General features: G+C 39.3%; 2 protein-coding genes and 3 long non-coding RNA genes across 6 annotated transcripts; all 5 read right to left on the bottom strand.

The window, feature by feature from the left end:
- Positions 1-28,208: 28,208 nt before the first annotated feature.
- On the bottom strand, positions 28,209-30,511 carry LOC146313932 (tripartite motif-containing protein 16-like). The gene has a single exon (XM_084737255.1). It carries the CDS (start codon positions 30,458-30,460, stop codon positions 28,790-28,792), a length of 1,671 nt encoding a protein of 556 aa, XP_084593381.1. The 5' UTR covers positions 30,461-30,511; the 3' UTR covers positions 28,209-28,789.
- Positions 30,512-35,771: 5,260 nt separating this feature from the next.
- LOC146313931 (uncharacterized) lies at positions 35,772-36,215 on the bottom strand. 2 transcript variants are annotated; one of them, XR_014771898.1, is made up of 3 exons: positions 36,157-36,215; positions 35,967-36,040; positions 35,772-35,833 (listed from the first exon to the last, which is right to left on the bottom strand). It is a non-coding gene; the product is annotated as an uncharacterized LOC146313931 (long non-coding RNA). The 2 variants fall into 2 exon arrangements; XR_014771897.1 differs by having other exon boundaries at positions 35,772-35,845; positions 36,157-36,186.
- A 10,726-nt stretch (positions 36,216-46,941) lies between these two features.
- Positions 46,942-49,251, bottom strand: LOC146313930 (tripartite motif-containing protein 16-like). The gene has a single exon (XM_084736871.1). It carries the CDS (start codon positions 49,204-49,206, stop codon positions 47,536-47,538), a length of 1,671 nt encoding a protein of 556 aa, XP_084592997.1. The 5' UTR covers positions 49,207-49,251; the 3' UTR covers positions 46,942-47,535.
- Positions 49,252-56,873: 7,622 nt separating this feature from the next.
- LOC146313929 (uncharacterized) lies at positions 56,874-57,392 on the bottom strand. The gene is made up of 3 exons (XR_014771899.1): positions 57,259-57,392; positions 57,069-57,142; positions 56,874-56,947 (listed from the first exon to the last, which is right to left on the bottom strand). It is a non-coding gene; the product is annotated as an uncharacterized LOC146313929 (long non-coding RNA).
- Positions 57,393-59,935: 2,543 nt separating this feature from the next.
- LOC146313928 (uncharacterized) lies at positions 59,936-60,710 on the bottom strand. Its single transcript, XR_014771915.1, has 3 exons — positions 60,580-60,710; positions 60,254-60,338; positions 59,936-60,012 (listed from the first exon to the last, which is right to left on the bottom strand). It is a non-coding gene; the product is annotated as an uncharacterized LOC146313928 (long non-coding RNA).
- Positions 60,711-72,089: the final 11,379 nt, after the last annotated feature.

The raw sequence follows: 72,089 nt of genomic DNA, 5'->3' as shown, positions 1-72,089 counted from the left end.
CAGCCTTCGCATGAGCTTTTGCCAGTGACCAAAAGAATGAAGTCATGGATCCAAGTAGCAGAAATGTGTTTCCTCTGTAGGGTGGCTTGGCTCAGCTTTGAAGAGCTCAAGCATCTGGAGAGAGCTCAGAAAACTCGAAAGAAGCCAGCTGAGGTGGATCGGGCACCTGATTAGGATGCCTCCTTGGACACTTTGCTTTGGAGGTTTTTCAGGCAGGTCCAGCTGGAAGGAGAGGGTAAGCAGGGTAGAACTTGGCCTGGGAACCCAATTGGATCCCCTAGGAGGAGCTGGAAAGCATTGCTGAGGAGAGGGATGTCTGGGATGTCCTGCTTAGCCTGTTGCCACCGTGTACTAACCTCAGATAACTGGGAAAAAAAATGGATAGATGAAGTCTTTACCAGATTTAACATTTCTTAAGTTTGAATGGCACAACTTGATCAAGTAGATCACTACTTTGAAACTAGCCAGAAGTTAAGAAGAAACTGGGAAGGACTTAATGCACAGACTTAGTAATATATTTACAAGTAGCTGAAGTAATCCAATCCAGATTGTTAAAAAAGCAATATGTTAAAAAAAAAGCCACTATTGTAGCCAATAGTCTGTCAATGTAAATTTAACCATTAATCCTAAAAATGAAAAAAGCCCACTGCTCTGAAATAACACACTCAGGACGATTAAAGTGGTTGCCTGCCAAACTCCATTAATATTTTGATAAATTTAACCATTACAAACATCTACTCCTTCTACGAAATCATAAGTTATTTCCCATAAACAGATACTTACTCATTCTGCAACAAATCTGCATCAATTTGAACTCTGAAACTCCCATTCCGGACAGTAATACCTATTTTTACGTCCATCTTACATTAATCAAACGAGGACATCCTGGCTGCAGCATTCATGTCAACTGAACTGAGTATTTCAACTTCCTGGATCTCTGCTGACACATCATGGTCGTTGTTTGATTTATTGCACTTAATATATTCCGGATTTCTCTTTGAAAGTCCAGACACACTACTGAGAACATGACCTCGGTGTCCTCAGTGCTAGACACGGCCCTCTACCCAAGAAGTGTCAGTTCCTAGTACTGGTATGGGAATACTTACCCTGGTATTTCAATTCCAAGTGTCTAAATTTGGAAAATGTGCTGCAGAGATTAGCTGAACTAGCCTTGCATTGTATGGCTCTAATTTGTCAGAGTTTCAGCTAACTCACATTTGCAGCACTTAGTATTCATGGCCAGTTTTGTCCTTCAAACCACAATACAACTACAGGGACAGAAAATGTTACAAATAATCAGCCTCGGAGCATGTGGTGTCCTTTCAGCAGAGGAACTGGATGCAAAAATTTGCCGATTAAGTAAGACATTGATTATCTTCCAGCTCCAGCTAATCTTTGACCTTTGTTAAAAGGAAGGAGAATTTCCACACAGATAAGCGAAGAATCAGATTATAAAGTCCCTGATCGCCTTCATATGATGAGGTTAGAAAGATGCCATGTGGCTGCTTCTTGCTTACCCAGCTGTTAGTTCAGATCCCTGCATCAAAAACATGAAAATCAGGTCACACTGAAGACGCTTCTGCATCTTATGTAACAAAATGTGTCCATCAAACACCTCATTATAGTATGAATCATTCCTGTGAAATTATTCAGCGCAATCCACTGTGCTGACACCTCAGATAACTGCCTTCAAAAGGCACAAGTGACGAGCAGGCTGATTGTGCCATCTGCTGTGTGTACAAGTGTACTGTACGAGAGCGAGGTGAGCCTGTGTGCATGCAGGTGTGTGTGTATGAAGTTGTACACAGTGCACTATACCTCTGTGTGTGGTTAAATCCAGGGGAGGCCTTTTTGCATCCTGTCTAAGCTGTTTGCCTGCAGCGCCTGTCACCGTGTCGTCTCGGGCAGCCGTATACACACTTCCATGAGCTGAACGCTGAGGCGGCCTCCTTCTGCCTGACTCATCTCACTGTCAAACAAATGTTTGAGAGCATCTTTTTTTTTTTCATTTTGTGCTCATATTATGCTGACGAGTTTTGTGCCGTTTTGCCTTTCTGACCTGCAGACAGCAGGGCGGCATTGTTGACTGGTCTGGAGCAAGGAGGAATTGCTGCAACATCCGGAAGGCTCATCCCATCAGGCACTCGAAAAACAACTGATCTTGTTTTTAAGAAAGTAGACTGGCGAGCAGAGTTTCAGTTTGAACTCATGTTAACAAAAATGTTTGTTAAATATGTGTTCATGTTCTGCCTTTAAATAAAGGGGAATAATAAAGGAGAATGATAAAGAAAGAGAACCACATCCATCATTCGTCTCTGCTGAGTCACATAACAATGCAAACAAAATATACAGTATATTTTCCAAGGTATGACACACTCAATTTTAAGACCACAGTTACCATGATGCATCTCTTTTTTAATACTTTGGAAATGATTTATCTTATTGTTTTAACAATCTTTTTTACCGAGCTATTTACACTCACCAGTCACTTCATTAAGTAAACCTGTTCAACTGCTTGTTAATGCATATATCTAATCAACCAATCACGTGGCAGCAACTCAGTGAATTTAGGCATGTAGACATGGTCAAGAAGATCTGCTGAAGTTCAAACTGAGCATCAGAATGGGGACAAAAGATGATTTAAGTGACTCTGAATGTGGCATGGTTGTTGGTGTCAGACAGGCTGGTCTGAGTATTTCAGAAACTGCTGATCTACTGGCATTTTCACATGCAAGCATCTCTAGAGTTTACAGAGAATGGTCTGGAAAAGAGAACATATCCAGTGAGCTGCAGTTCTCTGGGGGGAAAATGCCTTGTTGATGCCAGAGGAGAATGGCCTGACTGGTTCAGGATGATAGAAAGGCAACAGTAACTCATTACAACCACGGTATGCAGAAGACCATCTCTGAACGCACAACACGTCAAACCTTGAAGCAGACTACAGCAGCAGAAGACCACAGCGGGTGCCACTCCTGTCAGCTAAGAACAGGAAAGTGAGGCTACAGTTCACACAGGCTCACCAAAATTGGACAATAGAAGACTGGAAAAATGTTGCAGCAGAAATCGAGACTCATCAGACCAGGCGACATTCAGATGGTAGGGTCAGAATTTGATACGAGGCAGGATGGATCCATGCTTTCAACGGTTCAGGCTGGTGGTGGTGACGTAATAGTAGATTTTTTCTTGGCACACTTTGTTTAAACACCACAGCCTACCTAAAGGGACCAATGTTCAATTGGTCCTGAATATTGTTGCTGACCATGTGATGGACATGACCACAGTGTACCCATCTTCTGATGGCTGTTTCCAGCAGGATAACGTGACATGTCACAAAGCTCAAATCATCTCAAACTGTATTTTTGGTATTTTTTCTCCATATAAAACCACAGTAATGCAGTGAAAACTCTTACAGACATATTAAGTTCAAAGTGCTTGGTGTATGGTAATTACTTTAAAAAATGGGGAATAGAAAGGGATAAAGATGAAGGAAGACAACCACGTGCAGCTCTCGCCTTCAGTCCTCTGTAGTGTGTGTGTGTGTGTGTAGTGTGTTCAGGTGACCAGTGATACCAAAGAGGAATGCAGATAACAGTGTTTTAACAGTGACCAATATCAATACCCACATTATTAATTACACATAGAACAAAATATGAAATTACAAGTTCTGAACATAGAATACTGTAATAATTGAAGTAAAAAAATAGTGAAGAGACTGACTGATCACCACACAGTGTAGCAGTAACAGCTAGTAGTCATAGCTAATCAACCATAGGTAGCTGCTGTAATTTGCTTTCATGGCTAGAAGCACATTTAGTAGCTAGCCGAGCTAACGGTAGCGGCTTAGAGAGGCTGCTCACTCGGATGTCTGTCTGCGGGGGAGTGTCAGTATGTATATGTCAGTGACATACTGTATACTAGAAGCGGACAGGATCACAGCTCCCCAGAAATGAAGCCAAAGCATCTTGGTTGCCCCCTGGTGGCTAGCTATAGCACATCAGAAAAATTAAAACATCAAAATACACCTCAATTACATTTTTTCCCCAAAGTAGTTTCTACTCATGGTTGAGCCAGGTGGCTATGTGGGTAGGAACCCATTCCCACAGCAAAAAAACACTGACCACTACTGCGCAAACCAGACCACCAGCGCAAGATCGCAGCACTCCTATCTAGGATATTTTGGCTCCAGTTTTGTACAGTGGAAGGACGTACAGATGTGTCGTCCATGTTTATTTACTGTCATTGGTAGAGCCGTAGCAAAGCTGTTGCAGTCTAGTGGAGCTTCTACAGCCGTCAAAGGAGATAAAATGAAAAGAATGCTTTGTAGAGGCTTAGCAAAAATAGTCTCAAGTCTTGATCAGCATATATTTGAAAATGAGCTGTTTCACAGGCCACTCAACTCTGATTAAAGGACTTTAAAGTTCTTTTGTTCAATATAAATATCCTGACAGAAAACCATGAAATGCTGATTTTTTTAAATGTATTTAGAAGACAGATATTAACAGGAGCTTTTATGAGTTTTTTTTTTTATTATTTATTTAGTTTTCATCTCAAAAAAGCATGTTAATACTAGAACCGCTAGCACTCTACTACCTGCTAAAAACACTGCGGGGCCATTTTTATCCAGTGTTGCAGCGCCAGCAGTAATGCCATTTTCATTCTGTTTTTAAAAAAGTAAGTGAGACTTGTCATTATGATTTGAAAAGAAAACTTTTTTTTTTCTTACAAAATAGTGCACTTTATTTAGGCCGGGAAGAAAGAAATTACCACTACCTGGCTCAACTACAAAAACAAAAAGGGTCCAAGCTGAAGTGGCAGAGGCCGAGGTGTCATGGTTGTAGGTGTTTTGGTCTGGCCTGCGTTGTGTTTCCCTTTTTTTTTCTTTGTCTCCCCTTCCCTCCCCCGTTTTCCTTCCAGGGCAGTGTGTGTGGCAGCGGCGGCAGTCATTGGCTGGCTCAGCCTAATGAGACGCACCTGGCTCTCATCATCACATTCCCCCTGCTATTTGAGCTCGGCCAAGTCACCACTCCTGTGCCGGACTATTCAGTCTCAGTCGCAGTCGGTAACGTAGCGCAGCAAATTTCCTAGTGGATTTATGGTGTTTTTTCGTGGCTCTAATCTTCAGTGTTTTTGTGCAGCCTTCAGTGCTCCTCCCGACCGTGTGTGCAGCTCACTAGTTCCTGAACCGACGCCAGCACGGATCTCCTCCTGCCTGCTCAGCTGCGCCAGCCAGCCGACCGCGTCCAGCACCTGCCCTCGCCTTTAGTTGTTTTTTTGCCCTGTGTGAAACAATAAATCTTTTTGAAAACCTTCCCTTATCTTGTTCTCTGCATCCGGGGTCCTGGCCAAAACTCAGAACTTAACACGAGGTATGTTAAGTTCCAAAACACTTCCCAAAATGTAATTAGTTGAATGTTTTAAACTGACCCTTGCTAAATGGTAAATGCCCAGAAGAAGATTTGTTTGGTTTTGCTTGCAGCCATCATAATTATTCTTTTGATTTTATGCGACCAATCACACACCTCATTAAATCAAAATTACAACCAATATACTGTAGCGCGCAGTGCGGTGATGCCAAGTGCAGTGTTTCTGAGTGTTGGCAGTTCAGTGTGCTGAAATGCCATCAAAACATTCAAAAAGATATCTACACTACACACCAACATCATTTGGTAAAAATCGATACATAAAATGTGATTATTTCAGGAATGCATCCATTATTCCATGATGGGTATTGAATGAAAGGAGAAAAAGGTATCATTTAAAGGTACTGGTAATGTTTTTTGCCCAAGCCCAGAGATAATGTATTAGTAGATGTAAAACTTTATTCACGTTTGGCCACATTTGCCAGCCAGTTTCCTCAAACGTTATAAGAACAGGTGAACAAATCAAACACACTGTGAATAAAATTATGGCTTTGTCTGGGTTTAAACCAAGACCCAAGGAAAATTTGGTCTTGACATAGTGGACAAACCATTGTGAAAGAAGTGGCTGTAAAATGGCAAGTTTTTTTTAAGCCTCACAACTGTACTTTCACCATAAGAATTCCATTCCAACAATTGGAAAATCTGAAATGAAATTGTCACTCCATTCAAGTTAGCAGAGGCTAAACTGGAAGTTAGCTGCTCGGCATAAGGAAATCTCCACTGCACTTGCACTATGGGCCACACAGTGCGGAAGCTCTGACACTGAAGCTTCATGCGCCACTTAGAAGCTCTCCATTTCTCAAGAATACATCCATGGTTTCAACAAAATATATAAACACAGGTCTGGTCATTTCCTGAAATGCAGAAGGCTTTCTCTTTTGTTCCTCTGCATATCTAGATAAAACAAGATGCTTCTGAGAGAGAAGAGCAAACTGCAGGAAAGAAGATGGGGTGAAGTGGGTTGAATCTGGGGTGGAGTGTGAATGCGTGTATGAGTACAAAAAAAAAAAATAAATCACTGAGCTATTTTACGCTCCACACACTCCTGACTTCAAAGGGACTTTAAAATCAATTAGCCTTGTCAAAACCTCCCTCTCTCTCCCTCTCTGAATATATTCACAGACCTTAACCTGAATATTCCGATAAAGCACAAACACAGTCAGATGCAGACACAGTAGCAGCAGCAGTAGCGCAGCTTTTCTTTGATGTTTGATTAAAGTGACTATTGTGCTGCATAATGAGACCTGCACTGACCTTTGTGGAATAATTTTGCTTTATTAATTCAAAAGCAAAATTATCTCAGGCTTCGTGCAGCAAAAACTAGCTTATCTGTCTTTCCCCTCCGTGTGTGTGTGTATACTGTGTGCAGGCTGAAGGGGTCTTAAACGGTAGATGTGCGTTGCCGTAGCAACTAATTGACAGTTTACCCGGGGCATGTCCCCTGTCCTCAGAGGGTAATGTGATATGATTCCATTCTATTTACAAAACTGCCTGAAGCTGCCCCATTTACTTGGCATATTCAGACCATGGGTGCTTTTCATTCTGTAAATTGGTCTCCTCGTCCCCTCCACTCGCTTCCTTTCCTCATGTATTAGCTCCACCCAGCGAGGAAACGAAAGAGGGATGCGAAGAAAAGACGAAACTCTGAAATGAAAAGTCCTCCACAGCGTCAGTCCAAAGCGACGTCTATTACTGATGACGGGTTGCACAGCTGTATTAGCTGTTAAAGGGACTGCAGCTGAATGCCCATAGAAGCCTTTACTTATGAACAATTTCTAAAAACTCAAAGTAGTCTTTAATTTATGTGTTAATAAGACTATGAGTATTAATAATAACATAATACACGTTTATTGTTATAATCTAACAATGGGGTTCAGGCTCAGAACACTGGCTTCCTCCCACAGTCCAAAAACATGCAGGATGATAGTAACAGAGAACCTTGAGAGAACCCATGCGGACTCTAGGGGAACATGCAAACTGCACAGAAAGGTTCTGCCCACAAACTCCCCACTTGGCTGGGACATAATAGTGCCGAATAAAGGATTAATTAACTTTGATCAGCACTGTTACCAAGTTTCTTATAAGCACTTGTGAATGTCTTAAAATCTAATAATACACCTGTTTGTTTTGCTTAATATATATTAATGTTAATAGGCATTGTATAGGGCCTTATTATCTATTAACTAACATTCATTGCAAGCACCTTAAAGGGATAGTTCATCCAATGATGAAAATTCAGTCATTATCTGCTCATCCTCATTCCAACTGAAGGTCAGGTTTAGTCTTTTAATCCACAAAACACTGCTGGAGGTTCACACAAAAACAGTGTTGCAGAATCACACAAAACAATGTACCGTAAGTGAATGGTGACCAGCTTTCAAATGTAAAAAAAAAAATCAGAAAAAAAACATAAAATGCCTCCATATCACGACATGCCATTCACTAGGGTACGCACACTGTCACACCACGAACACCCAGTTCAGATGGGGTGCACGCAAGAAATCTTCTCACTTACTAATTGACAAATGTAACCTTAGGCACCTCCCAAGAACATACATTCTCTCTGGCAGACGGTCCACTGCAGTGCCCACAAATTAGGACAGACAGGCCATTGTTGTTTGTAGGGATACTTTCAGTCTCTCCCAGAGATGCTCATAAGTCAGTTATTGAGTCTTTTGCTTAGACTGAAGTCACACCCTTTCTGGCCCCACAGGCCCTTACCTTGGAAAAAATATATACATCAGCAGGCCATTCTGCTTTGCAATAGAGTCTGTGTGCTTAAGCACCATTTCTTCATGCAGACATAAAAGCCGTCCATCAATCACTTCAACCTCAGTCCAGTTCTGGATTACCTCCAGGCCACACATCCACTAGTGTTTATGCCACATTTTTTGGTCTCTGTACTCAGTATAAACAATGAGGCAACATCTTCCTTTTCAGCACAGATTTAGACAGAACAGGAATCAGAGATTGGCTCTTGGACTGTTTTAGAGGCCAGTCACAGCAAAGGAGCACTAGATGGCATTGGGAGAGCCATAAAAAGGCCCATGACACCCCAGATGCACTCATCAGCTGCAAAAGTCCTTGACCGGGACAAACACAATGGTTCTTTTTGAAGAATGAAGATGTTGAGAATGCGATGAAGAAAATGCCAGTGCTGTCACTCAAATCTATGACACAAAATCTGCAACTGTGTGTGGTTTAAAAGTTAAGCACCAGATATGTTGAATCAACCCACCATTTGGACACTGAGGCCATGTTGTCAGAAGATGGAGCTGTTGTCCACCAAATAGTTTAGGAGAGAACTGTACTACCTTTGTTTGGACTCTGCTTCAACATGGAGTTCAAGTTTTTTTCCACTTCAATTCTTGAGTCTCTCACCTTTTTGCTGAAAGTTGCAGGGAGGCAAAATGTGAAGATAAAGGCCACCCCACTCTATATCTATCAACTCAAGTCTTTTTTTTCCCCTTTTAATTTAATGACCTGAGGGACTACATGTTCTCAGGGTAGGGTGATAATATTGCCAGCTTTGGAGGCAGGGCCAAGGACACCTGGAAGCAGATCTGGGAGACCAGGGCATGTGGTTATGCTGCCTTCATCTTGGGAGGTAAATGTATTAAAAACAGCCAATGAAGTGGATTGGGAAGAATGGAGGAGCAACTTATGTTGTGTCAAGGGTTCACCTAGATGGGGGCAGAACACAGGTCTCTTATTTCAGCTTGGAGGCGCGAGGATCATGGAGTGATGAGCACGAGAGCAGCCTTCATGGAAATCTTTTAACCAACTGACACACCACCTTACTTACTGTTTGGAAGCTCCATCTTTTTCAATCAGTGGTTTATGGTGGTTTATCTTCAGTGTAATATATCCACTGGTTGCAAAACTTGAGCATTAAAAACTTATTTGATATTTTAAAGGAAAGAATATTTTTGCTAGTTAGTTTTTTTGTTACAAACTCTGTGCCATTACAGACTTTGATTAAATTCTTCACTTATGAGGTTTTTTTTTTTAAATGTGTGTACTACAAAATCCACTGGCCCAGATGGTATCTCTGTGCTGCTCTTAAAGGCATGTGCAGAAGAACTTACCGCAGCATGGTGTCCCATTTTCCAGCAGTCTGTGAATTTACACACTGTACCTGCTATCTGGAAAAAATCAGTCATAATTCCAATTGCTAAGAAACCCTGTCCATCTGAGAACAATGACTTTAGACCTGTGGCCCTGACTTCAATTGTAATGAAATGCTTTGAAAAATACATGGTGTCTCTGCTAAAGGCAGAGGTCAACTCATCACTTGACCCACTCCAATTTGCTTACAGGCAGGGCAGGGGTTAGGGTTAGGGTATGGATGATGCCATTAACAGCATCACCCACCTCATCGTTAAGCACTTGGAAGACCCCATAGCCTATGCACGGATTTTATTTGTTGATTTTAGTTCAGCTTTTAATACACTGCAGCCTCATCTTCTCATTCAGAAACTGAAGCAGATGAGTGTCAGCCCTTTTTTAATTAAATGGTATTTCTCTTTTTTAAACAATCGAAGTCAGCAGGTCAGAGTCAACAACATCCTTTCCGAGCCCAGATCCATCAGTACAGGAGCCCCGCAGGGTTGTGTCAGCTCTCCAGTCCTTTTTACACTGTACACAAATGATTGCACAAACAGCCACCCTGGGAACTTTGTTTTTAAATTTTCAGACGACACAGCTATCCTCAGTCTACTGTACAAAGATGCAAGCCAATCAGCATATTTCTGCGAAATAGAAAAATTTGTGCAATGGTGTGATGACAACCACCTTGTTTAAAATGTCACTAAAACTAAGGAGATAGTTCTGGACCCAAGGTCAGTGGGGGATCACAGTCCGGTGATTGTACATGGTACACATATTGAACAGGTCTGCTCATATAAGTACCTTGGCGTGCACTTAGACAACACCTTTAGTTTTAAAGCCCATGTGGGAAATGTGTGTTGTCGTCTACAGCAGCGACTGTACTTTTTACATAGGCTCAGAGTGTATGGTGTGGACCAGAGAATTATGTTTTTATTCTACCAGGCTGTATTGGAAAGTGTGGTCAGATATGGCATGTCAGCATGGTTTGGAAACCTTACCGTACAACTAAAATCTAAGCTGGCCCGTCTGGTACACACAGCCATGAAGGTGATGGGTAGAAAAGAGTACCAGCCCCTCCAGTCAATCTATGAGCAGTCTGTTCTTCGGCAAGCTCACAGGAAATTGACCGACCCATCACATATCCTGCATGTAGAATATGAGCTTTTGCCCTCCGGCAGACGATACATAGTTCCCCGCTGTAAACTTAATCGATTTAAAAATTCATTTGTTCCTACCTCCATTAAGCTTTTGAATAGTGCTGTTTGAGGCTGCAGGGATTGTGCAATATGTGTTATGTATTTGTATGTGCAATATCTGTAATGTGCAATGTGATTATGTGCAATTTATTTATTATGTTGTTTGTTTTATCACACTGTGGAGGCATGTTGTGTGCAGCATTCGAGTCCAAAACAAATTTCCCTATGGGGACAATAAAGTATATCGTATCGTATCGTATCGTATTTTTGTATCTATGCTGCCAAATGCACAATGACTTTTGAAGAGGTGTCCTAAGAATTTAATATTTTGTGGAAATAAATGTGATACTCAGTGCTGTCATTATGGTCAGGAGTATTTTTATATTATAAATCTACTTTATGATTCATTTTGACAGTTTGAAGATATGTTATGCAGAAACTGTATAGATGCATGAAATACCTTGAAAGATATCAGAAGCAGCATTTTACTCAATCTAATTGAAATCAGCTGTAACATTGCTGACAATGAAAGTCACATAGTTGACACAAGTATCATAGTTGACTGGACATAATTATTAACCAACAGCAAAGTGTTGATTTCAAGACAGAAGTGCCATTCAGTTGAAACTGGGGCAGCTGGGACCAGTTGTTTTGTCACAGGGGCACATTTGGCCTGAGACAAAAGAGACAAAGATGGTGACGTGATTCAAGCTTTCAAAGTGTTTAACTCAAGAAAGTCATAGTGCACAAAGAATGCCATGATTGGTATTTGTGTCAGTATTGCAGACTCTTGGAGTGGGGGGGCAGTTCCTACATGAAGGTGCTCAGATGTATTTTTGGTGCAGGCCAAGTGCCATCTTATCCCTTTACATTGGAGAGAAGGCAGATATCTCTATGACTCCAAAACTCTGCAACTCACACCAAAACTATCTAGATGGATAAACATGTTACCAACTGGCTCAAGGCTGGCAACAAAAAGGGAGGCCACACAGATATATCAAAGTTGATTTATTTAACTCAAATCAAATAAGCAAAGTAAATAACCGATGGAATGTGTTTGTTGCACCTTACAACACACTTTACACCATGTTTTCACCCATCCATACACTCCTAACATGACTCATGACTTTCCTGCAAACTGATATCCAGGAGAAAAGCCATCTAGCCATCTACCATCCGAGACAGCACCTTTCAGTGGATTAGAGGATGGTTGTGACCAAAGCCAGGCTCAGCATCAAACAGTACATGAAGGCCAAGCCAACAAAGTGGGGGCTGATTTTTTTTGTGCTAGCTGACACAAACAGCTACACCATCAACTTGCAGCTCTACACAGTCAAGTCCAGCATGGCTTCAGGAAAGGGTCTGTCTTTTAAGGTTGTGACTGGATTGGTCAAAAAAGACTACCTGTTGTCTGGGTATGTCATATACACTGACAACTTTTACACCAGTCCCCTCCTCTTCCGACACCAGAGTCAGCAGGGATGCGGAGCTTGTGGGACATACAGGCAGGGGAGAGTTGGTGTCCCCACCACCCGTGAAAATGCCCTCACCAAAAGATCCCCACGAGGCAGCATCTGGTGGATCAGGAATGAGGATCTTCTGTTTGTGAAGTGGATGGATACCAGAGAAGTCTCCCTGTGCTCCACCATCCACCCAGGATAGAGTGGGGACACAGCGCAGTGCTGGCACAAGAAAGAGGATGGGGCACAACAGAAGATCTCCGTCCCCAGGCCCACCACAGTGACCCAGTCCAATAAGTACATGGGAGGAGTGGACACCTATGACCAGATGATCGGAACAAGTTCAGTCCACCAAAAACCAGGAGATGGCCCACCACTGTTTTCCAGCATCTGGTCGATATCGCTGTGACAAACTCATTTGTCATCCACAAAGATCAGTGTCACAGCATGCGGCAGAAACCTATGACACGTCAGCATTTCCAGGAGGAACTTGCTGCACACCTCCTGGGTGGGAGGTAAACACCTCCCTGTCCCCACAAGCAGCGGACAAATCAAAGCCCAGAGAGCCAGCATGGGGTGACAGCACAAGAGGAGCACTGCCTGGAAGTGTGAGACCTGTGATGTGGGCTTGTGTCTGCAACCAGACAGGAACTGTCCCTGGTAGTCCCATCAAGACAGTAAGATCTGAAGCCAGAGAGGAGAGAGTTGGGGGAAAAAAACACTATATAGTTTTCATTTTGTTCCGTTTTTGCACATTGAGAGACAAAGACTTAAAAAAAACTTTATTGTAAATATGTTTTATACTGTTCTAATATCACATTTATTATGCAAAATCTGTTGTTCATATACAATTGCAGTGTTTTTTCCTCAGTAAATCTGATGTTTTTCTTAATTTGAAACTGTTAATACACTCTTTTAACATGCAGTAAATTGTCAATTGTCAGATATTGAAAGTTCCAAGTGTTCTGGAAAAATGGGCAAAATCACTTACTCACAGGACATTTTCAGGCCCTTTTATAGTTAAAATAAGCAAAAAAAAAAAGTCTAGGCTGACATTTTGAGGCTTAGGTGTTAAATTAAACAACTTCTTGCATTGATATTATTTTGTAGAGATTTTATAAGGGACTTTAAAATACAGATTATTGGTGCAGAGTGGACTATTTTTTGTTGGGAATAATCCCCTGCAGAGCAGACTGAAGAAACAGAAAAAAGTGAATTTAGTATTGAGAAATTGTGTGTTACCAGTTGAAGAATGTGGAGAAACTACCTTCAGAACCTAACCCTAACCCTAATATAACTAATATAGTAAAAAAAAAAAGCTTTGGATAATATTGTAAAAGCTATTATAGCATACTACAGTATTATAATGATTTATTCTGATATGTATAAAACATTTATATATATATATATATATATATGTATATATATATATATATATATATATATATATATATATATATATATATATATATATATATATATATATATAGTGATCAAACAATAGCAATACAGTATTTTGTGTGTGTGTGTGTGTGTGTGTGTGTGTGTGTGTGTGTGTGTGTGTGTGTGTGTGTGTGTGTGTCTCTGTGTGTCAGTGTGACATCACAGAATTCTTTTGTGTCTTTGAGGACACATCAACATTCTAGAACCTGGCTAGGACACATATAACAGGCAGCCTTTAGAAGACTCAGGACACACACAGCTTTACAAGTTGAAAAGATGCATGTGGACTGGACAGGACTTGGTTTACAGTAAGAGCTCTTTGACATTTCAGACACATTACTTTCAAATTGTTACCCTTGGTGGAAACGTGACTTTTGTTTTAGGACACACTTGAAAAGCATGTGAACCTGTCATATAACTTACAAAGGTGACATCCTTTGTCATCTGAAAACCTGTCCACCAACATCTGAGCAAGTGTGAGACTCAGTTTCAAATTGGAGCAGTTCTGCCATCAGAGGATGGAGGAGGTGACTGGTGAACTGGTGCCTTTCACCTTTTGATATCAGCCTCCACATGCATTTTAACGTTTTTTCACTGTGGAATTATGTTTGGATTTAAAAAAAAATGAATCAATGTTGAAATTGCGACCTTTCTTCAACATCTCAAATTTATTTACATAGCACATTTCATACACAGGGGCAATTCAGTGTGCTTCAAACAGAACATCCATATAATAAATACAATTAACAAGAAGGAGGAAATACATAAAATAGTAAGTAAAAGGGGATCATTAAAGTTAAATATAGAATACCTATAATGATATAATAGTAATAACATGAAAACTGATGAAGCAATTGAGAGTCTATGTATTACCTACAGTAGATGGATGTCGACACGCCCCCAGAAGAAGCATAGACGAGTACCAGCACAGAAGCACTGCATGTACTACTGAGTACAAGGTCAGCAACAACATATAACAAATTGTAGCCACTTACAAAAATCTGTATCAGTTTAAATGTACGTTTAGAGATACATTTGGCCCGTGTAACGGCTTTGTCCTGTCAGAAAAGGCTGACTGACAGAAAGGTAAAGCAGTGAAAAAATTGAATAAAGTTGAATAGTTTTTTGTTGGGAGGAAAACTTTTAAGTGGTTTAAATACGTTTTGCTGCTTACCCCGTATACAGCAGTACACTGTTTAGCTCTACTACACCAGTACTCCTGCTGCTTCTCCAAACTCGAAGCGTGTCAACTGCCATCTACTGTGAGCAATACACTGACTATAGATAAGTATCTCATACAACCACACTTTAAATAACATGAACCATCCCTTTAACGGTTATGAAGGTAGTGTGTGGCATACTTTTGGCCATCAGCCATAACCAGAAAGGTGGGTCCCTGCAAATATGAAACCAAATGAAATTTTTGAAATTGTGTTCCTTGAGGACAATTTGTTAATTCAGTCATGAATTATTTATTCAGTCAGTCATGTATCAGTGAATATTCTTCTGTTCTGATTCAAAATTCTTTCCCAAAACTACCTACCTACCTAGTGCACCTTTATAAACAAAATCTTTAAAAATGTCACACAACAGCTCATAAACACCACATATCTTTTTTTAATGGTTAATGCAAAATTATTATATGAGTAAGTTCAAAAGCAGTGTGTACTGAAAACCTGTAGACTACAGTAGCAATTTCAACACAATGAGCAAAAACAGTAGTCAACATGGATAATGACATATTTATGTTGTGGATCATGCTGTAACTGAGTGAGCCACTGAAGTCCACTATTCCTTTGCAGAATCCACAAAATCTGTTTAGATCTTGATTTCTAAAGGTGTCATCAAGTCATTCTTGAGTCTGCAGCTTTGATGACAGTTTATGGTTCAGATGGTCTGATCTTTTGGGATAGCTGAGATGTTGTGCATCGATCAGGCTGCACATTACTAAGAAGGCATCAAAAATGTGGGGAGGTTGATCACCGAGTATGACAGATTTTCACAGGGTGGTAATGAACCAGAGTGAGAATCATAGCATCGTTGCCAACAGTTGTACGAGTCACACTGATGCATCCCAAAGATCTGGTTCACCCAATTCATCCTAAAGGAATGAAAGAAGCATCATTCACACCTGAAAACCATGGAAACTAAGGCTGTGGTGAGCATAGAATTTTGATTACGGTTGATTGTCATAAAAATGTTGTAAGTTGAAAATGAGCCTGCTTACTGGTTGGCTAACATTGGCACATGTACAAATGTTGATTAGGTTATCCTTGGAAATAAATGAAAATATGAATGTATTAATAAAGAATGGGCCTGATTTTTCTTACCACACACTATAAAAACTTCCTCACACAGAAACACAAAACTTGTGTTGATATCATGAAGTTCCTAAGAAGATCAAAAATAGTGTGAATTCTGTGACAAGTTTACATCTGAAATAAATCCACAAGTGATGTGCTGACTTATCTGGTGCAATCAGAGACAGAACATGGACATGCAAAAACACAGATTATGGAATGGAGCAATTGTGGAATTAAAGCTCATTTGAACCATTAAAATAAAACATTACACAAAGATTGAACTTGTGAAATGCATAATCACCTGTTCATCGTGCATCGTGTTTTGGAAGCCTTCTGTCTGAATAAGGTCATCAGTTGAGGAGTGTGGCAATCAAGCTCAGTGTACAGTGTGTTAAGCTGGTTCTGGTAGACGTTGGAATTCTGCATACAGCTACATTTAAGAAAAGAAAAAGTATAGTAAGTTCTAGGTTTGTGTATCGTTAAATTATTGTTTTATTTAAAAAAAATAAAGTCAGAACAGGATTAGAACAGAATATTCTAATTATGACTAAATGTTGTTTGTAGCTGTACTAGTAATGTTTATAACATAAAAGTCACTACATAAACTCAATATCTTATTGTGAACAAATCTATGAAGTAAAATTAAACCATTCACAGTAAAACCAATTCATTATTTCAAGAATAATCAAATTAAGCAAAACTACACTGAGCTGAACCACATTACCTCAGACTGCATATGAAGAACAGGCCAGAGGTCCATGAGCTCTTTCACAGAAAGTTGATTCTGCATGTTTGAGATGTTGGAGTGTGAAGGTTTAGTGCCTCGGTTTCTTTGGCTTCTTATTTCAGCTCAAGCAAACAACCCAAAGTCTCCGTATGTGATGATCTGAGAATGAGACTCAACAATCAAATATCTTTCTTCAGAATTGCTCACTGCTCCTTGAAAATCTGGACTGGTCTGACTCTAGGGAGACACACACACACACACACGCACACACGCACACACGCACACACACACACACACACACACACACACACAAAGTTATCCCTGCTGTAACATTGAATCATATGATGTAATTATATATGTATTTAATAAATGTAAATACACCTTGATCTCTTGTAGTGAGTTTCATGAACTTCATTTTCAACATAACTACATGAAATGACCTCAAGTCTTCATCTACACAATATCTTCTGTCTGTGTGTCAGGACTCAGTTTTTGCACAAATCAACAAGTGATAGAAAACTAAACTCAAAGCTGAAAGGACAGAAACTGACTGACAAATGCAGCTCTGCTTTACACTGAACTTTGTTGTGTTTCAGGAGGAAAACTGCCACAGAAGCCTCCTCTCTCCTCGCCTCCTTCAGGTGCATTTAAGCAATTGGAAAATCCTCATCATGGCGGAGGGGAAACGACTTCCAGGTCAACGGAGAAGAGAGGAGACAAGGAGACATAATTCAACATCGTGAAAATCATTCTCTGTCTCCTCTCCTGCCTTTCCACCTCAACAATGTGGCAGCGTGTTGTTGTGGTTTGTTTTTGTCATGTGTAATCTGAGTAGAAGAGTTATCACAAGGTAGTTTGTTGTGCTCGGAAAATTTTGGAAGAATGTTTGGATGGACTAAGTTTAAACTTGTACTTTGTAAATACTCTGCAGTTTGTAGGAGAGAGAAGCCTCTTTATTTTATATATCCTGTATTTTTCTATTTTGGGAGTTATGTTATTTGATTTGTCATTTATTTATAGCTTGTTTGTTTTAGGGAAGTTGGGGTTGATTTAGAAAATTTTTTGTTTGTTGTTTTGGCCTCATTTACTCCCTCTGATGAAAATAAAAACTGCCCTGTTTGAACTTGGCTTACTTGTGCTGCTGGTCTTTCTTGGAGTGGGAAGAATCGGGGAGCAACTTATCATGTTGTGTCAAGGGTTCCTCTAGACCAGGACATAACACAGGTCTCTTATTTCAGCTCAGAGCCACGAGGATCATGGAGTGATGAGCACGAGAGCAGCCTTCATGGAAGTCTTTTAACCAGCTGACACACCACCTTAATTACTGTTTGGAAGCTCCATCTTTTTCAATCAGTGGTTTATGTTAAGGTATTTATCTTTAGTGTAATATATCCACTGGTTACAAAGCTTGAGCATTAAAAACTTATTGTATATTTTACAGGAAAGAATATTTTTGGTAGTTTGTTGACTAAGTTATGGACAAACTGTGTGCCTCTGCAGACTTTGATTAAATTCTTGACTTTTGAGTTTTTTATTCTGCCAAATGCACAATGACTTTTGAAGAGGGTGTTCTTAGAGGCAGTTCCTACATGAAGCTGCTCAGATGTATATTTTGGTGTACGTCAAGTGTCATCTAGTCCCTTTACACTGGAGAGAAGGCCGATATCTCTATGACTGATATCTCCAAAACTCTGCAACTCTGCAACTAAGTGCCATATCCAGTAGCCTTGGCTATAATTGTTGAGTCACATCAGACCCTGTGTAACTGGATGTTAACTCAGTAATAAGCAGACGAAACATGAAACTGTTTGTTCAGTTTTGTTTCACATACTTGTTCCTCACTGTCTCTTGACAAGTTGTTAAGGCTGAGCAGGTGAACCCAAGTGTGAGACACAGAGAGACAGGACAGTAGGAGTTAAGGGTTAAAGGAATATTTATTTGAAAGCTGGATAGTGGAGGATCTGGGCTGTGGCTGGCTGAGTTGAGCAGGAGGGTTAGCTGGGGCTTGGATGGGTATCTGGGCTGAAGCTGGCTGAAGCTGTGGAGGAGGGTTTGCTGGGGCTGAAGGCTGGACTGAGTGAGGGTGACAAGCAGACCCAGAGAGTGGGTGAAGAGGTGTAGGAGCCAAGACAGGAAGGCTGGAGACCAGGACCAAAGAGGAGCAGACAGAACAAAAACAGGGTCAATGAACAAAGATGATAAAGAGCAACATTTATAAAGAAGACTGGAAACACAGACTGACTGAGTCACACACTGTGATCTGGAAAGGTGCATGTGGCTGGACTTGTTCTTTGTAGAGGTCTTGATTAAGGATGGACTGCAGCTGGTGAAGCTCTGCTCCACCTCCAACACACCTGTCTCCAATCACACAATCTCTCTCTCACACACAGACACACACACACACACACACACACACACACACAATCACACACAAAATGGACAAACACAAATAAAATTCATGATGTATTTTTGTAAGTTTGGGTCCTGGGGAGACGACACAGTTTTATTCAGGATCCTGCATCAACCTGTTGGAGTTTATCTGAAACAATGAGCTGCTCACTGTACATTATCAATATGTGATGTTGTGTGACTCACAAACACCTTGGCTTATACAGAACCTTCCTCAGTGTGCAGCTTCACTGATTGTCACTGTATCCTCTTCTGTCAGGTGCACAGATTTAGAAGAAATCATCTTCTGTCATACAGATCAATAGATAGAAATGAAATATAGAATATGCAGAAAGAAGATGAAATATCATGTGCAGTAAGTCTGACTCTGTTTGACTAGTTGCTGTGATTAAATTGTAGGCCTCTCATTCTAGCACTAGATGGCACCAGAGCTGAGACTACAGTAAAACAGCTTGGTGTAGCAGCCCACTTCATTTTGTGGATTTCAGTGTATTTTTCACTTGCTGACAATCATTGGTCAATACTGAAGCCACTTTTTCAGACCTCTTCATACAGTCTGCATTACTAAAACAGTTCATCTCACCTCCAAAACTCACTCAGACCACCAAGACGCTTCATACATGTGTCAGAATAAGACTGTTGGAACAAAACACTGACAACAGCTCTCACTTAGAAAACACACACTGTCACTCATAACACACTGAGCTAAAACCCCCAAACAACAGGGAGCATTAAATGATGAAACTGTGAAAACTGTTTTTAAAGGGATAGTTCACCAAAAAAAATTTAATTCAGTCATTCTTTAATCAACCTCATGCTGACTGAAGGTGGAGGTTGAAGAAAAAAACATAAAATGCCTCCATACAGCTCATCTGGTGTAATCCAAGTCTCCTAAAGCTGCCAAGTTGACTTGAAAGATGTAGTTTACACCATGTTTTTAACCTGAATCTTCACTGTAGATTCTTAGTTTGGAACCACGTTCACTTGTGCACAAGTCTTTAGGAGACTTGAATTACACCAGAGGAGCAGTATGGAGGCTTTTTATGTTTTTTTGTTTGTTTTTTTTTTCACTTGAAATCTGGTCACCATTCACTTCCATTGTTTGTGAGATTCTGCAGCACTGTCTCCAATGTTTTGTAGAATAAAAAACTAAATCTGACCTTCAATCAGCATGAGGGTGAGGAGATAATGACTGAATTTTCATTTTGGGGTGAAATATTCCTTTAAGCTAATTGAATGCATGAAATAATCTGCTCATAATTCATTCAAGTTGCTCGTTTCATACAAACTCTCTGCAGTTATTGTGTTCACTGCTTGTTTTCATTGTACAGTTCATCAGTTGTTCTGTACTGTTATTGTCATGAGTAAATATGAAATATCTATAAAATATGTTACTTAGTCAGGGTTCATCAGTTTACTTAATAATAAAAAAAAAGGCTTCCTTTAGGAAAAGGTTTGGGAACCACTGATCTAATAAAGACAATAATACCTAAAAAGACTAAAAAAAAGGACTTAAAAATACTCAAACCTGTCACTATATTTGTCCACTCTGACATTTTCTTGTTATGGGGTGGAGTGTGTGTTTGATCCACTGGCTTAACTTCTAAGATATAATGACATTTTGAATATTTAAATAACAATAAAATAACATTTCTCTCAAATAACAATTTTAGTACTGGGATCATGAATCCACAATCAGCTGGGCTTCATTCAAAGGCATAGTAATAATATATCCCAACCAGCTCTTCACTCCACTAATAAACTGATGGTTACCTTTGAATTTTGAAGCAAAAGCTCAAGTCAAGCAGACTACACCCAAACAAGCTGCAAGAAAACACTGAGGAGAGCTGAGCACATACTTTTCCTCACCTGACACAAGTCTTTCATCAAACAATGATAATAGACACTCAGTGTCCCAGTTAGGCCTTTATGCATTTTCATTTAGTTTCGTTAGTTATGTGAGGTTTTGAAGAAGATTTTACTGTTACAGTTTTATATTAGCAAAATTGTGAAAAATCAGAGCAATGAAAAGTGATCCACATTTTAGTCCAAATTGACTTCTGTTTTCCTGACGATATGAAGAAATGGAAAATAGTGAACTTAGTATTGAGTAATTGTGTGTTACCAGTTCAAGAATGTGGAGAAACTAATATAACTAATATAGTATAATATAACTAATATAGTATAAAAGCTTTGGATAATATTGTAAAAGATATTATAACATACATACAGTATTATAATGATTTATTCTGATATATATAAATCATTATATATATAGTAATCAGACAATGACAACACAGTATTTTGTGTGTGTGTGTGTGTGTGTGTGTGTGTGTGTGTGTGTGTGTCAGTGTGACATCATGCATCAACATTCTAGAACCTGGCTAGGACACATATAACAGGCAGCCTTTAGAAGACTCAGGACACACAGCTTCACAAGTTGAAAAGATGCATGTGGACTGGACAGGACTTGGTTTACAGTAAGAGCTCTTTGACATTTCAGACACATTACTTTCAAATTGTTACTCTTGGTGGAAATGTGACTTTTGTTTTAGGACACACTTGAAAAGCATGTGAACCTGTCATATAACTTCCAACTGTAACCAAGTTGTTTGTGGTCGCTAGAGTTTAGACGGATGTTCTTTTACATTTCTGCATTTGTTTGACGTTGGCGTTTAATGCATTCTGTTTATTCCCATGATGCTTCTTATTAATGTTAACTTATGAATTGGTCTCAATTTGGAATGACACTTCAGGAGTAGATTTTTAAGTGGCCTTTGTAACTATTTGCCTGTCATTGGACGTGGTGGATTCTGTTGTCCAGATGTTCATTCATGGATAACCACAGTGTGCATTATTCATTCACTCATGAGTCAAATGGATGTGACCACCTTTGTCTTCCGAAATCCTTTGTAACTAGGCATGCCGCGATTTTTGAAAAAATCGATTTAAATCGATTTTTTTAAATACGATTCGAATCGATTTAATTAAACCATGAATCGCGATGTGGCCTCCAGGCCAGCAGAGGGCGCACTCGAGTTAAACTACGTTCTTGTTCAACGTCTCTATATGCGGCCCTACGTGTGACATGCTAGCACCGCTCCAGCTACAACAGGAAGTCGGGGTGCGCAGCGTGCCTATGCAGGTCACAAACAAACAGTGCAGCAGCCAGCGAACAGAGAGCAAGCGAGAGAAAAGAAAAGCGTGACCCCGCATTTACACCTGCTCCGCAGAGAATACGCAGCGAGTCTATTTTCGACGGATGGCGCGTCAATGGGCACAGAGCTGGTCGAACGGGCAGGAAGTCAGGCACGGAAAACAGGAGAGAATCCGGTTGATTTTCAAAATAAAACACCCCGTGCCGACTCGCGATCATAAAGACAGACAGAAAAGAAACAATTTAACTACGTAGTCTGCTTATCCATGGTAGAAGCACAAAGAGCAAGGAAAGAGGACTTAATCAACAAAATCAGAGCAAGTAAACATAATCAGACGGGCAAAACGCTCCGCTGCTGAAACGCTTCTGAAACGCTGCTGGTGTAAATTGAAGTCGTGTGCATGACGGAGCAAAACCGCGGCGCAGCGGGGGTCGAACTCGAAAGCGAGGTTGAAATTGCGGAGGCACCGAGCAATTTCAAGTCCGAGGTGTGGAAACATTTTGGCTTCCCAAAGACAGTAAATGAAAAAGGAGAAAAGATAATAGACAAGACAAACACAATATGCAAACTATGTATTGAAAAGAGCATAAGAGAAAACACTACAGTATTTTTAAAAAGGAAAAGGCTGGAGAAATAAGAGAGAAATGTAAGAGAAATAATAAAGATAAGAAAATCAGTCATTTGCCTGTAAATTAATTTTGTGTTGTACATGATTCGAATCGTGATTCGAATTGTATCGTGAACCCTGAATCGTGATTCGAATTGTATCGTGAGTTGAGTGAATCGTGGCATGCCTATTTGTAACTATTTGCCTGTCATTGGACGTGGGTGGGTATAATTCAACTCACTGCAGAGAGAGAGAGATCAATAAAGGTTATTTGAGGTCAACTAAACTCCGTCCTGTTGGTTGCAGCAGGGGAGGCTACTTGATCTGTTGGTCTTCCTCAGACTGGATGAAACTGTTTCACTTCTCTCTCTCAGCTCAGTAACCGTGGCAACAGACAGGCATCACTGCTGAACCACGACAACAAACATGTTCCAGTAAAATTGGTAAAAAAAAGTTAAACACACTGACGTTTACTCCTGAGTAACATTTTTAATTTAGGAACTAAAAAATTCAGAGGTTCATAGTTGAATACAAGTTAAGGATTGGGAGACTTTTGTTGTTTTAACTATTTTTTTTCTTGTTTCTATATTTCTATTTTATACATATTAATTTACATAGAAGATTTTTTTCAATTCTTCAAGAATAAATTTCAGTATGAAAAAAAGACACTTTGAAATTAAAATGTCTGACAAAATAAAGCCAGAATCATTTGAAATAGGTAATGCTAAATTTCTGATTCTGATTACCCTGATAGACTAATTGATTTATTGATGAAGATGATCATGAGAATAATCCAAGTCTCTGTTGGTTGAGTCAGAGCATTTCCATAGAGAGACACTTTGCATCAGCAGCAGCATGCTCCAGTGCTCTGGGAGAGTTTATAGTCCTGAGAGATGAACAAAGGATGACTGACAGCTGTCCTTCATGACAACAGAAGACACAGAAATCCTCCTCATCAAAAACATGACTTTGATCTGCGTCCTCATCTGGACTCTCCTCTGCTGCTGCTTCACAGGTAAAGTCCAGAGAATCAAACTCCTCTCCTCTGTCAACATCCGTCCCTCTGAAATGAAGCCCACAAAACCATGATGCTGTGTTCTGTTTTTGTCTCTGTGTCCTCAGAGTCCAGAGGACAGGTCACAGTGACTCAGCCTGGAGCACTGAGCTCTGCTGTGGGAGCCTCCGTCTCCATCACATGTAGGACCAGTCAGGATATTCATTCTAATGATTTAGCCTGGTACCAACAGAGAGATGGAGAAAAACCTAAACGGCTCATTTACTTAATTAGCAATCGAGATTCAGGGATTCCAGCTCGTTTTACAGGCAGTGGATCAAAGTCTGACTTCACTCTGACCATCAGTGGAGTCCAGACTGAAGATGCAGCAGTTTACTACTGTCAGTTTACTTCCAGGAGAAATAAATTGTGTATGAGACACAACTGTGAGCAGAGAGATGGTCCTGGAGATGGAGAGCATAGATATGAAACACTAGATGAAGTCATGATGACTTGACATTTATATGCTCAACAGTCAGCCTGTGTTCACACAGTGAAAACTGGTCGTACAAAAACCTTCCTCAGTCACACTGAACAGAAACTGAAGTGACTGCTGCAGCTGGAAGCTGCTGCACACACTGATACATTTCACTGAGTACACACATACACAGAGACACTCCTGTTTTGATGTTGAGGTAATGCATCGATAGCATACCTGGAGTTAATGTATTTAGTCAGCAGATCGTATGGGCTAACATAAGAGTCGAGGTGGAAAAGGAGATGGGGAAGGAAATTCCCAGTTGATCCGTTTTACTCCTTCAGACTGTGAATATGAGAGAGGCAGAGATATGGATGGTTATGTTGAACAAGCTGGCATGACGAGAAGGGCTGTAAACAGAAGAAGTTGGGGTGAATTCAGAGCATCTCAACAACCCAAAGAAAGCCAGTAAGAACATGGATTCGAGGGTTAAGTCAACCATCGGGGACATGTAGCCTGAGCAGAGTGTGGATGCAGAGGTTGAAAAGGTCAGAAGTGAGTGGTAAGCATCTATTTGAAAGCGCAGGTTCCTGTTTGCACAAGTCTTTAACTAGCATGGTAACATGTGAATGAGAGGTGGCAGGACAAGGGGAGCCTGTGACTAGTTTATAGAAGAAGTTGATTCCTGCCAAGTAGATCTGGATAGTGGATGCCCAGATGTTTAAGATGGAATGAGCGTCGGTGATGAAGTTGCAAAGACTGCTGTAAGCCTCTGGCCTGGGTTGGCTTAATACAGCTTGACTGCTGCTGAGGAGAGCTGGGCATTTAGGCTATGATAAACAGCTTTTCCTTTTACGGTACGAAGATGTGGACCCTGGCCCAACGCCTTATTACAGTAGTGTGTTGCAGGCATGGCAGATTTTCAAGGTTGACGAAACTCCGGGTATGTAGTTGTTTGAGGATCATTTGAGACCTTACAAAGTTGTCAAAAATCAGACATTACAGTCTGCTAGCCTGCGAGCCAGCCTCAGAAAAGCTGGCTGCACCAAACTGGGCCATCTGATGAAGATGAGAGCAACATCTGTGGACACCCTGAGAGCGAGAAGCAACATCACCTCTATCAGACTCATCAACAGAGTTGTGGAGGAAGTCTGTGCTGCCCTGCAGTGGAAGGTTGTACATGGTGCAATAGCTACAAACAGACACACAGCGCAGACAGAGACTCTGTTTCATTTATTTGTACAGTGTCCCCGGCTGTCAGCATTGTTTGAGCTTTTAAAAAGGTGGTTTCTGGGGTTCGGGGAGGTTTTTTCCTTTGACTTGTATGTCTTTGGTCCAAAGTACTGTGCAAGGAAGAAGCGCATTCACACAATGATTAATTTCCTTTCTGGTTCTGCCAAGTTGGCCATTTGGTTGACGCAGAAGGACCGGGCTCAGAGTATCGGCGGTGTGGAGCCGGTGCTGGTTCTGGAGGGTTTGTTTAAGGTCAGCCTGAGGGTAGAACATGCTTACTATAGGATGGCAGACAATGTGTTAGCATTTTGGGTGGAGGAGGATGAGGAGTTGATTGTTAATTTCTGGTCAAAGAAATATGTTTCCGGGTTTGATGGTTGTAAAGTAGTTGCAATGGTTCAATAAAGGGATTTTGAAAACTAAAACCTCTCCTCCTGGCTCCACATCATACATTTTTCTCCTCTCTCCTTTCCTTAACTTCTGCTTTCTCACTCCTTTCTCTCTCCCCTCATCATCTCTCTGCTCCCTCTTCTGCTTTGTGTCATGTTGTGACAGGTTTTGTCTCCTTTCCTCTTCACTCTCTCACTCATTTTCCCTCCTGGCTCGTTCTCACACTTATCTCATTTTCTTGATCCACCTTTCATCAGTATCGTCCTCCGTTCTCCCTCCTCCTTTATTTTCTTCACTTTCTCCTTAAATATAAATGTATAAATATATTTATAATAAAATATAAAAGGATACGAGGCTTTTGAGAAAACATTCAGGGCTTAAGCTTCAGTAGCCGCTCCCTAAAAGACAGTAAATGAAATGTAAAAGACAAGAGGAAAGACAGGGACTTCAAAATAAATCTATGTCAGTAATATACCAGAAGAATGAAATCTTATCCTGAGAAAGATAAACTCAGTCTTTGTGGATTCATTAAATCTATTTTCACTTTAGACACCAACATATCAGAGGACCCAATAAATAAAGGATGGAGGTAAAAGATAATAAAAATAAGAAACAGCAGATGGAGCCACACACACACACACACACACACGTTAGTAAATGCACCTTGATCTCTTTTAGCGAGTTTCATGAACTTCATCATCAACATAACTACATGAAATGACCTCAAGTCTACAACTACACAATATCTTTTGTCTGTGTGTCAGGACTCAGTTTCTGCATCAACAAGTGATAGAAAACTCATTTCAGTGCCACGAACCAAACAGTTGCACTGTGGTGTGGATGTTACAGAAACATCAGAACGTCCAGTTAACATAACAGCAACACTCACTCTACATGGCTCTGACAGCAGGCGTCCTTCCCCTCACTGTCACTGGATAATATCCACAGTAGACATGGTTAAAATGCTGAGCTAAATGCTCTAAAGTGCATCTGGATTTTACTCAAAATGATTCCAACACTGTTCAGAATATCCAACAAACAGTTGTGTGTAAACTGGAGAAACATCTGGCGACACATGGGACCAGATTACTTCCAGGAGAAATAAATTGTGTATGAGACACAACTGTGAGCAGAGAGATGGTCCTGGAGATGGAGAGCATAGATATGAAACACTAAATGAAGTCATGATGACTTGACATTTATATCTATGATGAGGAGACCACTGATGATGATGATGCAGCTGGTTAGAAAATGATCAGATTCTTCAACAGAGTTGATTTTTATTCATTTAACTGTTTCTAGTACTGTAACTGATATGTAGAGTTAATTTATTTTAGTAGGTTAGGTTTTATTTATCATGTAAATATTATAGACATTTACTCTGTATTTATTTTTATTTAAATGTTGTCAAGTCATCATCATTTTGTGTTTCTTCTTTTTAATAAAGTATCTGTTCAGACCCTGTTTAAGCACCGGCACCATTTTAAAAGCATCATTTTAGCAGCAGTATCAGATAAAACCCAAATGATACCAACCTTACATGTAGTTAACTACCCCCCAACACAGCTGATATGTTACTTTTCTCATTCAGAAAATATAAAAAAAATAATTAAGTTTGTGTTTAACATCTGTCTGTCCCTTATTAATCTGTGTAAACTAAATATTCATATTTATTCAAGTGTTTTTTCACCATAGATGTGTTTTAAATGACTGATTGTTTGGTTTGTAAAATTCAGCTCTCACAATTACCCAAGAGCCCAAAGTGACGCCTTAACAATTCTTATTTTATCCAATCAACAGTCCAAAAATATTAGAAATACATGAAAATGATTAAAAATGAAAAGGAACAGCAGCAAATCAAGCTGGAATCATGAACTTGTATCAACTGTATATTTTGGAATAAACACTTCATGTTTTTTGTGCAGAAATCTTAATTTATGAAGCAACTAGTGACTAAAGCAGTCATATGAATGTAGTTAAGAAAAAAGTTTTCCTCTGAGAATGTAGTAAAGTACAAGTAGAAAGTGACATGAAAAGAAAAAGTATCATGGAGCATGTGTGAGCACATTTACATGAAACAACATTTTTGTCTGTGTGTCAAGTGTGTCTCCATTCAAGTGACAGAAAACTAGACTCAGAGTTGAAAGGACAGAAAGTGACAAATGAACTTGTGTTTTACACGTGAACACTGAACTTTGTTGTGTTTCAGGAGGAAAACTGACACAGTTATACTCCAATATTAGTTTCACATTTTCTCCATCAGCTTTTTATGAGACCCTGGAATGAAGACGAGAAGAAAATGATTTTTGTGTTTGTTTATTCATATGAACAGACACAGTTTTTTCACACATCCCATCAGTAAAGTCTGTTAAATGACTTGTTGAATGATTTAATGTACAGATTCACTTCATCCACACAATCACTCTGTTTGATCTGAATCTGAGCTTTGTAAAAGAAAAGAAAATGAAGAATGAATTATTAATTATCATTGGGATTATTAGTTTTATGATTTTACTTTCTCTCTTAAAATCCAGGCAATGGAAGAAAAACAAGACAAATTTAGAGCACAGAGAAGTTTAGTTTTCATGCTGAGAAATATCAGTTGAGGTTAAAAAAAGTCATCGTGAGCAATGATGGCTCCATGACTAAACACATACAGGAATGAGCATCACCTAAAGAAAGTCAAACATTTACAGAACAACAAATGAGTTGAAGAACCATCCATCATGTTTGATTGAGAGGTGATCTCTCTGCAGTGAAGGAGAGACACAACAATTAGCTCTCAGCATCAATGATGGAAACTAAACAAGAAAAACTATGAAACACAAAGTTGAAACCAGTGTCCCTTGAATGACTTGTGTCTATTTGAGTTTACAGAACTCAGCAGTGGTTTCATCATAAAGATAAAGTCCAGCATAGAGAGGCTGAGTGAATGTGGTCTGGACTCTGTGGAGGAGAGTCATGGTTTCAGAGACGCTGTAGAAGGACAGAATACCTGCACTGTGATCCAGGTACACTCCAACTCTGGAGGACAGAGGACCTGAGATGAGAGTTTTGATGCGATTGTGACGAAACTTGTAACTGTTTGTGTCACAGTCTAATGTCCAAGATTTGTCATTGTATCCAAACAAACATTCAAATAAACTCCCTGCTCTGCTGATATTCTTGTATGCGACTGCTACATCAACTCCTCTTCCTCTCCACTCCACCTCCCAGTAACAACGTCCAGTCAGACTCTCTCTACTCAGGACCTGACAATATTCAGTGAATCTGTCTGGGTGACTAGAATAAGACTGTTGTTGACTCTTTCTTGTTACTTTTCTGTTCCCCTCAGATAATAACAGATATTCATTTGCTGTGTTTGGATCCAGTGTGATTTCACATGAATATTTGAAGAACTCAGCTCTGGTCTTGGACTCTGGTTGTGGCAGTAAAACATCCACTTCAGTCCCTGTCAGTGAGATTTTTGTCCATTTCTCACTCAGAACATCCTGTAGTTTATCTCTGAGCTCTGACACAGCAGCTGTCACGTCCTCAAAGTACCTCAGAGGACAGATGTTGATGTTAGATGAGTCTGTAGATTCACTGAGTGGTGACAGTGAGGGGTAGTTGTGTAGAAACTGGTTGTGGTCATCTGTGTGCGAGAGCTGCTTCAACTTGTCGTCTTTCCTCTTCAGCTCAGTGATCTCCTGCTCCAGCTTCTCCTGAAGCTCTTTGACTCGACTCACTTCAGATTCCTGCTGGGATCTGACCTGCTGCTTCACATCAGAGCGTCTTTTCTCCATGAGACGGATCAGCTCGGTGAAAATCTTCTCACTGTCCTCCACTGCTTTATCAGCAGAGCCATTGATCTCCTCCACCTCCTGTTGAAGCAACTTCACATCTTTCTCTCTGTCCTGGATTCTCTGCTGGATGTTTTGTCGACTCACCTCCAGCTCTCTCTGCCTCTCAGTCCGTTCTGCTGCTGCTGAAACTATGTCGTGTCCTTTATGTTCCTCCACAGAGCAGAGATAACAGATACACTGCTGATCAGTGCGGCAGAACATCTTCATCACCTCATCATGACGAGAGCAGATGTTCTCCTGGAGCTTCTTGGAGGCGTCCACCAGCTTGTGTTTTTCAAATGTAGGTGATTCATAGTGAGGCTGGAGGTGTTTCTCACAGAAAGAGGCCAGACATTGCAGACAGGACTTGAGGGCTTTCAGCTTTCGTCCAGTGCAGAAATCACAGGCCACATCTTCAGGTCCAGCATAGCAGTGATCAGCAGGAGCAGCTTGGACTCCAGTCTTCTTCAGCTCCTCCACTAAACCTGCTAAAATGACGTTTTTCAGCAGAACAGGCCTCGGTGTGAAGGTCTGCCTACACTGAGGGCAGCTGTGTCTTTTCTTCTCTTCCTCTTCATCCCAGTAGCTTTTAATACAGTTCATGCAGTAACTGTGTCCACAGGGAATAGTCACCGGATCCTTCAGTAGATCCAGACAGATGGAACAGGAGAAGGTTTCCCGGTCCAGCTGAAGTCCTTTCTGCGCCATTTCACCTCTCAGTAATGACTGTCTGAGTTTCACTTTCTCCCTGTGTTTGAGAGCAGAGAGAGGAGGGAGGGTTTATCAGTTGCTGATTCATTCCAGGAAGAGGAGCGGCACTGTGAATCTGAATGAAGCCTCAGATAAAATCTGATCCCTGTTTGAAAACATTTCAGTTTTTAGTTGTAAAATACTAATTGGCTCTTCAGGCTTTGCTCATCAATCAATAAGTCTGTATTTTTTTATCAAAGTCTGTTCAAATTCATATTGTAGAAGTAATAATCCAAAAACAACATTTTGTGTTTCTCTGCACAAATTATTTTTCTATGGTGATTGAGGGAGGATCAGTGTAACATAAAGTACAGTTTATATGAAAACACTTCATTCAGCGACAAATAAGAAGTTGAGGAAGAAATATTTTGGTTCTAGTACTAATGCCACACTGTGAAAATATTCCAGTACAAATAAAAGTCCTACATTGAATAATAGTATAATGTATAATCAGAAAAATGAATTTAAGGTATTAATAGTACACAGTACTGAAAAAAATGTATCCTGTGACTGATATAATACTAAAAATCATCTGATTATTATTATCACTCATGCATTAATGTAAAATCAAGATTTGACTGAGTAGTTGGTTGATTTGGAGCTCATTTTGAACTATTTTGTTTAGGACTGCAACCAATGATCACTTTCATTATGGATTAATCTGCTTATTATTGTCTCTGTTAAAACTTTGAAAACTTACAAATACATTAAAATTCCATTTTATTTTCCTGTTAATCATTTTTCATGTTAATAACAGTTTATTTTTGGAATTGTAATGGAATACAGTTACCTTGTAATATGCTGCTTTCAAAGTTTGCTAGTTTTGTTTTGTGAGGGTCGACTTGTAGGTAGTTGAAAAGGTTTTGTGAATTGATAATGGTGGAAGGACCTCTAGTGGACAGAAGGTATTACAACAACATGTAGACAGCTGCATTGTCAAAGCAGAATTCAGGTAGTACAGTGCACAGGTTAGGGTGACCGGATGAAATGAGAAACTGAGGACAGGAGAGCTGGAGGTCAACATTTCATGTCAGAAGGATTCAAATGTGTAGAATAATTCAGAGTAACATCAGACTGTCACTGTAACTGATCATTTCTTATTAATATTATGAAGACCAGTTACAGATTCTGAAGAATCCTGACAAGACGCATGAACCATCACACACAGGTGACAAGTGTGTTACGGTTACTTTCAACGTCTTTTCAACAGATTAAATTGTTTTTAGATATCTGTTATTACAGATTCCTCCTACAGTGGCAGCTGCACTCTCTGTTATCTGCTTTAAAACAGGTTGAATGACATCAATTATCCGTTAGTCCAATCCAGTGGTTCCCAAATGGTGTGACTTGAGGGAAGTCCTGCTGTGTTTTAGGATTTTCTAACAACCATACATATGATCAATCCAGTGATGGTACTCCTGAAGATTGGCTGATTCCTGAAGACGGCCCCTATTTGACTTCCTGGTTTTCGAGGGGACCTTTAGGACTACTGGTTGACAGCAGTGCTGCAGTCCTCCTCCTAACTTTGAGTCGCCTTTAGCCTTCCTGATAGATACTATGTTTGTGCCGTTTAGATAGGAGAAATGAAAAATGTGATGAAGAAAGTTGTATGTAATGAAAAACAATTATGGTTTTGTGTACATAGAATAGTATAATAGTAAAGTATGTTGTACTGTTATGACCAGCTCATACAAAGAAGGTACACAGCACACTGAACTTATCAAAACTTGAAACTGAAATGTATTAAAGATTCAAACACAAATAATTACTGCAATGAGGTGTGAAAGTCAGTATCAGTGGTGTGTGAGGGGGCATGTTCTCAGTGTAAAACAAAAGACAGCAACACAAAGTCAAAGTCATGGCGTGGACAGAGGAGTGGCAGCAGGTGGGGTTAAGTAGCTTGGGAACACTGACCAGGTGGTCCCGGTTACTTGATGGCGCCGAGGCCCTGGGGCCGTCACATGACAGGTGGTTGTTCTTGAGGAACAGGAGTCTGTCTTGGTTGTTCAGTGAGGTGGATGTTGGTCACAATGTTGAGATGTGCTGAATGTCAAAGATGTGTCCAACAGTAAAATGTTCCTCAATGTCTTGAACATCATCCATTCACTGTTTGCCAATGTTCACACTAAGCATTCATCAAATGAGTCTCAGTTGTTGTCCTGTGTATCGACGATAATTGACCCACTGATATTTGATCCTTATGTGCTGGCAACATTTCATTTGCATCCCTCACAGCGATGTTGTTTTGTCATCAAATGTGGTTTGATGGCCTCCACTTAACTTGCACATTCATCAGTCTTTGAGATGGATGCCACTGTGAGTGATTAGTTGTGGATTAATATGGCAGGATAACTTTAAATTAATTAACATCTGTAAGTGTCTGGATGACCTGGACCGAAACGTTGGATATTTAATAAATCAACAGAAAGCGAGACAGTGTGCGGGAGTCTTTTCTGATTTTCTTCAAGTTGAATCTTCCTCCGACACACCTGTCATACATTCAGGTGTGCAGAGACCTTTTTTTTAACATAAGAGTTTGGAAATTTATTTTAAGACAGTGCAGGAAACACAATATGGCGCAATACAGTTCAGTGCCACCCTCTCCTGGATTTGCAAAAGTACCTTTCTCCAGCAGAGATGGGTCTGGGTCACTAAGAGGATAGTGCTGTCTTTCAGACCTACCAACACGGAGTGAGAATCAATACTATGTGTTTGCTTCGTACTTGTACGTGGGGTACACTTAAACTGACCGGACAAGACAAACAAAAAAAATGCTAAGAGTATAACTACAGTAAAAGAAGAAATTTTGAAAAAGAAAGAAGAAAAGAAACAGGGTCTCAAATAATATAGGAACAATGAAGTTCACATATGGTGTCCATATTTTGTCATTTATGTCCAGCTTTCCTTTCATTTTGTAAAATAAATAATCAAGGGGGACATAACCTGACATCTCTGTCTTCTACTGAGAAAGTATTAGAGGGGTAAGAGACCCTCCAGCTGACAGCAGGACATTTGTTTGCAGCAATAAATGCAAGATTACAGAGTTTCCTTTGATGGCAAACACCAACATTGAAGTACCCAAGTAGACAGATATATGGAGTAGGTATTAAACTGATTCCCAAACATGATGAAATAACAGAACATATTTCCTCCCAGAAGGGGGAAAGTTTACAACAAGAACACAGCATATGCAGAAAAAAAAAGGCAAAAAAGACATTTCTGGATTCATAGCGTTCAGTTTTACTGGAGTACATGTTCTGTGCAGAATCTTGAATTCTAAGAGCTTGCATCTCCAGTTATAGGAGCCAGAGTGTACATTTGAACAAATCTGTGACCACTCATCCACATCCATGTTTTCCTCAAGATCAACTTCCCTTTTTCTCTCAGTAGAAAGAGTGTCATCTGGAAAAGCCTCCATTAAGCCTTGGTAAAGTTTAGACATTTTGTTTAGACAGTCCCACTTTGCAGCTATCAAAGTTCAAGACAGGCAATACTTAAGTTTTTACTCAAGTTTTTTTACTTTACCTTCAAAGTGCTGTCTTGAGAAGCAGCAGCAACATTTCTCACCACACCATGACTACATAAGGACTGACTAAGGACCACACACACATAACAGACCAAGAAAGAACCACAAAGCACGGCAATATTCTTCAACATAAAGTGGAAGAAACCCAAGTTATCAGTCTAACACAACTAAAATACCAGGTTGTACAGGCGTCTGCCCAGTTCATTACACATGGTAAGTCTTTGATGACACCCAAACCACAACTAAACACAAATATGACAGTAATGCTATAATATTGTAATTTAAACTTGATTGGTCACCTCAGCATCCTCACCTCCTGCTTTTCAGTGTAATGTATAATGATGGTAGCTTCTATTATTGTTTGTCTGTTTTTTGATCTTAACTGTCATTTGACCTCTATTATTTATTCCTCTGTAAATCAGAAGTGAACTGCAATAATTTTGTTTTATCATTTTTCCACCTTTTTATTTAATGTACCTTAAGATAATACTGGAAAATGATACTGAGTGGAGGAGGTATAAGTAGTAGTAGTTCACGTGCGCCACGAGTGAAGGTGCCAATGGACTCTGCGCGTGCAGTAGAAGGATGGTAATAAGATATCAGTTTCTTTGCCACCCCTGTGTGAGCAATGGTCTCAGTCTGGCCACCCCTATGAAAACTGTCTGGCTCCGCCACTGGTTTAGCACTGCCCAAGACTATTGGGATTGGTTTAAAGAAATATAAAGAAGTCAAATGATGTGTGGAGCCAGACATTTCTCCAGTGCTGAAGTAGTACTGTATAGGTCAGACTAATGACAATGTAAAAATACTCAGTTGGCATTCAACAATTTATAAAACTGTTTCCTTTATACTTAACTGATGCTATTATTTACAGCAAGATGCAATTAATACAAACTGATTTAAAGTCTCTTATATGGACTGTAAAATGTCAGCAGCCTTTTGTCTCCTGCAAATAATTTCATTCTGTTTAATGGAGAGTAAGTGGCAACCTGACACATGTACTGTGCAAACATAAAAGCCTTTATTACTGATAGTGATATATATTTTAATGAGTACCCATAGACAAAGTATGCATAGAAGATTTTATTTAAATTCTAGTAAGTGTTTTTATTTGTCTTTTAACAGCATGTGATGCTCTGTCAAGAGATGGTATTGCAGAAATCAGGTGTAGTTTAAGTATTATTGTGTTAAACAAGAAAGGTTTCCCCAGACGTGAAACATGATGAAACCATGAATGCAGTGTCTCATCCATCCATCCATCCATCCATCCATCCATCCATCCATCCACATGTTTAGATGAAATACAACTGACTTGAGTGATGAATATGGAAACACAAGACAACATCACTGAAATTTGAAAGGAGAATGAAACCTGATACACACAAAGCTGATGTTAAAATTGACTTATGGTTAAATTTCAGACAGTTATGTTGAAGCAGCAGCTGTAGTAGTAGTAGGTCCAGTAGGATTATTTAGGAGCTGGAGGAGTAATTGGAGAAAATCCTGTATTGATCCTATTGCTGGCGATTCCTGGGTATACAGGATTATTCAGGAGCTGGAGGAGTAATTGGAGTGCTAAAAACGCATCAAGAGCAGGTGATGTGGCTGCTGCTGTTTCCCGGGTGGCAGCCTTCAAGAAAATCAAAAACACACATTGTCAGATATACAGCAGAGAAGTTTCTCAGGAATTTTACAGTGATTGACATTCAGGTGTGTTGAATGTTGAATTCTAGAGAAAGACTCGCCTCATTGGACTCGCTGGAGCCAGAGTTAGAGTTAGAGTCTGATCGAGCAAGTCGTTTGTGCTCTGCCTCCATCTGGAGAAAATACATAAATTACACAGTCTGATATTGCCTGAGTTAAACTATTACAACATTATATGGTATGAACATATAAGAACACTGGTATTGATATTGAGTATGAGACTGTTACACTTACAGGATGAGCCAGAGTGAGGCTCAGGAGGCATCCAAGCACAAAGAAAACCTTCAGCATGGTTACAGAGATCACACCTGTTGAAAAGAGAACATTCAAGACTTGTTCACATCAACAGCTTTTCCAAAATATCAGCAACATCACCATTTCACCAACCTTACACAAAAAACAAACAAAACATTCATATATTTACCTTCAAGTCTTCACAACTTCAGCAGACTGTCTCTCAGACGGTTGAGGAGGTTGTTATTGTGCTGCTCTGAATGTTGAGCTTTTCTTTTATACAGTTACAGGAGCTGATGTCATGTCATCAGCATAAAGTATTGTTGGGAAATTGCGGCTATTAGGAAATCTTCCACCTCCTTATTTTGAAGTGAGGAAATAGGCAGAGCTGGTGATGATCAGAGACACACCTGTACAGTATGGTAAGAGCAATCTGTTCAAAAACTCAAAAATAATGAATTATAGCGTAGTCTCAGCTCTGTTTGACACATTTGTGACTTTTTATGCATTAATTTGAGTCTTTTTTTTTAATGTTTTCAGTCCTCCGAAATTGTCTTTAATCATTCACGGACAAGGTCGTGTTGAACCTATGCCCAAATAAGGTCAGACCCAACACACTGAATTAGCCTATTGGTCTGTAAATCCAAACAGGAAAACAAAACACAGATTATGGAATGGAGCAATTGTGGAATTAAAGCTCATTTGAACCATTAAAATAAAACATTACACAAAGATTGAACTTGTGAAATGCATAATCACCTGTTCATCGTGCATCATGTTTTGGAAGCCTTCTGTCTGAATAAGGTCAGCAGTTGAGGAGTGTGGCAATCAAGCTCAGTGTACAGTGTGTTAAAAAAAACAGTCTGTGTCCTGTCAGTTAAATAACTCTCAAACCAAGACAATGCAGATTGATCCAATCCATAACATTACAGTTTTTTCAATAATAATTTATGATCAATAATATGAAAAGCTGCTGAAAAGTCTAACAGAACAGCACCAACTATTTTCTTCAGTTTCTCTCAGCCAGTCATCAGTCATCTGAGTCAGAGCAGTAGCCATCGAGTGTCCCTCTTTATATGCATGTTGAAAATCCTTAACTAACTCATTAGTAGACATATTTTTTAATTTGTTCATACACAATTCTTTCCATCATTTGCCTTAACATGGGCAGTAGACTAATAGGACGACAGTTTAAACCTGAAAATGGTCATTTCTTATTTTTGGGCAGTGGTATTATCTTGGCTCTTTTCAATTCTTGTGGACAATTCCTGAAACTTAAGTTTATAAATGTGACAAATAGCAGGAGCTTCTGAATCTGCAACCAATCTGAGAGGTTTATCATCAAGGACGTTGACGCCTGGTGGTTTGTCTTTGTAATTCCTTGTCATTTTTTCTACTTTACTTATGCTTACTCTATCCTATTTAAATTTACAATTTTTGTCCTTCATAATTTCATTTTTTACAGGCAAGATATATCATTCTCTCTATTTGACATATTATTCCTTAATTTTCCCACTTTTTCTATGAAATAGTTATTCAAATGATTAGCGATGTTTGTTGGTTTTGTTATGAAGTTACCTTTGACTTCTAAATAGGATGGACTGGACTTGGTATTCCTGCCCATTAAATCATTGAGTGTATTCCATCATTTTTTCCTGTCATTTCTAATATTAATCCTTTTTTCATAATATCATTTCTTTTTATTTCTATTTAATTTTGTGACCGAGTTTCTTAGTTTATGATAAACCTGTCAGTCAGGTTTATATCCAGTTAGGCTAGCGGTTTCTTTCACTCGCTCTCTTTGTTTTCATAAGTTCCTTGATCTCGTTGTCCAACCATGGAGTTCTGGTATTTCTTACAGTAAACGTCTTGAGCGGTGCATGTTTATCCACCAGAGCCATGAAGATTTCATAAAATTTGGACAGAGCCTCCTCAGGATTAGTTTTTGACAACACACTGGACCAGCATGCATTTTTAACTTCTTCGACAAAGATTTCTTGATTAAATATTTTGGACAATCTTTTATGTATTACTTTAGGTCCAGGCTTGGGAACTGTACTGCATCAAATCTTCCCTAATTTTCACCGGTATGTGATCTTGAATGTAACAAGCTACTCCACCGCCAAATTTGCATCTGTCCCTTCTGAAAATCTTATACACCTGAATCATTAGCGTTGTGTCTTCAAAGGTCAAATCCAAATGTGTCTCTGAGTTTGCTTGTATATGTAGGTTATTAGAACATAATGTTTCTGCTATTTCATTTGACTTGTTACTAATGCTGTTTATGTTAATAAGTGTGATAAGTGTGAAGCTTTGATAGTGTTTAGCTCAAGAAAGTCGTAGTGCACAAAGAATGCCATGATTGGGATTTTTGTCAGTGTTGCAGACTCTTGGAGTGGGGGGGGGGGGCAGTTCCTTCATGAAGCTGCTCAGATGTATTTTTTGGTGTAGGCCAAGTGTCATCTAGTCCAGATATCTCTATGACTGATATCTCCAAAACTCTGCAACTCACACCAAAACTATCTAGATGGATAAATAGCACTACAGGCCAGAGGGTAAATATGTATTTTTGATTATGGGGTGAACTGTCCCTTTAAGAATTACTAAGCGCAATATCCAGTAGCCTTGGCTATAATTGTTGAGTCACATCAGACCCTGTGTAACTGGATGTTAACTCAGTAATAAGCAGACGAGACATGAAACTGTTTGTTCAGTTTTGTTTCACATACTTGTTCCTCATTGTCTTTTGACAAGTTGTTAAGGCTGAGTAGGTGAACCCAAGTGTGAGACACAGAGAGACAGGACAGTAGGAGTTAAGGGTTAAAGGAATATTTATTTGAAAGCTCAACAGTGGAGGATCTGGGCTGTGGCTGGCTGAGTTGAGCAGGAGGGTTAGCTGGGGCTTGGATGGGTATCTGGGCTGAAGCTGTCTGAAGCTGTGGAGGAGGGTTTGCTGGGGCTGAAGGCTGGACTGAGTGAGGGTGACAAGCAGACCCAGAGAGTGGGTGAAGAGGTGTAGGAGTCAAGACAGGAAGGCTGGAGACCAGGACCAAAGAGGAGCAGACAGAACAAAAACAGGGTCAATGAACAAAGATGATAAAGAGCAACATTTATAAAGAAGACTGGAAACACAGACTGACTGAGTCACACACTGTGATCTGGAAAGGTGCATGTGGCAGGACTTGGTCTTTGTAGAGGTCTTGATTAAGGATGGACTGCAGCTGGTGAAGCTCTGCTCCACCTCCAACACACCTGTCTCCACTCACACACACACACACACACACACACACACACACACACACACACACATATACATAAAAAATTAATATGTCAAGAGACGACAAGAGACAGGTAAACAAGTAGCACATATGAAATAAATGAAAGGGCAGTCAGCCCTCAACTTCCAGGGATGGATGATGAGTTATAGTTTCTGTAGGAAGGAGTGCAATGGTTCCCAGATCCTCCAGAATCTGTCCGATTTGTGACTAAGGTCATGAGTCAACTTCTCAAGAGGTGTAAGGGCAGAAATCTGCGATATCCACATGTCGATTGTAGGGACCTGGGAAGTTGACCACCGTAGCAAGATACATTTTTTAGCCAGGAACAAGAGAATTATTAACAGAGATTTGGTATTGATGTCAAAAACATTGTCTGAAGTGTGGTTTAGAAGACAGAAAGAGGAATTCAGTGTAAACTGTTTATCAGTAACCTCCTGGATTACAGAGTGAACCCCCTTCCAGAAGATCTGGATGTGTTCACATGACCAAAATAAGTGGATAAATGTACCTTTATATATTTTACATTTATAACAAAGATTGGAGGTGTCAGGGAACATTCTCTGGAGGCGAACAGGTGTGTAATAAGTTCGGTGGAAAAATTTAAAGTTTTGTTCATGTATAGAGATTGAAGTACATTTAGGGAAAATCCCGCTGCAGATCCTGTCCCAGTCTACAGGACTAAATGTCACCTCCAGATCACACTCCCACAAGAGCTTCAAAGAATCATAACCTGATGAATCACTATAAAGCAGTGAAGCATGAATCTTAGAAATCAATCCTTTGAGAGATTTGGCCAAAACTATAGTATCTTCCAGCTCTGACAGTTCCATACGGATCTTGTCCTCAAAAGAGACCCTATAAAGTGGCGAATTTGGAGATACTTATAGAAATCTTTATGAGGAATATTAAAATCAGCCCTGATGGGCTCAAATGACTTAACGGAGTCAGAGACCAACAAGTCCATGAAATTTGACAGGCCCTTAGATGTCCACTCCATCAAACCGATGCTCCTAATCTGTGCTGGTAAATCCGGATTCAAAGTCAGGGGAGACCAGAGAGAGATGACAGGGGAAATATTTAGGTATTTCCTCACATCTCGCCAGACCAGTAATGTGTTATAGACAATTATGTTATTCTTGAGATTATTTAATTGATCTATGTTATTGATAAAAGGAAGGGAGTTAAGCCCTCTGGGGTAACAAGATAGGGATTCAAGACCCAACCATAGGGAATCTTTCCTGTTCATAAACCAATTTGACATCATTTTAAGTTGCACTGACCAATAATATAGTTGTAGATTGGGCAGGGACAGGCCTCCCAGATCCTTCAGCTTAGTAAGTACAGAGAACTTAACTCTTTGATGTTTATTGTTCCAAATATAGCGAGAGATATGGGTGTTTAATGACTTAAAAAATGCAGGGGTCAAATAGCACGGGAGATTTTGGAATACATAGTTAAACCGAGGAAGAATATTCATTTTTATAGTGTTGATTCTCCCAAGGAGAGAGGTTGGTAGGGTGGCCCCTTTTGTCAGATCCTTCTTAATATTTTGAATCAGGGGGGATTATTTAAATCCGGAGTGACAAAGATACCTAAATATTTGAAGCCCTTCTTGGACATCTGAAAAGGAGATTATATTGACATATCCTGAGGGATATTAAAGGGTGTAGCAACTGATTTCCCTAAGTTAATCTTATAACCTGACAAGGCACTGAATGTGGCTATGGATTCCAAAACAGCCGTAATTGATTTCTCAGGGTTATTCACATATAAAAGAACATCATCTGCAAATAAGGAAATTACATGGTTTTCTTCACCTACCCTAATTCCAGATATATCAGGATTAGTTCTGATGACCTCGGCCAGAGGTTCAATATACAATATGAACAATAAAGGTGACAGGGGACACTCCTGCCTGCAGCCCCTGCACACTGGGAAACCATCAGACATCAGGTCGTTTGTGTTAACTGTGGCTATAGGGTTGGAATAGAAGGTTTTAATCATGTTAATGAAGTTGGAGCCTAGACCGAATTTTTCTAAAACCAGAAACAAAAAAGACCATTCCACTCGGTCAAAGGCCTTTTTGGCATCAAGGGAGACTATCAGAGCTGGGTTTTTATGAGTGTTAAGATACTGAACGATGTTAAGTCCGTGTCGTACATTGTCTGTGTCGTATCTTGATTTCACAAAGCCTGCCTGATCTGAGTTTATTATTTTCGGAAGGATGTTTTCCAGTCTCTGAGCCAGTACTTTTGCCACAATTTTGTAGTCCACATTGAGGAGACTAATAGGCCTAAATGATGAACAATCCAGAGGGTTTTTATCCTTTTTTAAAAGTAGACTAACAGAAGCATATCTCCAGGAGGGAGGGATGTCACTATTTAAGATACCGTCAATGGCAGGCATAAAAATTGGGTGAATCTCTGGCCAAAATGTCTTGAAAAATTCCAATGGGAACCCATCTGGGCCTGAACACTTCCCGTTTGGCATAGATTGGATTGCAGTCCAGACCTCCTCCGGCGTGAATGCAGCGTCTAAGATGGATCGATCAAGTATGAAGCGATAACGGCATTGGCCTTCTCTGTACTGTACAGGGATTTATAAAAATCACGGAATGTGCTGTTGATAACCACTGGATCACATGTGACATCCCCATTCTGTGTTCTTATCATGTTAATTGAGCGATCGTTATTTTGATTTTTCAGTTGGTGGGCAAGCAGGCGACTGGACTTATTACCAAATTCATAATATTGCTGTTTAGTATGAAGTAATTTCTGGACATGATGAGTATAATCTATATTAAGTTTAGTCTTGGCAGCCACTAGAGTTTGCTGGTGTGCGTGATTGTTTATGTATTTGCTCTAGCCTAGTCACTTCTTTTTCAAGATTTTTTCTGTTTTCCTCTAATACTTTTTTCTGATGAGAACTATAGGAGATAAGGTGTCCACGCAAAGTGGCTTTAGTTGCGTCCCAGATCGGCCACCGGAGAACTTTCATTATCATGCCAGAATTGTGATAGGTTGTTCCGGACAAAGGTGCAACAAGAGTCGCTATTCAAAAATGACGTGTTGAATCTCCAAGTGGGAGTTCTAGGAATGTTAAATACTGGGTTAATGTACAGATGTACTGGAGCATGATCTGATAGAACAATAGAGTCTATACAGCAAGTCTGGACAGAATGTAAAAAGTTTTTGGGAACAAAAAAATAGTCTAGTCTAGAGTACGAGTTGTGAGGATGTGAATAAAAAGTGTAGTCTCTCACATTAGGATTTAAATGTTGCCATATATCTATTAATCCAGTATCTGTGCATAAATATTTAAGGACAGCAGACGATCTCGGGTTAGATATGTTTGCAGAGGAGGATTTATCCAGAGAAGCATTCATTATACAATTAAAATCGCCGGCTAAAAAGCCCAGGCCATTGCAGTGGTTGTTGAACATCAAAATCATTTGTGACATAAACTGGGGTGAATCATTATTCAGGGCATAAATATTGAGAATAGTCACATGTTGTTCAAGAATTGAAGCCCTAATCAAAATAAATCTCCCCTCCGAATCCTTTTCTTCATGTTCTAAGATGAAAGGAAGGTTCTTATTTATAAGAATGGCTGTACCTTTCTTGTTCTGTGAGTGGGAAGAGAAGTAAACTTTGCCTACCCAGTCCCTCTTAAGTTTCAGATGTTCTGTATCAGATAGCCTAGTTTCTTTAAGTAAAGCTATATCAGATTTTTGTTTTTTCAAATATATTAAAACCTTCTTTCTTTTAATTACATGGCCCAATCCCTGGACATTCCAAGTTGTGAGTTTAAGTAAACCAGACATGAGAACTACAAAAGTGGAAAAAAGTTGAATAATAGGTGCTAAGTGGAGAAGAATTACAAGAAGTTATATAAAAAGGTAAACCTGGACTCCAGTTTCTTGACAAAATGAAAATAAAACACAAAAAGTCTGATCAGCAGCGCTTTCCCTCCCCTATCCTGTCCCCAAATGACAGGAAAAAACTACCCCAAAAGAAGTCACTGGGCATTCTAAGCATAGTCAAATCCTAATTTAGCAGATAGATCAGAGTAACAACTAAGACACTCGAAAAAGTGTCCATACTCCAGGCTGAATAATGAACATCACTGAGAGACACCCCAGAATAGTGGGTTCGCAAACTGTGCTTGGACCCAAACAGCTGTGCAAAATTTACCATGAATACAGACTGCACACAAAGCAAAGGCATCTGGACTGTTAAAGTTAAATTAAAAATGCAAGTACTATATTCATAAGACAACATCATGGAAAGAAAAAAGCACTGTGGTAGAGTGTGAGATCAAGCTGAATACAATGCAAAATTACCAGTTTTTATACCCTCTGTGCGAAAAGATGAGGGGGAAAAAAAGAGAAAAGGAAACTAAAATCACCTTATTACAAAGGGAAAGAGCTACAAATTGGTCAATCAGCTCTGTTGCACATTCTCTGAGTCCATGTGGCAGTCACAAAAAAAGTGCACAGTGTTCAATGGGGGTTCAGTGTACATTAGGTCCATATTTCTCCAATATGACTGGTAACATTAGAGAAGAAGAAATTACCTCATTTAAGAGTTTGCAAGAATGTAGCAGCAGACTCGGGGGTGTCAAAAAGGCAAATCTGCCCTTCATGAAGACACCGGAGCCGGGCTGGGTAGGAAAATCCACGGTACTTATTATGACAGGCCAGCACTCTCCCCACGGTGTCGAACTCTCGTCGCCTTCGCAGGATTTTCGCAGACAGGTCAGGGTAGAACCGTAGCTGGGAGCCGCCATGGTGGATGTCGCATTTCTTCAAGGCTGCTCTGAGCACAGCCTCTCTTTGGGAATATCGTAGAAACCGCACCAAGACACTTCTCGGGGGCTTGTCTGGAGCCGGAGCGGGAGCCAGGGCTCGGTGGGCGCGTTCAATCTCCAGCGGGGGAAAGTCAGCTGGCAGGTCAATTAAAGCCGGCAATGTTGTCTGGAGAAAGTCCACAAGAGAAGTGTTGCCCTCCGATTTCTCTGGAAGGTTGATCATTTTCAGGTTTTTACGTCGGCCATGGTTTTCTAAGTCATCGATTTTCAGCTGCAGTTGCTCCACTGTTTTTGCCATGGTGGCTATGCGGGTGCCATAAGCACCGTGCCTGTCCTCTGTAGCGAAGACCCTCTCCTCAGCCTCTTCCATGCGCTTTTCCAGGTCCTCCACTCGGTTAGAAAGAGCCGATAAAGAGCTCTCCACCGAGGTGACAGATTTCGCTCAGATTCATCCATGTCGTTCACACGGGAGGCCACAGACTTTACTTCAGCTAGGATCTGCTCCATAGTTGCTTGATCGGTTATCGCTAGCTCTGAGGTGTTAGCATCACCTTGCTTAGCCTCACCCGGGGTGTGTGCAGCCGCTTGTTGAACAGTTTTCTTCTTAACGGTGGAGCCCGACGATGAAAGAATAGGAAAGTCCTTGTTGCGCTGTGGTCTAGGCATCTCTAAGGTACAATATGGCTGATGATATAAAGTTTACATGGAGAAAGTTACAGATTTATGTGAAGCCTGGAGTGGAGTAAAGTCTCAAGCGTCCATCTTGGTCCGGATCACGTGACCACCCGTGTTTCTTCTTTTTAATAAAGTATCTGTTCAGACACTGTTTAAGCACTGGCACCATTTTAAAAGCATCATTTTAGCAGCAGTATCAGGTAAAACCCAAATGATACCAACCTTACATGTAGTTAACTACCCCCCAACACAGCTGATATGTTACTTTTCTCATTTTGAAAATATAAAGAATAATTTTTGTCTTTAACATCTGTCTGTCCCTTATTAATCTGTGTAAACTAAATATTCATATTTATTCAAGTGTTGTTTCACCATAGATGTGTTTTAAATGACTGATTGTTTGGTTTGTAAAATTCTGCTCTCACAATTACCCAAGAGCCCAAAGTGACGCCTTAACAATTCTTATTTTATCCAACCAACAGTCCAAAAATATTAGAAATACATGAAAATAATTAAAAATGAAAAGGAACAGCAGCAAATCAAGCTGGAATCATGAACTTGTATTAACTGTATATTTTGGAATAAACACTTCATGTTTTTTGTGCAGAAATCTTCATTTATGAAACAACTAGTGACTAAAGCGGTCATATGAATGTAGTTAAGAAAAAAGGACAAGTTTTCCTCTGACAATGTAGTAAAGTACAAGTAGAAAATGATATGAAAAGAAAAGTGTCATGGAGCATGTGTGAGCATATTTACATGAAACAACATTTTTGTCTGTGTGTCAAGTGTGTCTCCATTCAAGTGACAGAAAACTAGACTCAGAGTTGAAAGGACAGAAAGTGACAAATGAACTTGTGTTTTACACGTGAACACTGAACTTTGTTGTGTTTCAGGAGGAAAACTGACACAGTTATACTCCAATATTAGTTTCACATTTTCTCCATCAGCTTTTTATGAGACCCTGGAATGAAGACGAGAAGAAAAAGATTTTTGTGTTTGTTTATTCATATGAACAGTCAGTGTTTTCACACGTCCATCAGTAAAGTCTGTTAAATGACTTGTTCAATGATTTAATGTACAGATTCACTTCATCCACACAATCACTCTGTTTGATCTGAATCTGAGCTTTGTGAAAGAAAAGAAAATAATAATGAATTATTAACAAATTATTAACCAACAACATTTGTTCTGCTGAAGAAATAAATGTATTTAAAGATTTCTTTAGAAAGTCACAAGAACAAAATATGTACAATAAAGGAAAGTCTTTTTCTTTCTCTCTTAAAATCCAGGCAATGGAAGAAAAACAAGACAAATTTAGAGCACAGAGAAGTTTAGTTTTCATGCTGAGAAATATCAGTTCAGGTTAACCCCCCTATTATCCTTGTGGTCAATTTGACCCCATTCAATGTTTATCATTCAAAAAATAATAGTTGACTTTTGTTTTTTTGCTTCATATTTCATGACTTTTCCTAATTTGATGGGTACAATTGATTAAGCATAAAATTATCATGATGATATTTTTTCAATGCGCTGAACACATATTACACACATTGGTGTTCCTCTGGGGTCAATTTGACCCCAAGCTGTTTTAGCTGTGTAAAACTTGTCTGTCTGTGTGTGACCCATGTGTGTCCTAACATCCCCATCCCCTAGCAGGTGCAGAGTTGATACTTGACATGGGGGAGGAGGAACAATATTGGCAGGTGTCAGGTTTGTCCCACCCGAAATGATTCTAAGACCAGCATGACTTGTTCGCTATGTAAGAAATATGTCTGCAAGGAGCATGAACACACTCTCTGCACATCCTGTGTAAAGTAGTGCAGACTAGAAGCTTGACTGTGGACATAAAGAACTGTTCCATGTTCTGACTATCTGACTGATGTTCTCATTATGATTTTCTGTTTCATAAATGGGTGAATTTTCAAACGTAAACCCCCTCACACACACCAAAAAAACAACCAAAAAAGACAAAAGAAACAAAAACAAAACAAATCATAAAAAAAGGATAACAAAAGAGGAGGGGTGAGTGAGACTTTATAGTGACTAACCACAAATATGTTATGAAAAAAGTAGATGAAAATAAGTAAATAAATATGTTTATGAGGATGGGGGGTAACCAACATCAATAAATATGGTTCATTCTGTGAGAGTCATGAATGTGCACCCCAAATTAGAAAAGGTTTGGATGAAAATTTGACCTGATGGTGGCGCTGCAGGAAAGGTCACATTGTCACCAAAATCAACAGGGTTCGTACTCTTGTGGTCATTAATGTTGTCAGTAAATTTGAGAAGATTTAGATAAAAACTTTTCAAGATAAATTAATTTTAATTAATTTCCTCTAATCCTCTAGTGCCTGATGGTGGCGCTAGAGGACAGGTCAAGGTTTCATTATCAAGGGGTTATTTATGTATTCAACAAATAAACAAAGTGCCTGACACAAAAACTTGGTCAACAATTTTCTGTAAATCATTTTCTGGAGGCAAATATCCCTGGGGTCAGATTGACCCCAAGGGTAAAATGTGTTAGTGATATTTGAGGATGATAGGAGGGTTAAGAAAAGTCATCATGAGCAATGATGGCTTCATAACTAAACACATTAAGGAATGAGCATCACCTAAAGAAAGTCAACATTTACAGAACAACAAGTTAAGAGATGACAAATATAATGCTTGATTGGCAGGTGCTCTCTGCCCAGTGAAAAAAATCTCTCAAATCAGTTCACAGCAACAATGATTTTAAAAAGAAAAAAAAATCAGTTTTAAGATGCAAAACATTATCAGACTGTCCTATACACAACTTTTGTCTATTTGAGTTTACAGAACTCAGCTGTGGTTTCATCATAAAGATAAAGTCCAGCATAGAGAGGCTGAGTGAATGTGGTCTGGACTCTGTGGAGGAGAGTCATGGTTTCAGAGACGCTGTAGAAGGACAGAATACCTGCACTGTGATCCAGGTACACTCCAACTCTGGAGGACAGAGGACCGAAGATGAGAGTTTGGATGCCATTGTGAAACAACATGTTAGTGTGTGTGCGACATATTAATGTCCAAGATTTGTCATTGAATCCAAATAAACATTCATCTGAGTCCCCTGCTCTGCTGATATTCTTGTATGCGACTGCTACATCAACTCCTCCAATTCCTCTCCACTCCACCTCCCAGTAACAACGTCCAGTCAGACTCTCTCTACTCAGGACCTGACAATATCCAGTGAATCTGTCTGGGTGACTAGAATAAGACTGTTGTTGACTCTTTCTTACTTTTCTGTTCCTCTTAGATAATAACAGATATTCATTCGCTGTGTTTGGATCCAGTGTGATTTCACATGAATATTTGAAGAACTCAGCTCTGGTCTTGGGCTCTGGTTGTGGCAGTAAAACATCCACTTCAGTCCCTGTCAGTGAGATGTTTGTCCATTTCTCACTCAGAACATCCTGTAGTTTATCTCTGAGCTCTGACACAGCAGCTGTCACGTCCTCAAAGTACCTCAGAGGACAGATGTTGATGTCAGATGAGTCTGTAGATTCACTGAGTGGTGACAGTGAGGGGTAGTTGTGTAGAAACTGGTTGTGGTCATCTGTGTGCGAGAGCTGCTTCAACTTGTCGTCTTTCCTCTTCAGCTCAGTGATCTCCTGCTCCAGCTTCTCCTGAAGCTCTTTGACTCGACTCACTTCAGATTCCTGCTGAGATCTGACCTGCTGCTTTACATCAGAGCGTCTTTTCTCCATGAGACGGATCAGCTCGGTGAAAATCTTCTCACTGTCCTCCACTGCTTTATCAGCAGAGCCATTGATTTCCTCCACCTCCTGTTGAAGCAACTTCACATCTTTCTCTCTGTCCTGGATTCTCTGCTGGATGTTTTGTCGACTCACCTCCAGCTCTCTCTGCCTCTCAGTCCGTTCTGCTGCTGCTGAAACTATGTCGTGTCCTTTATGTTCGTCCACAGAGCAGAGATAACAGATACACTGCTGATCAGTGCGGCAGAACATCTTCATCACCTCATCATGACGAGAGCAGATGTTCTCCTGGAGCTTCTTGGAGGCGTCCACCAGTTTGTGTGTTTCAAATGTAGGTGATTCATAGTGAGGCTGGAGGTGTTTCTCACAGAAAGAGGCCAGACATTGCAGACAGGACTTGAGGGCTTTCAGCTTTCGTCCAGTGCAGAAATCACAGGCCACATCTTCAGGTCCAGCATAGCAGTGATCAGCAGGAGCAGCTTGGACTCCAGTCTTCTTCAGCTCCTCCACTAAAACTGCTAAAATGACATTTTTCAGCAGAACAGGCCTCGGTGTGAAGGTCTGCCTACACTGAGGACAGCTGTGTCTTTTCTTCTCTTCCTCTTCATCCCAGTAGCTTTTAATACAGTTCATGCAGTAACTGTGTCCACAGGGAATAGTCACCGGATCCTTCAGTAGATCCAGACAGATGGAACAGGAGAAGGTTTCCCGGTCCAGCTGAAGTCCTTTCTGCGCCATTTCACCTCTCAGTAATGACTGTCTGAGTTTCTCTTTCTCTGAAGTGAAACTAGTTTGAGCTCTGATCTAAACAACATGTGTTTCTGCAGTGAATGGGGCCTGTCAGCTCTTACACTGCACCACATGTTGGTTACACCCATCTTACAACTGTAGATCTGAAGTGGGAGGGAACAGGGACATATATGGACAGAGTGGAGCTCCCTGTGTTTGAGAGCAGAGAGAGGAGGGAGGACTTATCAGTCACTGATTCATTCCAGGAAGAGGAGCGACACTGTGAATCTGAACTTTGTTTCCTCATGAAGCCTCACTCAAAACCTGCTCTCCATTAGAAAACAGTTCAGTTTTTAGTTGTAAAATGCTTCTTGGCTCTTCAGACTTTGTTGATGACATTGCAGTTTTGTGTGTTGTAAAGAAGGCAGTGAAGGCAGGAGTGAAGGTAAAAGATTATGTATGTGTATGTGGCTCCATCTGCTGTTTCTTATTTTTATTACACAGGACACACATACAGTTAAACAATCATCCCTGCTGTAACATTGAATCATATCATGTAATTATATATGTATTTAATAAATGTAAATACACCTTGATCTCTTGTAGTGAGTTTCATGAACTTCATCTTCAACATAACTACATGAAATGTCCTCAAGTCTTCATCTACACAATATCTTCTGTCTGTGTGTCAGGACTCAGTTTTTGCACAAATCAACAAGCGATAGAAAACTAAACTCAAAGCTGAAAGGACAGAAACTGACTGACAAATGCAGCTCTGCTTTACACTGAACTTTGTTGTGTTTCAGGAGGGAAACTGCTCCAGTTATACTAATATTAGTTTAATATTAGTTTCAGATTTACTCAATCAGTTTTGTCTGAGACCCTGGAATGAAGACAAGACATATGGCTCCATATTTCTCCAACTCTTCAATAAATCCTGCTAAGTTTCATTTTGCAGCAGTAATATGAATCAAAAACATCATATATAGTCGTCACTCACTCACAGGAAACATTTTAAATAACCAAAGGGGGAAAGAAACATTTAGGCCCTTTACCTCAGTACTACTTTACCACACTGTGAAAATATTCACGTACAAGTAAATATATAATCAGTAAATGTACTTAAAGTATAGTTATATATCATTATAGTACTACTCATTACTCATGTACTGATACAAAAGCAGGATTTTACTGTTATAGTCGCCTGAAGCAGAGAAGATATTTTGTATGGGACTGTAACTAATGTCCTGTATCAGGTGGAGTCAGGTAAAAAATATACAGGGTGTCCATTAAGTCTCTGTACAGTTTAACAAATTTATTACAAAAGCAAATGAATAGACAAATCTGTGGAAATTATTACAAAATGAAAAGTAGATGCTGAAGTTTTTTTTGCCTCATCACCTCTATATAGGCACCATTAGTTGCACGGAGCACATGAAGACGGTACTCGATTTCTTTTCTTTATCCAACACTGTCCCTGTCTCCATAAATCTCTTGTGTCATGCACGAATTGATGGACACGCCAGTGGATGTCTTCCATACTTAATCCTGTAGTTTCACTAAGTCTGCGTATCTGATTTTGTTTCAATAAACCACGATACACATTGTGCTTTTTCTTAAAGAGTAGCCATTTTTTAGGGGTTTATTTAACAGAACATATTTCATCAACAGGGTATCTGAAATACACAAATGCAATGTGATTAAAAACTTTGATAACCACTGAGTACATAGTACATGTAAATAGACTTTATAGACACCCCGTATATTTAGAAATATTCATAGGTACAGGCAGGGATAAAAATGAAATCATTAATAATAACTGCAGGAAAATACAAAAATGAAAATGCCTTTGCAGTAACATTTAAATCAGCCAGTTTTTTTTTTGTTTTTTTTTTTGTTTTTTTTATTGTGACACAACTTTTGACTAGGAATGGGTGAAATAAAGTTTGTTTAATTTCATGCAATTCTGTATGTCTCAATTTTATTATCAGTGATAATTGAAATAAATAAATAAAATTTGACAAATTTGTAGAAAAGAAAAAACTAAATTGCAAAATTGTGTCACACATATCAGCCATTAATGTACTTAAAAAAGGAAACCTGAGTACAATTCAATGAAATATTTGTCCTATTAAGTGTGAAAAATACATAATAATAAAATAAATTCATTATTTTCTTGTATTTGTTCAGCCTCCTTATAACTTTAAGGTTGTGTTATTTTTAAATGTTTGCAGAGTTTACTCATGTTGCTGCTGTGTGGAACTTTCTTGCCACAAATATTGTCTTTTGCTGTATTTTTATACAGATGAAAAGTAGAACCACACCAAGTTACGCCTCCTTTCTTCTATGTTCTCTGTGTGTCTTAAAGAGAGAGCAGAGAGAAGAGGAGGGAGAGTTTATCAAGAGTTGATTCATTCCAGGAAGAGGAGCGACACTGTGAATCTGAATGAAGCCTCAGATAAAATCTGATCCCTGTTTGAAAACATTTCAGTTTTTAGTTGTAAAATACTAATTGGCTCTTCAGGCTTTGCTCATCAATCAATAAGTCTGTATTTTTTTTTATCAAAGTCTGTTCAAATTCATATTGTAGAAGTAATAATCCAAAAACAACATGTTGTGTTTCTCTGCACAAATTAGTTTTCTATGGTGATTGAGGGAGGATCAGTGTAACATAAAGTACAGTTTATATGATAACACTTCATTCAGCAACAAATAAGAAGTTGAGGAAGAAATATTTTGGTTCTAGTACTAATGCCACACTGTGAAAATATTCCAGTACAAATAAAAGTCCTACATTGAATAATAGTATAATGTATAATCAGGAAAATGAATTTAAGGTATTAAAAGTACTCAGTACTGAAAAAAATGTATCTTGTGACTGATATAATACTATAAATCATCTGATTATTATTATCACTCATGCATTAATGTAAAAACAAGATTTGACTGCAGTAGTTGGTTGATTTGGAGCTCATTTTGAACTATTTTGTTTAGGACTGCAACTAATGATCACTTTCATTATGGATTAATCTGCTCATTATTGTCTCTTTGAAAACTTTGGAAAATAAAATGGAATTTTAATGTATTTGTAAGTTTTCATTCATTTTCTTCATTCGCTTTGGATCATTTGTGCACATGTGCATTTAGATTAGTAGAGTTTTACTTTTCTGATTTCAGACAAAACAGTAACAAAATGTTGAATTAGTGAAAGCATGATAATGAATTAACAGCTGGAAGTAGAGTTATAGTTTCACAGACCACAGTTGTGTTGAATGTGTGTACTGCACATGGTTGTAGTCTTTTATTTTAAAACTGTAATCCTGTTAATCATTTTTCATGTTAATAACAGTTTATTTTTGGAATTGTAATGGAATACAGTTACCTTGTAATATGCTGCTTTCAAAGTTTGCTAGTTTTGTTTTGTGAGGGTCGACTTGTAGGTAGTTGAAAAGGTTTTGTGAATTGATAATGGTGGAAGGACCTCTAGTGGACAGAAGGTATTACAACAACATGTAGACAGCTGCATTGTCAAAGCAGAATTCAGGCAGTACAGTGCACAGGTTAGGGTGACCAGATGAAATGAGAAACTGAGGACAGGAGAGCTGGAGGTCAGCATTTCATGTCAGAAGGATTCAGATATGTAGAATAATTCAGAGTAACATCAGACTGTCACTGTAACTGATCATTTCTTATTAATATTATAAAGACCAGTTACAGATTCTGAAGAATCCTGACAAGACGCATGAACCATCACACACAGGTGACAAGTGTGTTACGGTTATTTTCAACGTCTTTTCAGCAGATGAAATTGTTTTTAGATATCTGTTATTACAGATTCCTCCTACAGTGGCAGCTGCACTCTCTGTTATCTGCTTTAAAACAGGTTGAATGACATCAATTATCCGTTAGTCCAATCCAGTGGTTCCCAAATGGTGTGACTTGAGGGAAGTCCTGCTGTGTTTTGGGATTTTCTAACAACCGTACATATGATCAATCCAGTGATGGTACTCCTGAAGATTGGCTGATTCCTGAAGGCGGCCCCTATTTGACTTCCTGGTTTTCGAGGGGACCTTTAGGTCTGCTGGTTGACAGCAGTGCTGCAGTCCTCCTCCTAACTTTGAGTCGCCTTTAGCCTTCCTGCTAGATACTATGTTTGTGCCGTTTAGATAGGAGAAATGAAAAATGTGATGAAGAAAGTTGTATGTAATGAAAAACAATTATGGTTTTGTGTACATAGAATAGTATAATAGTAAAGTATGTTGTACTGTTATGACCAGCTCATACAGAGAAGGTACACAGCACACTGAACTTATCAAAACTTGAAACTGAAATGTATTAAAGATTCAAACACAAATAATTACTGCAATGAGGTGTGAAAGTCAGTATCAGTGGTGTGTGAGGGGGCATGTTCTCAGTGTAAAACAAAAGACAGCAACACAAAGTCAAAGTCATGGCGTGGACAGAGGAGTGGCAGCAGGTGGGGTTAAGTAGCTTGGGAACACTGACCAGGTGGTCCCGGTTACTTGATGGCGCCGAGGCCCTGGGGCCGTCACATGACAGGTGGTTGTTCTTGAGGAACAGGAATCTGTCTTGGTTGTTCAGTGAGGTGGATGTTGGTCACAATGTTGAGATGTGCTGAACGTCAAAGATGTGTCCAACAGTAAAATGTTCCTCAATGTCTTGAACATCATCCATTCACTGTTTGCCAATGTTCACACTAAGCATTCATCAAATGAGTCTCAGTTGTTGTCCTGTGTATCGACGATAATTGACCCACTGATATTTGATCCTTATGTGCTGGCAACATTTCATTTGCATCCCTCACAGCAATGTTGTTTTGTCATCAAATGTGGTTTGATGGCCTCCACTTAACTTGCACATTCATCAGTCTTTGAGATGGATGCCACTGTGGGTGATTAGTTGTGGATTAATATGGCAGGATAACTTTAAATTAATTAACATCTGTAAGTGTCTGGATGACAGAGACCCAGAGATGGGTCTGGGTCACTAAGAGGATAGTGCTGTCTTTCAGACCTACCAACACGGAGTGAGAATCAGTACTATGTGTTTGCTTCATACTTGTACGTGGGGTACACTTAAACTGACCGGACAAGACAAACAAAAAAAATACTAAGAGTATAGCTAAAGAAAAAATCTGAAGAAATTTTAAAAAAGAAAGAAGAAAAGAAACAGGCTCTCCAATAATATAGGAACAATGAAGTTCACATATGGTGTCCATATTTTGTCATATACGTCCAGCTTTCCTCTCATTTTGTAAAATAAATAATCAAGGGGGACATAACCTGACATCTCTGTCTTCTACTGAGAAAGTATTAGAGGGGTAAGAGACCCTCCAGCTGACAGCAGTACATTTGTTTGCAGCAATAAATGCAAGATTACAGAGTTTCCTTTGATGGCAAACACCAACATTGAAGTTCCCAAGTAGACAGATATATGGAGTAGGTATTAAACTGATTCCCAAACATGATGAAATAACAGAACATATTTCCTCCCAGAAGGGGGAAAGTTTACAACAAGAACACAGCATATGCAGAAAAAAAAGGCAAAAAAAAGACATTTCTGGATTCATAGCGTTCAGTTTTACTGGAGTACATGTTCTGTGCAGAATCTTGAATTCTAAGAGCTTGCATCTCCAGTTATAGGAGCCAGAGTGTACATTTGAACAAATCTGTGACCACTCATCCACATCCATGTTTTCCTCAAGATCAACTTCCCTTTTTCTCTCAGTAGAAAGAGTGTCATCTGGAAAAGCCTCCATTAAGCCTTGGTAAAGTTTAGACATTTTGTTTAGACAGTCCCACTTTGCAGCTATCAAAGTTCAAGACAGGCAATACTTAAGTTTTTACTCAAGTTTTTTTACTTTACCTTGAAAATGCTGCCTTGAGGAGCAGCAGCAACATTTCTCACCACACCATGACTACATAAGGACTGGCTAAGAACCACACACACATAACAGACCAAGAAAGAACCACAAAGCACGGCAATATTCTTCAACATAAAGTGGAAGAAACCCAAGTTATCAGTCTAACACAACTAAAATACCAGGTTGTACAGGCGTCTGCCCACTTCATTACACATGGTAAGTCTTTGATGACACCCAAACCACAACTAAACACAAATATGACAGTAATGCTATAATATTGTAATTTAAACTTGATTTGTCACCTCAGCATTCTCACCTCCTGCTTTTCAGTGTAATGTATAATGATGGTAGCTTCTATTATTGTTTGTCTGTTTTTTGATCTTAACTGTCATTTGACCTCTATTATTTATTCCTCTGTAAATCAGAAGTGAACTGCAATAATTTTGTTTTATCATTTTTCCACCTTTTTATTTAATGTACCTTAATACTGGAAAATGATACTGAGTGGAGGAGGTCTAAGTAGTAGTAGTTCACGTGCGCCACGAGTGAAGGTGCCAATGGACTCTGCGCGTGCAGTAGAAGGATGGTAATAAGATATCAGTTTCTTTGCCACCCCTGTGTGAGCAATGGTCTCAGTCTGGCCACCCCTATGAAAACTGTCTGGCTCCGCCACTGGTTTAACACTGCCCAAGACTATTGTGATTGGTTTAAAGAAATATAAAGAAGCCAAATAATGTGTGGAGCCAGACATTTCTCCAGAAGGTAGAGAGACACCAGCAGTCTGCTGTCTGTAGAGACAGAGAGGGTCGTGTCTAGAAGGGAACCCTAGAACCGCGAAAGATCGCACAAGTTTGATTATTTTAGTAGAAATAACGAACATGAATCTCGCGAGAGTTGTGCAAATAAAGCGCTACCTTCTAGACACGACCGAAAAAGGTGCGCAGCTCCAAAAACAGAAATGGACTGTAAAATGTCAGCAGCCTTTTATCTCCTGCAAATAATTTCATTCTGTTTAATGGAGAGTAAGTGGCAACCTGACACATGTACTGTGCAAACATAAAAGCCTTTATTACTGATAGTGATATATATTTTAATGAGTACTCATAGACAAAGTATGCATAGAAGATTTTATTTAAATTCTAGTAAGTGTTTTTATTTGTCTTTTAACAGCATGTGATGCTCTGTCAAGAGATGGTATTGCAGAAATCAGGTGTAGTTTAAGTATTATTGTGTTAAACAAGAAAGGTTTCCCCAGACGTGAAACATGATGAAACCATGAATGCAGTGTCTCATCCATCCATCCATCCATCCATCCATCCATCCATCCATCCATCCACATGTTTAGATGAAATACAACTGACTTGAGTGATGAGTGTGGAAACACAAGACAACATCACTGAAATTTGAAAGGAGAATGAAACCTGATACACACAAAGCTGATGGTAAAATTGACTTATGGTTAAATTTCAGACAGTTATGTTGAAGCAGCAGCTGTAGCAGTAGTAGGTCCAGTAGGATTATTTAGGAGCTGGAGGAGTAATTGGAGAAAATCCTGTATTGATCCTATTGCTGGCGATTCCTGGGTATACAGGATTATTCAGGAGCTGGAGGAGTAATTGGAGTGCTAAAAACGCATCAAGAGCAGGTGATGTGGCTGCTGCTGTTTCCCGGGTGGCAGCCTTCAAGAAAATCAAAAACACACATTGTCAGATATACAGCAGAGAAGTTTCTCAGGAATTTTACAGTGATTGACATTCAGGTGTGTTGAATGTTGAATTCTAGAGAAAGACTCGCCTCATTGGACTCGCTGGAGCCAGAGTTAGAGTTAGAGTCTGATCGAGCAAGTCGTTTGTGCTCTGCCTCCATCTGGAGAAAATACGTAAATTACACAGTCTGATATTGCCTGAGTTAAACTATTACAACATTATATGGTATGAACATATAAGAACACTGGTATTGATATTGAGTATGAGACTGTTACACTTACAGGATGAGCCAGAGTGAGGCTCAGGAGGCATCCAAGCACAAAGAAAACCTTCAGCATGGTTACAGAGATCACACCTGTTGAAAAGAGAACATTCAAGACTTGTTCACATCAACAGCTTTTCCAAAATATCAGCAACATCACCATTTCACCAACCTTACACAAAAAACAAACAAAACATTCATATATTTACCTTCAAGTCTTCACAACTTCAGCAGACTGTCTCTCAGACGGTTGAGGAGGTTGTTATTGTGCTGCTCTGAATGTTGAGCTTTTCTTTTATACAGTTACAGGAGCTGATGTCATGTCATCAGCATAAAGTATTGTTGGGAAATTGCGGCTATTAGGAAATCTTCCACCTCCTTATTTTGAAGTGAGGAAATAGGCAGAGCTGGTGCTGATCAGAGACACGCCTGTACAGTATGGTAAGAGCAATCTGTTCAAAAACTCAAAAATAATGAATTATAGCGTAGTCCCAGCTCTGTTTGATACTTTTGTGACTTTTTATGCATTCATTTGAGTCTTTTTTTTTTTTTGCATGTTTTCAGTCCTCCGAGATTGTCTTTAATCATTCACAGACAAGGTCGTGTTGAACCTATGCCCAAATAAGGTCAGATCCAAAACATTGAATTAGCCTATTGGTCTGTCAGTCCAAACACAGGAATTATGAATACACAAGGTCTGAGACCACAGGTCCATGTCCCTGGCTCCACAGCTCAGGGTCAGTGTTATCCAAACCAGATTACAGTTACGTCTTCTCCGTTCAGAGAGACAAGACAACGCCTCTCCAACCTCAGCCGCCAAAGCAACACTATCAGGTTGTTCCCTTGTTTATCTGACAGGAGAAGACAGCTGCATCTACTGTCTGAAGGAGACAGTATGTCTGTTAAAAGTTAGTGTAGGTCTCTCAATACGTCCAAGGCCTTAGCATGTTGCCTAAAATTCCCTAACAAACATGTACAAATAAATCTGTCTAAATCTATCAATTTATCTATCTGTCTAATACATCTTCATTAATGTTTCTCAAATATATAGATTTTATCAAAAACAAACACATTTGGTCCATGTTTTGCATTGGTGAAGTTTATTTAGCAGATAGCTCTACAGAGAATACAGTGATTTTGATCCACATGTTCATTGCACTAGAACAGGGGTATTCAATTAAAATTCAAAGAGGTCCAGTTAGACAAAATTTCCTAAAGCGAAGGTCCGGAACATCATAATGTCTAACTTTCTTGAGTGGGCCGAACCAGTAAATTTAAGTATAATTTATTGATTATTCTGCCAATTAATCAAGTAATCAGATAAGAAATATTGCATGTTCTGCATTTTTTTTTATGTTACATTACTTTTGCTTTATTTAAGAACGATGGAAATATACAAAAGAGAAGATAAGACAGGTCTATTAAATGAACAACTATAAATTGCTAAAATAAAAATACTCAGCAAAGTAACTTTACTTTTAATGTAGATTTACTTTTACTGTTTTCACTTTACTTTTTACTTTTTTTTTCCAAGTACAAAGGTAAAAGTAAAGGTAGTAATGTCTGCAGAAACCACAAACAGAAGAGTGAACTCACTCTTTTAACTGAAACAGTCACCAGAATATTTTGTTAACATGTTAAAATCACAACATTTTTCTTCTGGAGCAGGACAGACGCTCCCAGACCCCCAGAGGACAGAGGACAGGGGACTGGTTTACCAACATGTCATCTTTTTCTCCTCTTATGAGTTTGCGGGTCTGTATTTAGTAATAAAAAAAATACCGATAAGAATACCATTAAAGTACAACAACAGCAATAAAAATGTTGATTTTTCAAAAAAGGAAACAATAACATGCACAGTTTTTAAATTATAATTAAGTAAAAACACTAATACCACAATGTAAAAATACCTAAGTAAAGAATGTGAGTATTTTTTCCATCACAGCAGGTCAGTGATCAGTGTTTCAGTGACTCTCTGTGGATCAGTGAATAGTTTTATTTATGGCGGCCCGCCATATTAAAAACATCAACACCACGACATGATTTTCTATTTTTGGAGCTGCGCATCTTTTTCGGTCGTGTCTAGAAGGTAACTCTTTATTTGCACAACTCTCGTGAGATTTGTGTTCGTTATTTCTACTAAAATAATCAAACTCGCGCGATCTTTCACAGGTCTAGGGTTCCCTTCTAGACATGACCCTCTCTGTCTCTCTGTCAAACTAATGACAGCAGACTGTCTTTAAACAACACGATGTTACACTCTGCAGTGTTTCACATAAAGACTTTATTTGTGTGGACACTCAGGTTTGGTTTGTCACCAATTTTGGCATTTTTATTTTTTTAATCAGTCCGAGAGGACGACGGTATCAGTCATTGATTAGTGATCAGTCTGCCCTCCTCTCCTCCCTCACCTGTTCACTCTGCTGTGAGAAGATCTGAAAGTTTCTCACAGAGAAACACAGACTCTCCTGTTTACTTACAGGCCTCCTTATACAGTTGTTTAATTTTATAAATGCATCTGGTTGGTGATGATGTCATTAACCATCACGTTAGTTTTGACTGTTGTAATAAACTCCGTCATTAACAACAGTCTCCTCCACACGCAGCTTCTCTGCAGTTGGTCTGTGTGTTTCCTGATCAGATAAACCAGCGCCGGAAAGACTAGAATAGTTGCGCCAGTTAAAATAGAAGCGTCCCGTCAAAATTTAAAATCTATTAATAATTTAATTGGTTATAGGTCCGGGTCCGTATAGGGCGGCGTGTGGGTCCGGACTCGGACCACGATCCGCCATTTGGGGACCCCTGCACTAGAATGATAAGTGTGTCAGACAACATTATTGAAATCTAAACCTAGGATGACAGATTTTCACAGGGTGGTAATGAACCAGACTCATAGCATCGTTGCTAACAGTTGTACAGAGTCCCACTGATGCATCCCAAAGATCTGGTTCACCCAATTCATCCTAAAAGAATGAAAGAAGCATCATTCACTAATCACATCACTGAAAAACCATGGAAACTAAGGCTGTGGTGAGCATAGAATTTTGATTACGGTTGACTGTCATAAAAATGTTGTAAGTTGAAAATGAGCCTGCTTACTGGTTGGCTAACATTGGCACATGTACAGAAATGTTGATTAGGTTATCCTTAGAAATAAATGAAAATATGAGTGTATTAATAAAGAATGGGCCTGATTTTTCTTACCACACGCTATAAAAACTTCCTCACACAGAAACACAGGAAGGGCAGGGAGAACAGAGGTACAACTTGTGTTGATATCATGAAGTTCCTCAGAAGATAAAGAAAGTTTATTCATGAAACCCATTGCCAAACTGTTCCAACCAACCAGCCACTACAACATCTGAAATAAATCCACAAGTGATGTGCTGACTTATCTGGTGCAATCAGAGACAGAACATGGACATGCAAAAACACAGATTATGGAATGGAGCAATTGTGGAATTAAAGCTCATTTGAACCATTAAAATAAAACATTACACAAAGATTGAACTTGTGAAATGCATAATCACCTGTTCATCGTGCATCGTGTTTTGGAAGCCTTCTGTCTGAATAAGGTCATCAGTTGAGGAGTGTGGCAATCAAGCTCAGTGTACAGTGTGTTAAGCTGGTTCTGGTAGATGTTGGAATTCTGCATACAGCTACATTTAAGAAAAGAAAAAGTATAGTAAGTTCTAGGTTTGTGTATCGATAAATTATCGTTTAATTTTAAAAAAAATTAGAAATTCAGAACAGGATTAGAACAGAATATTCTAATTATGACTGTTGCAGTACTAGTAATGTCCATGAGCTCTTTCACAGAAAGTTGATTCTGCATGTTTGAGATGTTGGAGTGTGAAGGTTTAGTGCCTCGGTTTCTTTTGCTTCTTATTTCAGCTCAAGCAAACAACCCAAAGTCTCCGTATGTGATGATCTGAGAATGAGACTCAACAATCAAATATCTTTCTTCAGAATTGCTCACTGCTCCTTGAAAATCTGGACTGGTCTGACTCTAGGGAGACACACACACACACACACACACACACACACACACACACACACACACACAGTGTGTAAATAGCAGTGACGTGTGGTGAGGTTCATGGCTGGTGAGGCACTGACTCTTTCAGAATCAGATTTACAAATATACGAACCCAGTAACTTATTCACCATTTGATTGGCAGCAGTTAACAGGTTATGCTTTATATCTCATATCAGCATTATGTGACACATATTTAATTAAAGGTCAATCCCCCAATCTTGAGACAAAGCAGGAAAGAATACAGTTGTCAAACAGCAATAGTCTAATAAATTTAATTGGTATTTGACATTAAAGGAAAATAAAGTCATAGAATGCTGCTATATTATTCGTAGTATTTGATTTTCACATGTACTGGAGTGTGTTTTGACGATCTTTTGTGTTACCGGCCGAGCACAACCAGTGATTTAATTAATTAGTTAGCGAGCGCAAAGACCCATGAATTCAAGCACCTCTGATGATTCATGCACTTAACTTTTTGCTCTACCATCTGAATGAGACACTTACTCTTCGGCTGCACAGTAGCAAGAAGACTCTCTAAGTTCATGAGCGTCTCCTTCCATGAGGCAAGAGTATTGCCTGCCTCACCTCGTGCCCTTTTACTGCAGTTTATGATCGATCAACGAGACTAAACACGTTACACACATACATTATATATACACATCAGCTAGACTATGGAAAGTCAGGGCGTATTTTATTGGCGACATACAGAGAGACAGCAACACGCTCTAATTGCATGGCCTGCCAGCACAGTTTGTGAGGGATTGCGCAATCCAAGGTGAGGCTCAGCTCGCTGGTGCTGCACCGCGCGACTCTTCCCTGTATTTGAACAGGAAATGTGAAAATTCAGCGATTTTGAATTTAATTTTGGCATGACGTCATCACGTCAGGTCAAAATGTAACAGTCGGGGTCAGCTAAAGGGGCGGCAGGAGCTAATCAAATGCTGCAGAAAATATTGTTTATTTCACTTTTCAAAGCCCACAATCTCAAACAAAAAATAGCAGAACAAGAGGATATGGTGTCATGTTCATGTAACGTTACCAGTGCATCTGCTACATTGGTTAGCCAAGCTGCCAACATAGCTTGTTAGCTTGCTAACGCTAGCTGTGTAGCTAATATAGTCTGTATACACACTGAATTTCCAAACAAATATTTAAACAAGTATTTGTTTCGTGTAAACTACTTACAGTTGTGTCAGTAGTGCTGATAGTTGAAGACACAAGCAGATGGTCAGTCTGGCCTGCTCCACTGTGAAGAGGATGATGCAATTCTCGCGTTGTCAGCGTAGGTCAACCATTAGTACAGGAAGTGCAGAAACTTCAAAATAAGAGCTTGTAAACGCTTCCGATCCTGCGATTTTGTTGGAATTTAAATTAATAGTCAAAATTAGTCAACAATATAACATGAAAACTATTGATTAGCAGTTATATTTATTTATGTATAACACTCATTGTTATTAATAATAATAATAATAATAATAATAATAATAATAATAATAATAACGATGATGATAATAATAATCTATTTTTTCGGGTTATCATTTTGCCTATTCTGTCTTGAGTTTACATCGAGTTTCACCAACAGCGCCTCGGTGCGTCCCAGGACTGCCCCTCCACCCCGCTTCAAATATGCACCGAGTCTATTGTCGTTGGACGCCACATCAGTCAGCACAAAGCAGATCGAACTGGCAGGAAGTCAGACACAGAAAAGCAGGGAGAATCAAATTTATGTTCATAATCAAAAGATCCCGTGCAGACTCTCGATCATAAAGACAGACAGAAAAGAAACTATTTAACCACGTAGCCTGTGAGATATATTTCTGGTAAGATGGTTGAGTTCATGTGTAGTATAGGCCTACAGATCATACAATCTGCTTAAGCAAGGAAAGAGGAACTAATCAACAAAATCTGAGCAAGTAAAGATAATCAGGTGGGCAAAACACTCTGCTGCTGAAATGCTGGTGGTGGGGCTTAAAGCACCACTTCGGAGGACGGATCAGAATCACGGTGCAGATGTGCCACACTTGGTGGGATCAACTGGTAAGTGAGGCAGAGAAGACACATTGCTATAAGTCAGTTTGAACAGTCATAGTTGTTGATTTAGTCTTTAGTATTCAGGACAAACTGATTGACTGACTGTAGTTTGGAGGAAGTTAGTGTGCGATTTCAAACACAGCTGGTGAGTGACCGTCATGAACTTGCACAAAAGGTTGGTTTCAGTTTCCCCATTGGCCTTTAAACTCACAAAATGAATAGAATAGTTTATTAAAGTAGTCCTCAATTATTTGACTCAAAAGTAGCTTAACATGTCACGTGACGTGATACTTCATCACAAATTAAAATGATTACTAGAAACACCTCAGAAAAGAAAGAAATGAACATTTAATATTAATGAAATTAATGTGTCAACAATTTGACCACAATTTAACACAGTGTGTGAGTTGAGAGGCATCAATGTATGTTTGATTGTATTATCAAACAGTATAAGAAGAAAAGGTAATGTCATAACTCGCGTGTTTGTATTTTCCTTTATGTGATTGCAGATGTTAAAGACGTAGGTTGCCAGATGAGGAAGGAGGACGATGAATGATTTTTGTTTTTGTTCAAATTTGTTGTTAATGTTTTTACTTGTAAATAGTTAACTTGTTGTGTTTATTTTGTAGTTATGAAATTAAAAGGTCAAGTAGTTCATTCTGGTTGGTTGTCTGTTTCATTTTGAGGGTTTCTATGTAGTTTTTATTTATAAAGTTAAGGGAGGCGGATAAAGAGGATGATTTTGCACAATGTATTGTAAATAGGAGATAGACTTCTCTGCAAATCCATCATATGTCCTGTGTACAAATGAGACACGTGTTTAAAGGTATCAAGGTAATTTGTTATTATATAGCACAGTTTGTGCCCTGATGTTACACTCACATAAATGAATAATAATAATAATAATAATAATAATAAATACAGATAATTAAGGATAAAGTATAAACGTTAAAAATCTTGTTTAATATATATATATCTAGACAGTAATTCTGCAAATGATCTGTACATATTTGTAATACACTAAACCATCACACACAAGGTGACAAGTGTGTTATTTTCAACGTCTTTTCAGCAGATGAAATTGTTTTTAGATATCTGTTATTACAGATTCCTCCTACAGTGGCAGCTGCACTCTCTGTTATCTGCTTTAAAACAGGTTGAATGACATCAATTATCCGTTAGTCCAATCCAGTGGTTCCCAAATGGTGTGACTTGAGGGAAGTCCTGCTGTGTTTTGGGATTTTCTAACAACCGTACATATGATCAATCCAGTGATGGTACTCCTGAAGATTGGCTGATTCCTGAAGGCGGCCCCTATTTGACTTCCTGGTTTTCGAGGGGACCTTTAGGTCTGCTGGTTGACAGCAGTGCTGCAGTCCTCCTCCTAACTTTGAGTCGCCTTTAGCCTTCCTGCTAGATACTATGTTTGTGCCGTTTAGATAGGAGAAATGAAAAATGTGATGAAGAAAGTTGCTGAACTTATCAAAACTTGAAACTGAAATGTATTAAAGATTCAAACACAAATAATTACTGCAATGAGGTGTGAAAGTCAGTATCAGTGGTGTGTGAGGGGGCATGTTCTCAGTGTAAAACAAAAGACAGCAACACAAAGTCAAAGTCATGGCGTGGACAGAGGAGTGGCAGCAGGTGGGGTTAAGTAGCTTGGGAACACTGACCAGGTGGTCCCGGTTACTTGATGGCGCCGAGGCCCTGGGGCCGTCACATGACAGGTGGTTGTTCTTGAGGAACAGGAATCTGTCTTGGTTGTTCAGTGAGGTGGATGTTGGTCACAATGTTGAGATGTGCTGAATGTCAAAGATGTGTCCAACAGTGAAATGTTCCTCAATGTCTTGAACATCATCCATTCACTGTTTGCCAATGTTCACACTAAGCATTCATCAAATGAGTCTCAGTTGTTGTCCTGTGTATCGACGATAATTGACCCACTGATATTTGATCCTTATGTGCTGGCAACATTTTATTTGCATCCCTCACAGCTATGTTGTTTTGTCATCAAATGTGGTTTGATGGCCTCCACTTAACTTGCACATTCATCAGTCTTTGAGATGGATGCCACTGTGAGTGATTAGTTGTGGATTAATATGGCAGGATAACTTTAAATTAATTAACATCTGTAAGTGTCTGGATGACCTGGACCGAAACGTTGGATATTTAATAAATCAACAGAAAGCGAGACAGTGTGCTGGAGTCTTTTCTGATTTTCTTCAAGTTGAATCTTCCTCCGATGCACCTGTCATACATTCAGGTGTGCAGAGACCTTTTTTTAACATATAAGAGTTTGGAAATTTATTTTAAGACAATGCAAGAAACACAATACGGTGCAATACAGTTCAGTGCCACCCTCTCCTGGATTTGCAAAAGTGCAGCAGAGATGGGTCTGGGTCAATAAGAGGATAGTGCTGTCTTTCAGTCAACACGGAGTGAGAATCAGTACTATGTGTTTGCTTCTGACTTGTACGTGGGGTACACTTAAACTGACCGGACAAGACAAACAAATAAAAATGCTAAGAGTATAGCTAAAGAAAAAATCTGAAGAAATTTTAAAAAAGAAAGAAGAAAAGAAACAGGGTCTCAAATAATATAGGAACAATGAAGTTCACATATGGTGTCCATATTTTGTCATATATGTCCAGCTTTCCTCTCATTTTGTAAAATAAATAATCAAGGGGGACATAACCTGACATCTCTGTCTTCTACTGAGAAAGTATTAGAGGGGTAAGAGACCCTCCAGCTGACAGCAGTACATTTGTTTGCAGCAATAAATGCAAGATTACAGAGTTTCCTTTGATGGCAAACACCAACATTAAAGTTCCCAAGTAGACAGATATATGGAGTAGGTATTAAACTGATTCCCAAACATGATGAAATAACAGAACATATTTCCTCCCAGAAGGGGGAAAGTTTTCAACAAGAACACAGCATATGCAGAAAAAAAGGCAAAAAAGACATTTCTGGATTCATAGCGTTCAGTTTTACTGGAGTACATGTTCTGTGCAGAATCTTGAATTCTAAGAGCTTGCATCTCCAGTTATAGGAGCCAGAGTGTACATTTGAACAAATCTGTGACCACTCATCCACATCCATGTTTTCCTCAAGATCAACTTCCCTTTTTCTCTCAGTAGAAAGAGTGTCATCTGGAAAAGCCTCCATTAAGCCTTGGTAAAGTTTAGACATTTTGTTTAGACAGTCCCACTTTGCAGCTATCAAAGTTCAAGACAGGCAATACTTAAGTTTTTACTTAAGTTTTTTTACTTTACCTTGAAAGTGCTGCCTTGAGGAGCAGCAGCAACATTACTCACCACACCATGACTACATAAGGACCGACTAAGAACCACACACACATAACAGACCAAGAAAGAACCACAAAGCACGGCAATATTCTTCAACATAAAGTGGAAGAAACCCAAGTTATCAGTCTAACACAACTAAAATTCCAGGTTGTACAGGCGTCTGCCCAGTTCATTACACATGGTAAGTCTTTGATGACACCCAAACCACAACTAAACACAAATATGACAGTAATGCTATAATATTGTAATTTAAACTTGATTGGTCACCTCAGCATCCTCACCTCCTGCTTTTCAGTGTAATGTATAATGATGGTAGCTTCTATTATTGTTTGTCTGTTTTTTGATCTTAACTGTCATTTGACCTCAATTATTTATTCCTCTGTAAATCAGAAGTGAACTGCAATAATTTTGTTTTATCATTTTTCCACCTTTTTATTTTATGTACCTTAAGAGAATACTGGAAAATGATACTGAGTGGAGGAGGTCTAAGTAGTAGTAGTTCACGTGCGCCACGAGTGAAGGTGCCAACAGACTCTGTGCGTGCAGTAGAAGGATGGTAATAAGATATCAGTTTCTTTGCCACCCCTGTGTGAGCAATGGTCTCAGTCTGGCCACCCCTATGAAAACTGTCTGGCTCCGCCACTGGTTTAGCACTGCCCAAGACTATTGTGATTGGTTTAAAGAAATATAAAGAAGCTAAATAATGTGTGGAGCCAGACATTTCTCCAGAAGGTAGAGAGACACCAGCAGTCTGCTGTCTGTAGAGACAGAGAGGATCGTGTCTAGAAGGGAACCCTAGACCCGTGAAAGATCGCACGAGTTTGATTATTTCAGTAGAAATAACGAACACAAATCTCGCGAGAGTTGTGCAAATAAAGCGCTACCTTCTAGACACGACCGAAAAAGGTGCGCAGCTCCAAAAACAGAAATGGACTGTAAAATGTCAGCAGCCTTTTATCTCCTGCAAATAATTTCATTCTGTTTAATTGAGTGGCAACCTGACACATGTACTGTGCAAACATAAAAGCCTTTATTACTGATAGTGATATATATTTTAATGAGTACCCATAGACAAAGTATGCATAGAAGATTTTATTTAAATTCTAGTAAGTGTTTTTATTTGTCTTTTAACAGCATGTGATGCTCTGTCAAGAGATGGTATTGCAGAAATCAGGTGTAGTTTAAGTATTATTGTGTTAAACAAGAAAGGTTTCCCCAGACGTGAAACATGATGAAACCATGAATGCAGTGTCTCATGCATCCATCCATCCATCCATCCATCCATCCATCCATCCATCCATCCATCCATCCATCCACATGTTTAGATGAAATACAACTGACTTGAGTGATGAGTGTGGAAACACAAGACAACATCACTGAAATTTGAAAGGAGAATAAAACCTGATACAAACAAAGCTGATGTTAAAATTGACTTATGGTTAAATTTCAGACAGTTATGTTGAAGCAGCAGCTGTAGTAGTAGTAGGTCCAGTAGGATTATTCAGGAGCTGGAGGAGTAATTTGAGAAAAACCTGCATTGATTCTGTTGCTATTGTTTCCTGGGTGGTGGTGGTGGCAGCCTTCAAGAAAATCAAAAACATACATTGTCAGATATACAGCAGAGAAGTTTCTCAGGAATTTTACAGTGATTGACATTCAGGTGTGTTGAATGTTGAATTCTAGAGAAAGCACTCACCTCATTGGACTCGCTGGAGCCAGAGTTAGAGTTAGAGTCTGATCGAGCAAGTCGTTTGTGCTCTGCCTCCATCTGGAGAAAATACGTAAATTACACAGTCTGATATTGCCTGAGTTAAACTATTACAACATTATATGGTATGAACATATAAGAACACTGGTATTGATATTGAGTATGAGACTGTTACACTTACAGGATGAGCCAGAGTGAGGCTCAGGAGGCATCCAAGCACAAAGAAAACCTTCAGCATGGTTACAGAGATCACACCTGTTGAAAAGAGAACATTCAAGACTTTTTCACATCAACAGCTTTTCCAAAATATCAGCAACATCACCATTTCACCAACCTTACACAAAAACAAACAAAACATTCATATATTTACCTTCAAGTCTTCACAACTTCAGCAGACTGTCTCTCAGACGGTTGAGGAGGTTGTTATTGTGCTGCTCTGAATGTTGAGCTTTTCTTTTATACAGTTACAGGAGCTGATGTCATGTCATCAGCATAAAGTATTGTTGGGAAATTGCGGCTATTAGGAAATCTTCCACCTCCTTATTTTGAAGTGAGGAAATAGGCAGAGCTGGTGATGATCAGAGACACACCTGTACAGTATGGTAAGAGTAATCTGTTCAAAAACTCATAAATAATGAATTATAGCGTAGTCTCAGCTCTGTTTGACACATTTGTGACTTTTTATGCATTAATATGAGTCTCTTTTTTTGCATGTTTTCAGTCCTCCGAAATTGTCTTTAATCATTCACGGACAAGGTCGTGTTGAACCTATGCCCAAATAAGGTCAGACCCAACACACTGAATTAGCCTATTGGTCTGTAAATCCAAACAGGAAAACAAAACACAGATTATGGAATGGAGCAATTGTGGAATTAAAGCTTATTTGAACCATTAAAATCAAACATTACACAAAGATTGAACTTGTGAAATGCATAATCACCTGTTCATCGTGCATCGTGTTTTGGAAGCCTTCTGTCTGAATAAGGTCAGCAGTTGAGGAGTGTGGCAATCAAGCTCAGTGTACAGTGTGTTAAAAAAAACAGTCTGTGTCCTGTCAGTTAAATAACTCTCAAACCAAGACAATGCGGATTGATCCAATCCATAACATTACAGTTTTTTCAATAATAATTTATGATCAATAATATGAAAAGCTGCTGAAAAGTCTAACAGAACAGCACCAACTATTTTCTTCAGTTTCTCTCAGCCAGTCATCAGTCATCTGAGTCAGAGCAGTAGCCATCGAGTGTCCCTCTTTATATGCATGTTGAAAATCCTTAACTAACTCATTAGTAGACATATTTTTTAATTTGTTCATACACAATTCTTTCCATCATTTGACTTAACATGGGCAGTAGACTAATAGGATGACAGTTTAAACCTGAAAATGGTCATTTCTTATTTTTGGGCAGTGGTATTATCTTGGCTCTTTTCAATTCTTGTGGACAATTCATGAAACTTAAGTTTATAATGTGACAAATAGCAGGAGCTTCTGAATCTGCAACCAATCTGAGAAGTTTATCATCAAGGACGTCGACGCCTGGTGGTTTGTCTTTGTAATTCCTTGTCATTTTTTCTACTTTACTTATGCTTACTCTATCCTATTTAAATTTACAATTTTTGTCCTTCATAATTTCATTTTTTACAGGCAAGATATATCATTCTCTCTATTTGACATATTATTCCTTAATTTTCCCACTTTTTCTATGAAATAGTTATTCAAATGATTAGCGATGTTTGTTGGTTTTGTTATGAAGTTACCTTTGACTTCTAAATAGGATGGACTGGACTTGGTATTCCTGCCCATTAAATCATTGAGTGTATTCCATCATTTTTTCCTGTCATTTCTAATATTAATCCTATTTTCATAATATCATTTCTTTTTATTTCTATTTAATTTTGTGACCGAGTTTCTTAGTTTATGATAAACCTGTCAGTCAGGTTTATATCCAGTTAGGATAGCTGTTTCTTTCACTTGCTCTCTTTGTTTTCATAAGTTCCTTGATCTCGTTGTCCAACCATGGAGTTCTGGTATTTCTTACAGTAAACGTCTTGAGCGGTGCATGTTTATCCACCAGAGCCATGAAGATTTCATAAAATTTGGACAGAGCCTCCTCAGGATTAGTTTTTGACAACACACTGGACCAGCATGCATTTTTAACTTCTTCGACAAAGATTTCTTGATTAAATATTTTGGACAATCTTTTATGTATTACTTTAGGTCCAGGCTTGGGAACTGTACTGCATCAAATCTTCCCTAATTTTCACCGGTATGTGATCCTGAATGTAACAAGCTACTCCACCGCCAAATTTGCATCTGTCCCTTCTGAAAATCTTATACACCTGAATCATTAGCGTTGTGTCTTCAAAGGTCAAATCCAAATGTGTCTCTGAGATTGCCAGTATATGTAGGTTATTAGAACATAATGTTTCTGCTATTTCATTTGACTTGTTACTAATGCTGTTTATGTTAATAAGTGTGATAAGTGTGAAGCTTTGAAAGTGTTTAGCTCAAGAAAGTCATAGTGCACAAAGAATGCCATGATTGGGATTTTTGTCAGTGTTGCAGACTCTTGGAGTGGGGGGGGCAGTTCCTTCATGAAGCTGCTCAGATGTATTTTTTGGTGTAGGCCAAGTGTCATCTAGTCCAGATATCTCTATGACTGATATCTCCAAAACTCTGCACCTCACACCAAAATTACCTAGATGGATAAATAGCACTACAGGCCAGAGGGTAAATATGTATTTTTGATTATGGGGTGAACTGTCCCTTTCAGAATTACTAAGCGCAATATCCAGTAGCCTTGGCTATAATTGTTGAGTCACATCAGACCCTGTGTAACTGGATGTTAACTCAGTAATAAGCAGACGAGACATGAAACTGTTTGTTCAGTTATGTTTCACATACTTGTCCCTCATTGTCTCTTGACAAGTTGTTAAGGCTGAGCAGGTGAACCCAAGTGTGAGACGCAGAGAGACAGGACAGTAGGAGTTAAGGGTTAAAGTAATATTTATTTGAAAGCTGGACAGTGGAGGATCTGGGCTGTGGCTGGCTGAGTTGAGCAGGAGGGTTAGCTGGGGCTTGGATGGGTATCTGGGCTGAAGCTGGCTGAAGCTGTGGAGGAGGGTTTGCTGGAGCTGAAGGCTGGACTGAGTGAGGGTGACAAGCAGACCCAGAGAGTGGGTGAAGAGGTGTAGGAGTCAAGACAGGAAGGCTGGAGACCAGGACCAAAGAGGAGCAGACAGAACAAAAACAGGGTCAATGAACAAAGATGATAAAGAGCAACATTTATAAAGAAGACTGGAAACACAGACTGACTGAGTCACACACTGTGATCTGGAAAGGTGCATGTGGCAGGACTTGGTCTTTGTAGAGGTCTTGATTAAGGATGGACTGCAGCTGGTGAAGCTCTGCTCCACCTCCAACACACCTGTCTCCAATCACACACACACACACACACACACACACACACACAGACAGACAGACAGAGAGAGAGAGAGAGAGAGATTGATACAAGTACAAAAAAATGGGTTTGAATGAAAAGAACCTGGTCTTGTAAACAGTTAAGAAAGCTGTAATATTTGCAAATAATTTTGTGTGACACATTCTTTATTAAATGGCATGACATTCAAAATGATTTGACATGTGAAAAGTCTACGTTAAACTATTTTCAAAGCTTTTCTTTTTCTTATAGTTAAGGTTGGGACACAAAATGAGTTGTACTATGAAGCAAGCTCAACACAGTCAGGCTTTCTTTGCATAATCTGGATCAACAAAGCCTAAAGCTGCAATCAGAGATGATTGGTACCACGACGGTGGTTATAAACTCACTTTAACCCAGGCTCTCATCTTAAGGCTTTGTGCTCGTTGACATAAAAGGGGGCGTTTGGAGCATCATTTGACTCAACTTTTGCGCAAAATGAACCGATCGTGAGCCGTGTACTTCAGTCAGG

Source organism: Lutjanus erythropterus, chromosome 15 (assembly GCF_056507025.1).
Source record: "Lutjanus erythropterus isolate fLutEry1 chromosome 15, fLutEry1.hap2, whole genome shotgun sequence".
NCBI classification, from domain to species: domain Eukaryota; kingdom Metazoa; phylum Chordata; class Actinopteri; order Lutjaniformes; family Lutjanidae; genus Lutjanus; species Lutjanus erythropterus.
The sequence above is the reverse complement of the archived record's forward strand: the minus strand, read 5'-3'. Positions and strand labels throughout refer to the sequence as shown.

What these genes read in the sequence shown, in the direction of transcription:
- LOC146313932 (XM_084737255.1), bottom strand. Translation starts at nt 30,460, where the DNA reads ATGGCGCAGAAAGGACTTCAGCTGGACCGGGAAACCTTCTCCTGTTCC.
- LOC146313930 (XM_084736871.1), bottom strand. Translation starts at nt 49,206, where the DNA reads ATGGCGCAGAAAGGACTTCAGCTGGACCGGGAAACCTTCTCCTGTTCC.